Source organism: Triticum aestivum, chromosome 7D (assembly GCF_018294505.1).
Source record: "Triticum aestivum cultivar Chinese Spring chromosome 7D, IWGSC CS RefSeq v2.1, whole genome shotgun sequence".
NCBI lineage: Eukaryota > Viridiplantae > Streptophyta > Magnoliopsida > Poales > Poaceae > Triticum > Triticum aestivum.
The window spans coordinates 57897389-57969477 of NC_057814.1; the positions used below are offsets into that span (position 1 = coordinate 57897389).

The window sequence follows — 72089 nt, forward strand, 5'->3', positions numbered from 1 at the left end:
ACTAAAACGCCGTTCTCCGGAACTATGGAGCGAGCAACAGATTTGTTGGAAATCATACATACAGATGTATGTGGTCCGATGAATATTGAGGCTCGCGGCGGGTATCATTATTTTCTCACCTTCACAGATGATTTAAGCAGATATGGGTATATCTACTTAATGAAACATAAGTCTGAAACATTTGAAAAGTTCAAAGAATTTCAGAGTGAAGTTGAAAGTCATCGTAACAAGAAAATAAAGTATCTACGATCAGATCGTGGAGGAGAATATTTGAGTTACGAGTTTGGTCTTCATTTGAAACAATGCGGAATAGTTTCGCAACTCACGCCACCCGGAACACCACAGCGTAATGGTGTGTCCGAACGTCGTAATCATACTTTACTAGATATGGTGCGTTCTATGATGTCTCTTACTGATTTACCGCTATCATTTTGGGGTTATGCTTTAGAGACGGCTGCATTCACGTTAAATAGGGCACCATCGAAATCCGTTGAGACGACGCCTTATGAACTGTGGTTTGGCAAGAAACCAAAGATGTCGTTTCTTAAAGTTTGGGGCTGCGATGCTTATGTGAAAAAGCTTCAACCTGATAAGCTCGAACCCAAATCGGAAAAATGTGTCTTCATAGGATACCCAAAAGAGACTGTTGGGTACACCTTCTATCACAAATCCGAAGGCAAGACTTTGGTTGCTAAATTTGGAATCTTTCTAGAGAAGGAGTTTCTCTCGAAAGAAGTGAGTGGGAGGAAAGTAGAACTTGATGAGGTAACCCTACCTGCTCCCTTATTGGAAAGTAGTTCATCACAGAAACTGGTTCCTGTGACACCTACACCAATTAGTGAGGAAGTTAATGATGATGATCATGAAACTTCAGATCAAGTTGTTACTGAACCTCGTAGGTCAACCAGAGTAAGATCCGCACTAGAGTGGTACGGTAATCCTGTTCTGGAGGTTATGTTACGAGACCATGATGAACCTACGAACTATGAAGAAGCGATGGTGAGCCCAGATTCCGCAAAATGGCTTGAAGCCATGAAATCTGAGATGGGATCCATGTATGAGAACAAAGTGTGGACTTTGGTTGACTTGCCCGATGATCGGCAAGCCATTGAGAATAAATGGATCTTCAAGAAGAAGACTGACGCTGATGGTAATGTTACTGTCTATAAAGCTCGACTTGTTGCGAAAGGTTTTCGACAAGTTCAAGGTATTGACTATGATGAAACTTTCGCACCCGTAGCGATGCTTAAGTCTGTCCGAATCATGTTAGCAATTGCCGCATTTTATGATTATGAAATTTGGCAAATGGATGTCAAAACTGCGTTCCTGAATGGATTTCTGGAAGAAGAGTTGTATATGATGCAACCGGAAGGTTTTGTCGATCCAAAGGGAGCTAACAAAGTGTGCAAGTTCCAGCGATCCATTTATGGACTAGTGCAAGCCTCTCGGAGTTGGAATAAACGCTTTGATAGTGTGATCAAAGCATTTGGTTTTACACACACTTTTGGAGAAGACTGTATTTACAAGAAAGTGAGTGGGAGCTCTGTAGAATTTCTGATATTATATGTGGATGACATATTGCTGATTGGAAATGATATATAATTTCTGGATAGCATAAAAGGATACTTGAATAAGAGTTTTTCAATGAAGGACCTCGGTGAAGCTGCTTATATATTGGGCATCAAGATCTATAGAGATAGATCGAGACGCTTAATTGGACTTTCACAAAGCACATACCTTGACAAAGTTTTGAAGAAGTTCAAAATGGATCAAGCAAAGAAAGGGTTCTTGCCTGTGTTACAAGTTGTGAAGTTGAGTAAGACTCAATGCCCGACCACTGCAGAAGATAGAGAGAAGATGAAAGATGTTCCCTATGCTTCAGCCATAGGCTCTATCATGTATGCAATGCTGTGTACCAGACCTGATGTGTGCCTTGCTATAAGTTTAGCAGGGAGGTACCAAAGTAATCCAGGAGTGCATCACTGGACAGCGGTCAAGAACATCCTGAAGTACCTGAAAGGGACTAAGGATACGTTTCTCGTTTATGGAGGTGACAAAGAGCTAGTTGTAAATGGTTACGTCGATGCAAGCTTTGACACTGATCCGGACGATTCTAAATCGCAAACCGGATACGTGTTTACATTAAACGGTGGAGCTGTTAGTTGGTGCAGTTCTAAACAAAGCGTTGTGGCGGGATCTACGTGTGAAGCGAAGTACATAGCTGCTTCGGAAGCAGCAAATGAAGTAGTCTGGATGAAAGAGTTCATATCCGATCTAGGTGTCATACCTAGTGCATCGGGTCCAATGAAAATCTTTTGTGACAACACTGGTGCAATTGCCTTGGCAAAGGAATCCAGATTTCACAAGAGAACCAAGCACATCAAGAGACGCTTCAATTCCATCCGGGATCTAGTCCAGGTGGGAGACATAGAAATTTGAAAGATACATACGGATCTGAATGTTGCAGACCCATTGACTAAGCCTCTTCCATGAGCAAAACATGATCAGCACCAAGGCTCCATGGGTGTTAGAATCATTACTGTGTAATCTAGATTATTGACTCTAGTGCAAGTGGGCGACTGAAGGAAATATGCCCTAGAGGCAATAATAAAGTTATTATTTATTTCCTTATATCATGATAAATGTTTATTATTCATTCTAGAATTGTATTAACCGGAAACATAATACTTGTGTGAATACATAGACGAACAGAGTGTCACTAGTATGCCTCTACTTGACTAGCTCGTTGATCAAAGAAGGTTATGTTTCCTAGCCATTGACATGAGTTGTCATTTGATTAACGGGATTACATCATTAGGAGAATGATGTGATTGACTTGACCCATTCCGTTAGCTTAGCACTCGATCGTTTAGTATGTTGCTATTGCTTTCTTCATGACTTATACATGTTCCTATGACTATGAGATTATGCAACTCCCGTTTACCGGAGGAACACTTTGTGTGCTACCAAATGTCACAACGTAACTGGGTGATTATAAAGGTGCTCTATAGGTGTCTCCAAAGGTACTTGTTGGGTTGGCGTATTTTGAGATTAGGATTTGTCACTCCGATTGTCGGAGAGGTATCTCTGGGCCCACTCGGTAATGCACATCACTTCAGCCTTGCAAGCATTGCAACTAATGAGTTAGTTGCGGGATGATGTATTACGGAACGAGTAAAGAGACTTGCCGGTAACGAGATTGAACTAGGTATTGAGATACCGACGATCGAATCTCGGGCAAGTAACATACCGATGACAAAGGGAACAATGTATGTTGTTATGCGGTTTCACCGATAAAGATCTTCGTAGAATATGTGGGAGCCAATATGAGCATCCAGGTTCCGCTATTGGTTATTGACTGGAGACGTGTCTCGGTCATGTCTACATAGTTCTCGAACCCGTAGGGTCCGCACGCTTAAAGTTTCGATGACAGTTATATTATGAGTTTATATTTTTTGATGTACCGAAGGTTGTTCGGAGTCCCGGATGTGATCACGAACATGACGAGGAGTCTCGAAATGGTCGGGACATGAAGATTGATATATTGGACGACTATATTCGGACACCGGAATGGATCCGGGGGTTATCGGATATACACCGGAGTACTGGGGTTACCGGAACCCCCCCGGGGGTTTAATGGGCCTACATGGGCCTTAGTGGAGAAGAGGAGGGGCGGCCAGGGCAGGCGGTGCGCCCCCTCCCCCTCTAGTCCGAATTGGACAAGGAGGGGGGCGGCACCCCCCTTTCCTTCCTCTCTCCCTCCTCCTTCCCCCCTTCTCCTAATCCAACAAGGAAGGGAGGGAGTCCTACTGTCGGTGTGAGTAGGACTCCTCCTGGCGCGCCTCCTCCTGGCCGGCCGCCTCTCCCCCCATTGCTCATTTATATACGGGGGGCAGGGGCACCCCATAGACACAACAATTGATCATTGATCTTTTAGCCGTGTGCGGTGCCCGCCTCCACCATAGTCCACCTCGATAATATCGTAGCGGTGCTTAGGCGAAGCCCTGCGTCGGTAGAACATCATCATCGTCACCACGCCGTCGTGCTGACGAAACTCTCCTTCAACACTCGACTGGATCGGAGTTCGAGGGACGTCATCGAGCTGAACGTGTGCGGAACTCGGAGGTGTCGTACGTTCTGTACTTGATCGGTCGGATCGTGAAGACATACGACTACATCAACCGCGTTGTGCTAACGCTTCCGCTTTCGGTCTACGAGGGTACGTGGACACACTCTCCCCTCTCGTTGGTATGCATCACCATGATCCTGTGTGTGCGTAGGAATTTTTTTGAAATTACTACGTTCCCCAAGAAATTTCTAGATAGCATAAAAGGGTGCTTGAACAAGAGTTTTTCAATGAAAGACCTCGGAGAATCTGCATATATATTAAACCAAAAAAAACCGATCTAAATAAAAAACATGATCTAGGGTTTAAAAAACCGATCGATTTTCTCGCGAAACCGAGGCGGCGGCCGCTACCTCCGGCGAGGTCCGGCGAAACGGCGGCGGCGGCGGGCGGCTCCGACGGCAGGGTCGGGCGGCGGCGTCGGCGCTGGCGGCGGCGTGCGGCGGCGGCAACGGCGGCGGCGGTGAGCGGGACCGGCGGCGGCGGCGAGCGGGACCGGCGGCGAGCGGCGCTGGCGGCGGCGGTGAGCGGGACCGGCGGCGGCAATGAGCGGCGCTGGCAGCGGCGGCGGTGGCACGGGTTTCGGGTGCGGCTAGGGTTTCGGGTGCGGGGGCTGCGGCTCGGGCCTCCGCGGCTTATAAGGGCCGGCCGGGCTAGTGTCCAGGTCGGACACGGCCCGGTTAGGTCGGTAACTTTTTAAAAAAATAATTCCGCAGAAAAACGAATAAAGAAATACTAAACGGACTCCAAAAATCATGAAATAAATTTTCTCCGTCCTCTAAAAATCTACCGGACAAGGTAAACATTTATTTGGGACTCTAATGCAATTTTGAAAAACGCATATTTTTCCTAATTCAAATAAAATAGCGATAAAACTCCGATTAAAATCTTATTTGATTTTAATATTAAATCTCTAATATTTCTTTATTTTGAGGAAGTTATTCTATCCTCTCTCTTTTATTTTCATAAAAGAAATATTCGAAGAGAAAATAATTAAAATCAAACGATCCTCTTTTCAAAATTCGAGAAAACTCAAATATCAAAATTACGAAATCCCAACTCTCTCTGTGGGTGCTTGAGTTGCGTAGAATTTCTAGGATCAAGCCAAAATGCAATAAAATATGATATGCAATGATGACCTAATGTATAACATTCGAAGTTGAAAATTTGGGATGTTACAGCAAATTACCATGCTGTTCTAAAAGACTCTCAAAATAATATAAGTGAAGCATGAGAGATCAATAATTTCTATAAAATAAACCACTACCGTGCTCTAAAAGATATAAGTGAAGCACTAGAGCGAAATTATTTAGCTCAAAAGATATAAGTGAAGCACATAGAGTATTCTAACAATTTCCGATTAATGTGTGTCTCTCCAAAAAGGTGTGTACAGCAAGGATGATTGTGGTGAACTAAAAAGCAAAGACTCAAATCATACAAGACGCTCCAAGCAAAACACATATCATGTGGTGAATAAAAATATAGCATCAAGTAAAGTTACCGACGGACGAAGACAAAAGAGGCGATGCCTTCCGGGGCATCCCCAAGCTTGGGCTTTTGGTTGTCCTCGGATTTTACCTTGGGGTGCCTTGGGAATCCCCAAGCTTAGTCTCTTGCCACTCGTTGTTCCATAATCCATCAAATCTTTACCCAAAAACATGAAAACTTCACAACACAAAACTTAACAGAAAATCTCATGAGCTCCCTTAGCGAAAGAAAACAAACCACCACTTTAAGGTACTGTAATGAACTCATTCTTTATTTATATTGGTGTTAAACCTACTATATTCCAACTTCTCTATGGTTCATAACCTCCGATACTAGCCATAGATTCATCAAAATAAGCAAACAACACACGAAAAACAGAATCTGTCAAAAACAGAACAGTCTGTAGTAATATGTATAAAACGTATACTTCTGGAACTCTAAAAATTCTGAAATAAATTGCTGGACGTGAGGAATTTATATATTAATCATCTGCAAAAAGAATCAAGTAAATAGCACTCTCCTAAAAAGTTGTAGCTAATCTCGTGAGCGCTAAAGTTTCTGTTTTTTACAGCAAGATCAAAAAGACTTCACCCAAGTCTTCCCAAAGGTTCTACTTGGCACAAACTATAATTAAAACATGAAAACACATCTAACCAGAGGCTAGATGAAAAATGTATTACTAAACAGAACCAAAAAGTAAGAAATAAAAATAAAATTGGGTTGCCTCCCAACAAGCACTATCGTTTAATCTTGCTAGGCATAAAGGCAAGGATAGATCTAGGTATTATCATCTTTGGTGTTGGGAAAGAAAAGAGAAAATTTCTTATCTATAGCATTTATCTTTCTATTTTGAGAAAGCACGTGGCCATTAATGGTTGAAGAAAGATTAAGCACGCTACGGAAATTTGCATCTAAGCTAGCCTTCATCTCTTTCATAATTTCGTTTTGCTAAAAGCACAACAGAGAAGTGGATTCAACTCTCTCACTCATGTGGTGCCCAAATATAGTTTTCATCTTTTCATAGGTATCTATGGGATCCCCTTCAAGAAAACCCTTTTCAAAAATAGAATCTAAAACTTGCTTGAACGAAGCGGGCAACCCAATATAAAAGCTTTTTAGGTATATCTCAATTTGACATTGGGGCACATAGCTAGCTCGGATCCTTAAAAGCCTATCACAAGCATCTTTCAAAGACTCATCAAGTAAATAACGAAAAATTCCGGGATCATCTTCATCGAAATTATTCAAACCCTCATTGATAACCCCGGTAGGTCTTTCCATAGCATCATTATTTATGAGCTTAGAGAGGACAGAGGGACTATCCAGAGTAAAACCCTGGAGAGAACCCTTAGCCCTTTTTGATTCGGCCATGGCACAAGGAAAACAACGGGAAAGAGGCGAAAAGAAAGAGAAGGTGAATAAAACGGCAAGGGTGAAGTGGGGGAGAGGAAAACGAGAGGCAAATGGCAAATAATGTAATGCGAGAGATAAGAGTTTGTGATTGGTACTTGGTATGTCTTGACTTGTGCGTAGACTCCCCGGCAACGGCGCCAGAAATCCTTCTTGCTACCTCTTGAGCATGCGTTGGTTTTCCCTTGAAGAGGAAAGGGTGATGCAGCAAAGTAGCGTAAGTATTTCCCTCAGTTTTTGAGAACCAAGGTATCAATCCAGTAGGAGGCCACACGCAAGTCCCTCGTACCTACACAAACAAATAAGAACCTTGCAACCAACGCGATAAAGGGGTTGTCAATCCCTTCACGGCCACTTGCAAAAGTGAGATCTGATAGAGACGATAAGATAATATTTTTGGTATTTTTATGATAAAGATTAAAAGTAAAGATTGCAAAATAAACGGCAACAGAAATAGCTAGTTGACGGAAGATTAATATAATGGAAAATAGACTCGGGGGCCACTTCTCTCAAGATAGCATAAGTATTACGGTGGGTGAACAAATTACTGTCGAGCAATTGATAGAGAAGTGCATAATTATGAGAATATCTAGGCATGATCATGTATATAGGCATCACGTCCACGACAAGTAGACCGAAACGATTCTGCATCTACTACTATTACTCCACACATCGACCGCTATCCAGCATGCATCTAGAGTATTAAGTTCATAAGAACAGAGTAACGCATTAGGCAAGATGACATGATGTAGAGGGATAAACTCAAGCAATATGATATAAACCCCATCTTTTTATCCTCGATGGCAACAACACAATACGTGCCATGTTGCCCCTGCTGTCACTGGGAAAGGACACCACAAGATTGAACCTAAAGCTAAGCACTTCTCCCACTGCAAGAAAGATCAATCTAGTAGGCCAAACCAAACTGATAGTTCGAAGAGACTTGCAAAGATAACAAATCATAGATAAAAGAATTCATAGGAGATTCAAATATTGTTCATAGATAATCTTGATCATAAACCCACAATTCATCGGATCTCAACAAACACACCGCAAAAAGAGTTACATCGAATAGATCTCCAAGAAGATCGAGGAGAACTTTGTATTGATATCCAAAGAGAGAAGAAGCCATCTAGCTAATAACTATGGACCCGAAGGTCTGAGGTAAACTACTCACACATCATCGGAGAGGCTATGGTGTTGATGTAGAAGCCCTCCGTGATCGATTCCGCCTCCGGCGGAGCGCCGGAAAAGGCCCCAAGATGGGATCTCATGGGTACAGAAGGTTGCGGCGGTGGAAATAGGGTTTGGTGGTGCTCCTGGATGTTTTTGGGGTATATGGGTATATATAGGAGGAAGAAGTAGGTCGGTGGAGCTGCGAGGGGCCCACGAGGGTGGGGGCGCGCCCAGGGGGCAGGCATGCCTCCCTGGCTCGTGGCCTCCTCGCTTCTTTCTTGACGTCCACTTCAAGTCCTCTGGATGACGTTTGTTCCAAAAATCACTCTCCCGAATGTTTCATTCCGTTTGATATTCCTTTTCTGCGGAACACTGAAATAGGCAAAAAAACAGCAATTTGCACTGGGCCTTGGGTTAGTAGGTTAGTCCCAAAAATAATATAAAAGTGTATAATAAAGCCCATTAAACATCCAAAACAGATAATATAATACCATGGAACAATCAAAAATTATAGATACTTTGGAGACGTATCAGGAAACATAGAATTTGCAAGATACATACGGATCTGAATGTTGCAGACCCGTTGACTAAGCCTCTCTCACGAGCAAAATATGATCAGCACCAAGACTCCATGGGTGTTAGAATCATTACTGTGTAATCTAGATTATTGACTCTAGTGCAAGTGGGAGACTGAAGGAAATATGCCCTAGAGGCAATAATAAAGTTGTTATTTATATTTCCTTATATCATGATAAATGTTTATTATTCATGCTAGAATTGTATTAACCGGAAACTTAGTACATGTGTGAATACATAGGAAAACAGAGTGTCACTAGTATGCCTCTACTTGACTAGCTCGTTGAATCAAAGATGGTTAAAGTTTCCTAGCCATAGACATGAGTTGTCATTTGATTAACGGGATCACATCATTAGAGAATGATGTGATTGAATTGACCCATTCTGTTAGCCTAGCACTTGATCGTTTAGTTTATTTGCTATTGCTTTCTTCATGACTTATACATGTTCCTATGACTATGAGATTATGCAAATCCTGAATACCGGAGGAACACTTTGTGTGCTACCAAATGTCACAACGTAACTGGGTGATTATAAAGGTGCTCTACAGGTGTCTCCGATGGTGTTTGTTGAGTTGGCATAGATCGAGATTAGGATTTGTCACTCCGATTGTCGGAGAGGTATCTCTGGGCCCTCTTGGTAATGCACATAACAATAAGCCTTGCAAGCAATGTGACTAATGAGTTAGTTGCAGAATGATGCATTACGGAACGAGTAAAGAGACTTGCTGATAACGAGATTGAACTAGGTATTGAGATACCGACGATCGAATCTCAGGTGTCATTGATTTGTCACGGTAGATGTCCTAGGGTGAGGACTTAGTCGTGAGGCCAACGCATATATGTGGTAGCTTGAGAGGGGTTGATCGGGATGAGAGACGCGAGGCGGATCAACACATAAGATGAGGATTTAGACAGCTTCAGGCCCCAGGAAACATCATCCGGTAATAGCCCTACATGCTGTTTGTGGCTAGGTCTCATTATGCTCATGAGGGAGTTGCCGCATAAGCCGGCTCCCCTTTTGTTGTGTCTAGCCTTAGTGATTATTTTCTGTCCCTCTTGGGTGCCCTGCCCCTCCTTATATATGTTGAAGGGGCGGGTTACATGACTAGTCCTAGTAGGATTAGGATTACTCTTTACAAGTGGAGTCCTAGTCTTGCTTCCTTTATAGGAGAATATTCCTTATGCCTTTCCTCTTAAGCCGGCCCACCATAACATGAGCCGGCCTTTTGGGCCTTGGGCCTTGTCATCCATCTGAAACACCTGTCGGGTCACCAATGAGTCTTCAGGCTCGTGAGTCGTCAGACCAGTGAGCTGCCAGACACGTGAGTCGCCAATCCTCCGGCAGGTTACCAATGAAACGCCAAGTCCCAACCGGGTCATACCGCAGGGTACATTCCCGACATTAGCCCCCAGTTTAGCTTGGATTTATCCATGGTAAACTTATCCTGCAAAACAAGACCAACTTTGATAGATTATACGTCGGGTCGAACGTTCTTCTAAGCCGGCACTTGATCATGGTTAAGTCCTTGTCATTTCCTTGTTGATATATACATGTCCATGATCTCATAGCAACTCTTCCTTAGCAGATATGTTTTAACTTTGTCAATGCAAAAAATCCAGATACTTCTTTTGAAAAATCCGGGTCAACAGGCCAGCTTCAGAGTCAATTTGCTGAGATTGGTCTCTTGTTGAGAAATATTGTAAGAGATAATCCACTTGAGTCGGCTTCCAAAGCGCCGGCTTAAAAAATATTGGTCTTGAAATACTCATCTGATTTTCAGCCGACTTAAAGATGTAAAACTTGCCAATTTATGATTACCAAAATTGCCGGGTTATAAACTGATAATGCCGAGTCATAATTGTTGCTGACGCCGGGTCATGTTTGTTGGTGACGCCGGGTCATGTTTGTTGCAGACACCGGGTCAATCTGGTTTGCTCAAAACTGAGAATTTGAAGATATTTCTCCCTTATATCCATATTACCTGTAGCCCACAAGTCTTGAGCAGAGCAAAGTGAACTTAAGACTTGCTTCAATATAAATATTGCAACCTTTGAAGAAATCCAGGTTGTTCATCTCAATCACTAGTCAAAAACTGAATATTCCACATATGTAGCCCCAAGTGCCGGGTTGTCATGCTTGCAGCAACCTGGGACTTGTAATTGCCTGATGCCTATAAAAACTTCAACCAGTGTAGCCCCCAAAGGCCGGGTCATTATGCAATAATGAGCAGAGACTTTGTAAATATGATCATGTAGACTTGAACAGCAACGTGTAGCCCCCAAGGGCCGGCTCAGTAAGATAATATTGAGTTGGGACTTTATATATACTTCTTTGGAAAGAACATCATATGATGTAACCCCATCATGGGGCTTGAACCCACGTCCACAAGGTTAAGAGCTTTGTGCTTTACCAACTGAGTAGTGGACCTTTCAATATAATGGATTAAGACTTGTGTACCGTGAACTTTTGACAGGAGCAATTGGTAGCCACCAAGGGCCGGCTCATTACAATGTGATGAGTCGGGTCATCAATAAGATGAGCAAAAAATGACTTTGCATTAGCCCCCAAGTGCCATGGTGCATGCTGGCAGTGACATGGGACTTGCATATTTGATGTAATCTCAATGTGAATAATGTAGCCCCCAAATGCCAGGTCGTAAGCGTGCAGCGACTCGGGACTATTCCTTCCATTGTAAAATAAATCATATCCATTGACAAGATAATAGCCATTTCATGAAAGCGACTTTGAAAACCTCAATCATAATACTGGTTGTTGATAACCATAATAAAAATCCAGCCATGTTGGCAATTAAAGATTTGAATAATATAACCTGGTTTGAAAAGCGGTTCCTGCAATATAAACCAGTATATCTATGCATATATGATGCATGCTATGATGATGTATGTGATGATACAATGTATGATGCAAATATATGATGATGTATGTGTATGATGACAGAACACTTCAATGAAACTAGCCTGAGCCATTGGAAGGTACGTGCTTTCCGTGAGCCTGACTCACAGTACCCAATCGACATTTGAACCCAGATAAAGTCAAGTCCAGCTTTATAGACTTATCAGGAGTACGCGGGGTCAGAGTAACAGCATACATCATGGGCCGATTTATCCAAGTTTCAAGGAGGCAGCTTATGAAGCCTGGATCTATCCTGACTATCTATAAGCCGTGCTCTCGCATGACAAACCGCCATTTGAACCTTAACAAGCTCAGGATCTTTGGTCGAATACGCCGTAAAAGATTGATCGTTAAGAGTTTGGCGGGTCAATCAGGATTACCCGATGAAGTTGAAGCAGCTGGGTACAGGTAGGATGACCCGGAAAGGTTATATTCTCTTTGGTCAAATACGCCTATGTTTGAATATAACCTGCTCAAAAGGGTAGTCACGCTATGTTCTCTTTGATCGAGTACGCCTATGTTTGAACAGGAAGCCCCCAAGTGACATACTTACGAGTTGTGCTCATCGAGTACCTATGCTTGAGTTGTGTTGTGCATCAAACTCTCTTTGGTCCCGGTAACTCGGGCATCAAGCCTCCAAGTGATCTGTAATAAGGCGTGTAAGCCGGATCGGATACCCATGTTTGAACTATGCATCATGGCAACAAGTTCTCTTTGGCAACCTTTAATTTTTTTCTGAGAACTCGAACTTTGCGAGAGATAATATTCTTCTTTAGACGGAATTTTAAACCGGATTTGAGAGCTTCAGAGCTTTGTGGGAGAACAAATTTCCCTTGAACCGGATTTTAAACCGGCATTCTTCATTTTGAGCCGGAAATTTTTCTGACGGCTTTTAAATTTTTATCAATATAGCAGTAGTCTCCGGGGCCGGGTTATTTTTTCCCTCCAATGACCCGTAATTCTTGATTCACTGATAGTGGCCAATTTTGCCGAGTCATGTCACTATAGCCCCCGAGTCTTAAGATGACTCGAGGAGTTGTCTTGAGATTCTCCATATTTGACCGTGATATATATCGGTATGAGTCATTCAACAGCTCAGTGATATAACTTGTCCTGCAATGGAGAACTTGCAAGACAGAGTAATTGCTTTTTTAAAGAAAGCAATATATAATATAAAAATATACTGGATGGATTTCACCTGATATGTTAAGCCAAAAATTATCCACTTCGGAGTTGATGATCACCATGGTGAAGCTGAAATCAATCACGAGCGAGTCGGCCGCGGGAGCAGACAGATGAGTCGGCCGCGATGTTGTAAGCCGGGGCGGTCACGCAAATTGTCCTCCTCGTTGTAAGCCGGCGTGGACGCATGAACCGGCCGCGAGAGTGGACGGGCGAGTCGTCCGTGGTGTTGTAAGCCGGCACGGACGAAAGAGTCGGCCGCAGCGTTGGAAACTGCAAGGACGCGGGCGCGGACGACGAGTCCGTTGCGTGTGTTGATGTAGCGGGGCGGCGACTTGCGCACGTATCCGTCCAGAACACGGCACGAACGTGCTAGCGCAAAAATAATATTGACGCACGCTCCTTTGTGACACATTTGTAATAAATAATGGTCCTGCGAAAAGAATACCATAGAGTAATTATTCTCAAACAAAATATATGTTGATAAAATATTTAGAAAAAATAGCACCTGATGTTTTGTCGGGCGGACGTGTCAGTACGATTCCTCTGGCTTCCTCTGTTTTATCTAGGGAACCATGCTATGCATCGCTGGATAATATCAAGTTGTAGATTGAACCATGTGTGAGGTACCTGCCCGTCCTTTCCTCCTTTTTCTACAGAAGACTTGACAGTTGACGAGTCCACAGCGACGACTCAGGCAGACGGCAGCTCAGCAGGGCAGCGGCCTGTCACCAGCCGCAGGGGCGAAGTCCAGCAGAGGCGAGCAGATCGACATGAGGCGTGGGAGCGGCCGAGGCAGCTTATTGACACAGAGGTAAGGCGGTTCAAGGCGCGGCGGGTCGCAACGGCTTGGCGCAGCTACGGAAGCGACGCCAGTGGAGGCAGCAACCCACAAGCAGGGGTGGCCCGAGGCTCCGGCAGGGGCCGCGGCGGCTCTTGGCAAAACACGGTTGAACCGGAGCATTGAGCCGGTGCGGGGACGAGGTCGGCAGCTTGTGGCGACCACTGTATTTCAGAGATGGTTTTCCGGTGACGGCTCGTCGCGGGGAGGCCTAGAGGCGCGAGGCGGCTCGCCGTGGCGCGTCACACGGAGATGGCAGTAGGAGAGGCCGGAACAGCAGCTTGATGCAGGTCGGTGCCCAGAAGCGAGGCGGCGGCTCAAAAACTACTCCAGCGAGGGTGGCGCAGGGCCAAGGCGAGTCGAAGCACGATGCTTGAGGTGCGGCAGTGCCGGAGGAGTAAACGGCCAGGCGCGGTGGTTCAACGCGCAGCGGCATAGGCGAATCGCAGGCGGCCAGTCGCCACGGGCGCGACGAGGCAGGCAGCCCGTTCCAAAGGTGCAGCGGGGGCGCAAGCGGTGGAAATGTCCTAGTCCGTATTCCCTTCTTTTCAACTTTGACTTTTCTTCCATCTAGATCTTGTAAACAGATCAAACGTGCACTACTAGAAAAAGGCCTACTAGTGGCGCACCAGTTTTGCCTACTAATGGCGCACTACTGGTGCGCCACTAGCATCACGCACTATCTGGTATACTAATGGCGCACCAGTGGTGCGCCATTAGTATATGCCACGGTGCGCCATTACTATCGGACTTAGTAATGGCGCACCACATAGAAGTGCGCCATTAGTAACAATTTTTTTTCAAATATTTTTTCAGAAATATTTTTTTTTTAAAAATTCAAATTTTTTTTAGTTTTTTTTCAGAAATATTTTTTCCAAAAAATGTTCAATTTTTTCTTAATCTCGGGTCACTATGGCTTAATTTCAAGTCAAATCGCACTAAGTGGTCAAACTTCCCAGAAGGTCACCCATCCTCACACTACTCCAGCCCGAGCACGCTTAACTTCGCGATTCTATCTAACCCCAGCACCACCTCACTTAACAGCCACTTGTTGATATATCTATCATATTAATCCTATTAAACCTTGTTGATGTCTAGGACTTTGTTCATATTCATGAGTATGATGAAATTTTGAAAAATATTTCAAACTTCCCTGTCATATTACGAATCATTTTTTGAAAAAAAAAATCAAAACCAATATTTTGTTATGTTACTAGTGGCGCACCTAGCAACCGATGCGCCACTAGTAAGTTTGACAAATTTTGAATTTTTTTGCCTCTAGATCTTATTTTTTTCTGTTAGCTTTTTGAGGATTTTGAAAATGTTTAACGGGGTTCCCCCGGTTAAATTCGGATGTAACTTTTCGAGTAGATGATTTTTCATATAAAAAACTTTTTCATTTGAGTTCGTATGCAAAAGTTATGCCCATTTTAAGAAATTCCAGAGAGATTTTGCAAATAAAGTCGAAATTCATATTTGTTAATTTTCCCAACAACTAGACCACATATCACATGAGAAACTTATTTTATTTTATTTTTTTGACATTTCCATCATTTTCTTTTATTTTATTTTAACTGAAAAGGCGGTCCAGGGGGTGCATTCGGTGGAATGGGCCAAGTTACTAATGGCGCACCGACTACTAATGGCGCACCACCCACACGGTGCGCCATTAGTAGTTTTTCAAAAAAAAAATTGAAATAAAATCTGTAACAAAATTACTAATGCCGCACCTGTGAGTGGTGCGCCATTACTAGTTCAACTAGTAATGGCGCACCGTGGGAGTGATGCGCCATTAGTAGTTGAACTAGTAATGGCGCACCGTCCCGCGGTGCGCCATTAGTAGTTTAAAAAATAAAAATAAAAAAAATTGAAAAAAATTTGAAACATAATTACTAATGGCGCATCGTGGGATACTGCGCCATTACTAGTTGAACTACTAATGGCGCACCATCCCACGGTGCGCCATTAGTAGTTTTGAAAAAATTAAAAAAAATTACTAATGGCGCACCGTGGATGTGGTGCGTCATTAGTATTTTCACACTAATGGCGCACCAACACATGGTGCGCCATTAGTATATAGTAATGGCGCACCACATGTCTGGTGCGCCATTAGTGGCCATATCATCTATAGCCCTTTTCCTAGTAGTGGTGATTCTGGCCATTGAGAAATAGTATTTGCTTGTACGTATAGACGTACTCCATCCGTTCCAAAATAGATGTTGGAAGGGAGGGAGTACTTGCCAATTAATTTGCAGTCTCCAGTCGGACATGCTAGGGAACGGCAGCGGAAGATGTTTGTTTTTCCGAAACTTTATCTTCTCGGCATCTGACCCGGTTATTGCAGTGCATGTGCCGCAGCAGGAAAAATCCAGCCGTGCTCGGCGGTGATGACAAATCAAAAACAACAGGCGGCTCTCAGGCGTGGCCTGTCGATTTGGCCGCGGGGATCGAGACGGAAACCCACATAGACAAAAGGCGGTGACAGCGACTCGATCACGTAGGGCTCAGATTTGAAGTCTGTCCCTCTCAATGACTATGCGTGTACTGTCTCTTCTTCTCTTTCTGCTTTTCTTTTGCATGTGGATTTGAAGTGACCCTGTAATACGGCCATTATCAATAATCCTACACCTACGTAACCAACCTACATAGTTACTTAACCCTCCTAATCTAATCCTCTCGCCCCCCTGATTCCCATGGGGTGGGGGCCCGGCAAATCTTTCTTCCAATTAAATCTTGACAAGTCAGCTTTTACGTAGGTTTACGTAGAAACTCTACGTAGATGTAGCAAAGCCCGGCTATTATAGACTGAAAGATATGTCCGTGTTCCTGAATCGTGGTGACGCTTTGACGGAAGTCCTGTCGGTCTCGCCGACGCGCAAGCACTCAAAAAGACTTGATCTGACTTTCGATTGCTTCGCCTGTCGGTTTCGTTAACTCGGCGACTGTGTGACGGCACACCTAATGCAACCCTAGTTTCTTGAATCTTCTTCATCTGATGAATTGCAAACTTCTCGATCCCTCAGAGATCCCTCCAAGAACTCAACATCACCGTGCGCGAGCCTTACGGTGGGCGCCAACTGTCGTGGATTTGTCACGGCAGATGTCCTAGGATGGGGACTAAGTCGTGAGGCCAACGCATCTATGTGGTACCTTGAGAGGGGTTGATCGGGATGAGAGACGCGAGGCGGATCAACACACAAGACGAGGATTTAGACAGCTTCGGGCCCCGGGAAACATCATCCGGTAATAGCCCTACATGTTGTTTGTGGCTAGGTCTCATTATGCTCATGAGGGAGTTGCCGCATAAGCCGGCTCCCCTTTTGTTGTGTCTAGCATTAGCGATTATTTTCTGTCCCTCTTGGGGTGCCCTGCCCCTCCTTATATATGTTGAAGGGGCGGGTTACATCACTAGTAGAAAAAGGGCCTATTGTCCCGGTGGGCCTTTTGTCCCGGTATTTGAACCGGGACTAAAGGGTCGTTACTAATGCCCTAACCCTTTAGTCCCGGTTCTTACATGAACCGGGACAGATGGGCCTCCACGTGGTCGGTGCGGCGAGCCCAGGCAGGAGGGCATTTTGTCCCGGTTGGTGGCACTAACCGGGACCAATAGGCATCCACGCGTCAGCATTTCAGGGGTTGGGGTTTTTGTTTTTTTTTGAAGGGGGGGGGGTTGGGGGTTTTGGGGGGTTAATTTAGGTGTTTCATATATTGTGTTAGCTAGCTAATTAATAGAGAGAAGTGTCCTCTCTTATCTCCGTGCTTGGTCGACGCTACGTACTATATACGTATGGAGAGGACTAGACACGCTAGCTAGTAAGCAAATGAAGGAAACAGAAGATCGTCATGAACATATGCATACAGAGAGAAGTGATATCGACCACCTCTCCTTCTCCGAGAGATTGGTCGAACAACAAGTTCTCGTATATCTATCCGACACTACCGGCTACATATATACAATAATTATCTCTTACAATATAATCTCCTAATTAAATTGTAAGAACACAGGGTCCACATAGTATTCTCCGTTTTCAGCGATCACGTGGTCAAGGAAGAATGCCGCCAATTCCTCTTGAATTGCTCGCATACGATCTGGTGCTAGGAGTTCATCCCGCTTCCGAAACATCTAATTTGAAGAAGGGGGTCAATACATATATATATATATGAATAAATGAAACTCAACACAAATGATGGTAATAAAATAAAATTGTGAATATTATTGCTTACGCACTTCATATTGTTCGTCAGAGTAGCCCCGCTCACAGGTCGTGTAGCGGATGGACTCGCAAACGTAGTATCCACAGTAATTATTCCCGGGTTCCTGCCACAACCACTTTACAAGAAATAGAGGTCAATCAAACTGATAAGCAAGCATGCTAAATGGTATTGATGAAACTAGCGCTTGAATCACTAGGAGATGCGCGGAACATGCTACTATAGTACTTACTTTCGGGTGTTTAAATTGCAGCTTCTTCGGCAGTCCCGGAGCTTTTTTGGTGAATTTTCTCCAAACCCTGCCAGACAAAGAAAACAATTACTTGATATCAGGAAATGAACAAAGTTGCTGATATGGTGGATAATGATCGATTTAACTTACTTCTCGAGCATTTGAGTCATGTCCGCATAGTCCTGGGGATCTTTTCGTCTCGAGTCTAAGACGGTTACTACTCCCTGCTCAAGCTTAATCTCTAGGAGAATATAGTGGAAGCTGCGCACGCATGCATAAGTCATCAATTACATTACTATAACCTGGACTAATAAGGGAAACCGAATATGCACAAGACAGTAACACTCACTTGAAGTTGTAAGGAAAGAGTATTATATCTTTGTTTTCATTTATTACCAACGATCGTAGCAAGTTGGCCTCGGTATTTTCGGCATGATATTTAACCTGAGTTGCATCTATGAGATTTGTGTTAATGAACCCAATATCACCGATTTGTCTTTTCTTCAATTCGGCGATCTTCAATCTGCATAATATAGTGAGGATAATTATAAATACATGCAATGAAAGAGCTGACCTATATAGAGAGACTTAATGACAGAAGTAGTACTACTTACAGACAGTAGCAAGTGATCGTTGATTTATCGAGGGCCTTTTGATTGAAAAACTGGAAGAACTCCTCAAATGGAACATTCAACAGTTCAATTCCAACGAGGTCATGCTCCGGTTTAACTCTCAGCGTCAAAGTATCCCTCCCCCCAGACTCTCTGCAGGTTTTCATGTACCAATCATGTAATCTTCGCATCATCGTTGTTAGAGATCTTTCATCTTTGACGAGAGGCTTCCCGTAATGGTATTTGTGTTCGTCCACCTCCAAGATATCATAATGTACATCGTCGGGCAGGTAATCTCCAAGATTGCTATAACCGGGCACCATCCTCGGATCATTAGCGACGATTTCGCTAGACACCTTGAGCGGGGGGCACGATTGGTTCGCTTGTTCGCCGAGCTGGGCAATTTTTTCCCAGCTCATCGTTCTTTTAACCTTTCATCACTGACAGTACTTCCTGACCGCTCCGCTTCGGCAAATGTCTTTGCAAGAATGCGCTCATAGTTGCCTTTCGGCGGAGACTTTGGTGGTTTTGTCAGGGCAGCCAGAGTGCGCTTCGCTTTCACCGGATCTACCTTCTCCTCCGGAGGTGGATGTTTATTTGCTTTCACCCCTTCAAAGAAGTTCATCACTTCGGCTCGCACGATCTTTGTGGTTTCCTCCTCGGTTCTCTCGTATGGTAACTTCTCTGGAGTCTTCAGAGAAGGACTGAATCTGCATTGCCTCCCGCCTCTGGCTGTACTGCTAGACGCCGGCAGAGCAGACGGAGAGGCTGCGGCTGTCTTCTTTCCTTGCTTACGAGGCGGAGGAGAAGGACTATGACGCGCCGGAGCAGCCGGAGCGGCAGCGGGTCTCTTCCGCCCTTGCTGACGAGGCGGAGAAGGAGGAGGCTGGCTGCTCTGGCGCGCCGGCGCAGGCTGAGAAGGAGGCGGAGTGCCGCCACGCGCCGGAGAAGGAGGTTGAGTGCCCTGATCACTCGCCGGAGGAGGAGGCGGAGTGCCGCCACGCGCCGGAGAAGGAGGCTGAGTGCCCTGATCACTCGCCGTGGAGGAGGCGGAGGAGGAGGCGGAGTGCCCTTACTCGCTGGAGGCGTCTAGTTCGGAAGGTTGATGACCTCCTTCCGCCATAGGCATGGAGTCTTCAGAGCAAAACCTAGCCAAGTCTCCCCTTCACCGGTAGGGTGGTCAAGCCGGAGGTCCTCAAATCCCTCCGTTATTTCATCCACCATCACCCTAGCATATCCTTCTGGAATCGGCCGGCAGTGGTAGGTTGCGCCGCGTTCAGGAGGTAAAATAGAGCCAACAGCCGCCTTGACTTTGAATATCTGCCATTGCGTCATAAGGTGGCAATGTTGAGACTCCGTGATAGCATCCACGGGGTAGCTAGCAGGAGCCGTCAAGACATGCTCCGGCTGAAGCAGCTCGGTGGAAGCCACGCTGCTTCTCCGCTGAGATGGCGGGGTAGCTTCGGGGGTAGTTTCGGCATGTCGATTGCCGTCTCGTTCCTCTAGCGCTTGAACCCTTTCGTGCAGCTTCTGAATTTGGGTCTGCTCCACTTTTTTCCTCCTCTCCTGGCTTTTGTAACCGCCTGCGTCCGGAAAACCAGCCTTCCACGGAACGGAGCCTGGCGTGCCTCGTGTCCGTCCAGGGTGCTCAGGATTCCCGAGGGCCATTGTGAGCTCGTCGTTCTCTCTGTCTGGAATGAACGTCCCTTCCTGCGCTGCATCGATATACTGCTGAAGCCTCTTGACTGGTATTCTCAAAATCTCGTCCGTCCAAACGCACCTCCCTGATACAGGGTCCAATTTTCCGCCAGCCCCGAAGAACCAAGTCCGGCAACGGTCTGGCCAGTTCATTGTCTGTGGTTCGATCCCTTTATCAAGCAGATCATTCTCAGCCTTGGCCCACTTAGGCCGGGCTTTGAGGTAGCCACCTGACCCCGTGCGATGGTGAAGCTTCTTCTTCGCAGCATTCTTCTTGTTTGTCGCTGACATCTTCTTACTCTTTTCCGATGTCTTGTGGGCCACAAATGCGGGCCAGTGATCTCTGATCTTCTCATACCGGCCGATGAATTCTGGTGTCTCTTCTTTGTCGACAAACGTTTTCAGCTCATTCTTCCACCTCCTGAATAGGTCTGCCATCTTCTTAAGAGCATGAGACTTGATTAATTGCTCTTTAACTGGCTTCTCCGGATCCTCCTCTGGCGGTAGGGTGAAATTTGCCTTCAGCTCAGTCCAAAGATCATCTTTCTGCATATCATTGACATAAGACACCTCAGGGTCTTCCTTCTTAGGCTTATACCATTGGTGGATGCTGATCGGGATCTTGTCCCTAACTAGAACCCCGCACTGAGCAGCAAATGCATCCTTTGTCCGGATGGGTTCAATCGGTTGGCCGTCGCGCGCGATTGCTGTGATCTCAAACCTTTCATCCGAGCGCAACTTTCTCTTCGGGCCTCGTCTCTTTACCGAAGTTGTGCTCGATCCGGAGGGCTAGAAAAAAGAAGAAAGACGAGTGTTAATTAATATGTGTACATACCAAAACAATGAATGCATCAATTAGCTAGTCAGCACAGGCTTAACTAATATATTTACCTGGCCGGACTCTGTTCGGTCACCGGAGCCGTCACCACGGGCTCCTTCTTGCACCAGCATTGGGTCACCGGAGCCATCATAATCATGTCTTTCCTCCTCCACTCTTCGATCACCGTAGCCTGCTTCTTCACCCTGTTCTTCCAGACCATCATTGTCGTTAAGATACGACAAGATATCACCTCCGGCTAAGATTATGTCCCCCAACACCTCTTCTGCTTGCTCGTCTCGTCCGTGCTCCATTGTTTCTGCAAATATTACAACATGGCAATTATTACACAAACATGACAGCAGGTGGATATATTAGTGCAAACGTAGACCTAGCTTATTCCGGGTTTGGGGTGGCCTCGGCAACGCTTCAAGGGTAGGGGCGCGGCGGGAGGGGGTAGGAGACCGACATCGTTTTTTTCTAGGGTTTGGGTGTCCTCGAGAGTTTTGGTCGAGCGAGAGGGCCGGGGGGTGCTCCCGTGGTATAAGTTATCACGGTCGAGAGGGGGTATAAATATCGACCGTCCATCATGTCGAAGTTATCTGGGAGGGAGTTATATATATCGACAACGACGACATACATACATGGGAAAATAATGTTATCGGGGAGGGGGTATATCGACAACGACATACCCGATAAAAAATAAGAAGACGAAGAAGAAATAAAAAGAGGAGAAGAAGAAAGGAATAGAGGAGAAGATCGAAGAAAAAAAGAAGAAAAAGAAGAGGAGAAGAAGAAAGGAATAGAGGAGAGAAGAAAAAATAGATATCTATTTTTTCTTCTCTCCTCTATTCCTTTCTTCTTCTCCTCTTCTTTTTCTTCTTTTTCCTCTTCTTATTTATTTCTCCTCTTCTTCCTCTCCTCTTCTTCTCCTTTCTTCCTCTTCTTATTTTCGTTTTTCCTCTCCTTCTTTTTCTTCTTCTTCCTTTCCTAGCTAGATACATAAAACTTTTCTAAAAATGTAACTTTTGCATATATAAAAATTTTCCTAACTCTTTTACAACCACAAAAATTACTCCAACTTCATGACAGTACCCACACTCCATTTCACCAAAAACCTTCTGATCCATAGTTCAAAAATTTCAAATTTCATTCAAATGAAATTTGAACCAGATTCAAATTCCTTGCTGAAAACCTATTCAAATTCCTTTCTAAAAATCTAACTTTTGCATATATGTATTTTTAAAACATCATTACAGTTGAAAAAATACATACATACATACAAAAAACATGTAAAAATACATACATACATATATGAACATACATAAAATAATACATATATCTAAAAAATATATTTAAAACATCATTACAGTCGGCGACGGCGACGACGGGCGCAGGCAACGGCGATGGGTGAGGGCGCGGCGACGGCGAGGGCGCAGGGCAGGGGCGGCGCGCGTCGGGGCAGGGACGGCGCGCGGCGACGACGTCGGGCGAGGCGCGGCGACGGCGAGGGCGCGGGCGACGGCGAGGGCGCGGGCGACGGCGACGGGCGAGGGCGCAGTGACGACGAGGGCGCGGGGCAGGGGCGGCGCGCGTCGGGGCCGGGACGGTGCGCGGCGATGACGTCGGGCGAGGGCGCGGCAACGGCGAGGGCGACGGCGACGACGGGCGCGGGCGACGGCGATGGTGGGGGCGGCGGGCGGCGTCGATGTCGTCGAGGGGTCGTCAGGGGCAACTGCGAGATGAAGATGAAAATTTTCACAAGTGTTGGTTATATACCAAGAGCTTTGGTCCCGGTTCGTGGCACCAACCGGGACCAATGCACCCTTTAGTCCCGGTTGGTGCCACCAACCGGGACCAAAGGTCTCTTTTCAGCAGCCCAAAGGGCGGGAAGCGGCGGCCTTTGGTCCTGGTTGCTGGCACCAACCGGGACTAAAGGGGGTGCATTGGTACCGGTTCGTGGCACCAACCGGGACCAATACACCCCTTTAGTCCCGGTTGGTGCCACCAACCGGGACCAAAGGACATGTGCTGCCCGCGTCGCGGCCAAAGTTTAGTCCCACCTCGCTAGTTGAGAGAGCTCGAGAGTGGTTTATAAGCGCTGCTGCGCCAACCCTCTCGAGCTCCTCTCCATTGCAGGCTTACGGGCCTAATCTTGCACTGCTACGCCTGTGGGCCTGCTGGGTCTTCTGTGGGCCTGAATCCTGGCCCATTGATGGGTTTCTAGTCGTATTCAGGCCGTGGTGGCCCAGTAGGTGGCATATTTTTTTATTTTTTTCCCAGTTTTTTGTTTTCTTTTTTGCTTTATTTATTTTATTTTGTTTCTACTTACAACAGAATACTTATTTATTTTATTTTATATTGTTTCTAATTACTTATTTATTTTACTTTATGATAATTCTTTTTGCTATTAAAGTTTCTATCAAATTTTTTTTAATGAAAATTCTTTTTGCTTTTAATGATTTTGAACAGAAAATACTTCGATAATTTTAGTTGCATCAATTTATATGATTTTAGTTTCAATAATACTAGAGGTTTCAAATTTTATTCAAAATGTTTTGAACAGAAAATACTTTGTTAATTTTAGTTTCATAAATTTTATTAAAGTTTATTTTATTTTGTTTCTACTTATATATTTTAGTAAAGTTTATATTATTTTGTTTCTAATTACTTATTTATTTTATTTGTTATTTTTCATGCACCAGTTTTCATGCATTTACTAATTATTTTGAGCTATAAGACCCTAAAATTGAAAAGCATTTCAAATGAACTCTGAAAAGGTTGAAAGTTGGCATGGTATCATCATTTCATCCACATAGCATGTGCAAGAAAGTTGAGAGGGTTACGGCAAAAACTAGATGCACTTCGTGTACAAAACAGACAATGGTATCATACTCATCTGTTACAAAGTTGGCATGGTATCATCATAATAGTTGCGGGAGAAAGTCTTCACTTTTTCTTCGCTTGTGTAATTTGCTTATTGCGCCGTAACCATGGATAATCTTCATCGTTTATCAGGATGCTTGGGTCAGCCTTGACTTTGAAGGAAGGAATTTCATGAAACTTTTCATAATCTTCAGACATGTCTGTCTTGCCCTCCACTCCCACAATGTCCCTTTTTCCTGAAAGAACTATGTGGCGCTTTGGCTCATCGTATGATGTATTCGCTTCCTTATCTTTTCTTTTTCTCGGTCTCGTAGACATGTCCTTCACATAGATAACCTGTGCCACATCATTGGCTAGGACGAACGGTTCGTCAGTGTACCCAAGAGTGTTCAGATCCACTGTTGTCATTCCGTACTGTGGGTCTACCTGTACCCCGCCTCCTGACAGATTGACCCATTTGCACTTTAACAAAGGGACCTTAAAATCATGTCCGTAGTCAAGTTCCCATATGTCCATTATGTAACCATAATACGTGTCCTTTCCCCTCTCGGTTGCTGCATCAAAGCGGACACCGCTGTTTTGGTTGGTGCTCTTTTGATCTTGGGAGATCGTGTAAAATGTATTCCCATTTATCTCGTATCCTTTGTAAGTCAATACAGTCGAAGCTGGTCCCCTGGACAACGAGTACAACTCATCACAAACAGTGGTGTCACCTCTGAGACGTGTTTCCAACCAACTGCTGAAAGTCCTGATGTGTTCACATGTAATCCAGTCGTCACACTGCTCCGGGTGTTTGGAGCGCAGACTGTTCTTGTGTTCATCGACATACGGGGTCACCAAGGTAGAGTTCTGTAGAACTGTGTAGTGTGCTTGAGACCAAGAATGCCCGTCCGTGCATATTATTGAGTCCGCTCCTAGCATGCCTTTTCCAGTTAGTCTCCCCTCATACCGCGATTTAGGGAGACCTATCTTCTTAAGGGCAGGAATGAAGTCAACACAAAACCCAATGACATCCTCTGTTTGATGGCCCATGGAGATGCTTCCGTCTGGCCTAGCGTGGTTACGGACATATTGAAGGAAATATGCCCTAGAGGCAATAATAAAGTTATTATTTTTTTCCTTATATCATGATAAATGTTTATTATTCATGCTAGAATTGTATTAACCGGAAACATAATACTTGTGTGAATACATAGACAAACAGAGTGTCACTAGTATGCCTCTACTTGACTAGCTCATTGATCAAAGATGGTTATGTTTCCTAGCCATTGACATGAGTTGTCATTTGATTAACGGGATCACATCATTAGGAGAATGATGTGATTGACTTGACCCATTCCGTTAGCTTAGCACTCGATCGTTTAGTATGTTGCTATTGCTTTCTTCATGACTTATAGATGTTCCTATGACTATGAGATTATGCAACTCCCGTTTACCGGAGGAACGCTTTGTGTGCGACCAAACGTCACAACGTAACTGGGTGATTATAAAGGTGCTCTACAGGTGTCTCCGAAGGTACTTGTTGGGTTGGCGTATTTCGAGATTAGGATTTGTCACTCCGATTGTCGGAGAGGTATCCTCGGTAATGCACATCACTTAAGCCTTGCAAGCGTTGCAACTAATGAGTTTGTTGCGAGATGATGTATTACAAAACGAGTAAAGAGACTTGCCGGAAACGAGATTGAACTAGGTATTGAGATACCGACGATCGAATCTCGGGCAAGTAACATACCGATGACAAAGGGAACAACGTATGTTGTTATGCGGTCTGACCGATAAAGATCTTCGTAGAATATGTGGGATCCAATATGAGCATCCAGGTTCCGCTATTGGTTATTGACCGGAGACATGTCTTGGTCATGTCTACATAGTTCTCGAACCCGTAGGGTCCGCACGCTTAACGTTTCGATGACAGTTATATTATGAGTTTATATGTTTTGATGTACCGAAGGTTGTTCGGAGTCCCGGATGTGATCACAGACATGACGAGGAGTCCCAAAATGGTCGAGACATCAAGATTGATATATTGGAAGCCTATGTTTGGATATCGGAAGTGTTCCGGGTGAAATCGGAATTTTACCGGAGTACCGGGAGATTACCGGAACCCCCCGGCAACATAATGGCCTTAGTGGGCCTAGGTGGAAGAGAGGAGAGGCGGCTAGGGCTGGGCCGCACGCCCCTCCCCCTAGTCGGAATAGGACAAGGAGAAGGGGGCGGCGCCCCCCTTTCCTTCTTCTCCCTCTCCTCTTTCCCCCCTCCCAAGTCCTAATCCAACTAGGAAAAGGGGGGAGTCCTACTCCTGGTGGGAGTAGGACTCCTCCTGGCGCGCCCCAAGGCAGGCTGCACCTCCCCCCCTTTGATCCTTTATATACGGGGGCAAGGGGGCACCCCATAGAGACAACAATTGATCATTGATCTCTTAGCCGTGTGCGGTGCCCCCCTCCACCATATTACACCTCGATAATATCGTAGCGGTGCTTAGGCGAAGCCCTGCGTCGGTAGAACATCATCATAGTCACCACGCCGTCGTGCTGACGAAACTCTCCCTCAACACTCGGCTGGATCGGAGTTCGAGGGACATCATCGAGCTGAACGTGTGCTGAACTCGGAGGTGCCATGCGTTCGGTACTTGATCGGTCGGATCGTGAAGACGTACGACTACATCAACCGTGTTGTGTTAACGCTTCCGCTTTCGGACTACGAGGGTACGTGGACAACACTCTCCCCTCTCGTTGCTATGCATCACCATGATCTTGCGTGTGCGTAGGAATTTTTTTGAAATTACTACGTTCCCCAACAGTGGTATCAGAGCCAGGTTTTATGCGTAGATGTCATATGCACGAGTAGAACACAAGTGAGTTGTGGGTGATATAAGTCATACTGCTTACCAGCATGTCATACTTTGGTTCGGCGGTATTGTTGGATGAAGCGGCCGAGACCGACATTACGCGTACGCTTACGCGAGACTGGTTCTTCCGACGTGCTTTGCACAGAGGTGGCTGGCGGGTGTCAGTTTCTCCAACTTTAGTTGAACCGAGTGTGGCTACGCCCGGTCCTTGCAAAGGTTAAAACAGCACCAACTTGACAAACTATCGTTGTGGTTTTGATGCGTAGGTAAGAACGGTTCTTGCTAAGCCCGGTAGCAGCCACGTAAAACTTGCAACAACAAAGTAGAGGACGTCTAACTTGTTTTTGCAGGGCATGTTGTGATGTGATATGGTCAGGACATGGTGCTAAATTTTATTGTATGAGATGATCATGTTTTGTAACCGAGTTATCGGCAACTGGCAGGAGCCATATTGTTGTCGCTTTATTGTATGCAATGCAATCGCCCTGTAATGCTTTACTTTATCACTAAGCGGTAGCGATAGTTGTAGAAGCATAAGATTGGTGAGACGACAACGATGCTACGATGGAGATCAAGGTGTCGCGCCGGTGACGATGGTGATCATGACAGTGCTTCGGAGATGGAGATCACAAGCACAAGATGATGATGGCCATATCATATCACTTATATTGATTGCATGTGATGTTTATCTTTTATGCATCTTATCTTGCTTTGATTGACGGTAGCATTATAAGATGATCTCTCACTAAATTTCAAGATAAAAGTGTTCTCCCTGAGTATGCACCGTTGCCAAAGTTCGTCGTGCCCAAACACCACGTGATGATCGGGTGTGATAAGCTCTACGTCCATCTACAACGGGTGCAAGCCAGTTTTGCACACGCAGAATACTCGGGTTAAACCTGATGAGCCTAGCATATGCAGATATGGCCTCGGAACACTGAGACCGAAAGGTCGAGCGTGAATCATATAGTAGATATGATCAACATAGTGATGTTCACCATTGAAAACTACTCCATTTCACGTGATGATCGGTTATGATTTAGTTGATTTGGATCACATGATCACTTAGATGATTAGAGGGATGTCTATCTAAGTGAGAGTTCTTAAGTAATATGATTAATTGAACTTAAATTTATCATGAACTTAGTACCTGATAGTATCTTGCTTGTCTATGTTGATTGTAGATAGATGGCCCGTGCTGTTGTTCCGTTGAATATTAATGCGTTCCTTGAGAAAGCAAAGTTGAAAGATGATGGTAGCAATTACACGGACTGGGTCCGTAACTTGAGGATTATCCTCATTGCTGCACAGAAGAATTATGTCCTTGATGCATGGCTAGGTGACAGACCTATTGCAGGAGCAGATGCAGATGTTATGAACGTTTGGCTAGCTCAATATGATGACTACTTGATAGTTTAGTGCACCATGCTTAACGGCTTAGAATCGGGACTTCAAAGACGTTTTGAACGTCATGGACCATATGAGATGTTCCAGGAGTTGAAGTTAATATTTCAAGCAAATACCCGAGTTGAGAGATATGAAGTCTCCAACAAGTTCTATAGCTAAAAGATGGAGGAGAATAGCTCAAGCAGTGAGCATGTGCTCAGATTGTCTGGGTACTACAATCGCTTGAATCAAGTGGGAGTTAATCTTCCAGATAAAATAGTGATTGACAGAATTCTCTAGTCACCATCACCAAGTTAGTAGAACTTCGTGATGAACTATAGTATGCAAGGGATGATGAAAGTAATTCCCTAGCTCTTCGCGATGCTGAAATCGACGAAGGTAGAGATCAAGAAAGAGCATCAAGTGTTGATGGTTAACAAGACCACTAGTTTCATGAAAAGGGCAAAGGGATAGAAGGGGAACTTCAAGAAGAACGGCAAGCAAGTTGCTGCTCAAGTGAAGAAGCCCAAGTCTGGACCTAAGCCTGAGACTAAGTGCTTCTACTGCAAGCAGACTGGTCACTGGAAGCGGAACTGCCCCAAGTATTTGGCGGATAAGAAGGATGGCAAGGTGAACAAAGGTATATGTGATATACATGTTATTGATGTGTACCTTACTAGAGCTCGCAGTAGCACCTGGGTATTTGATACTGGTTCTGTTGCTAATATTTGCAACTCGAAACAGGGACTACGGATTAAGCGAACACTGGCCAAGGACGAGGTGACGATGCGCGTGGGAAATGGTTCCAAAGTCGATGTGATCGCCGTCGGCACGCTACCTCTAGATCTACCTTCGGGATTAGTATTAGACCTAAATAATTGTTATTTGGTGCCAGCGTTGAGCATGAACATTATATCTGGATCTTGTTTGATGCGAGACGGTTATTCATTTAAATCAAAGAATAATGGTTGTTCTATTTATATGAGTAATATCTTTTATGGTCGTGCACCCTTGAAGAGTGGTATATTTTTAATGAATCTCGATAGTAGTGATACACATATTCATAATGTCGAAGCCAAAAGATGCAGAGTTGATAATGATAGTGCAACTTATTTGTGGCACTGCCGTTTAGGTCATATCGGAGTAAAGCGCATGAAGAAACTCCATACTGATGGACTTTTGGAATCACTTGATTATGAATCACTTGGTACTTGCGAAACGTGCCTCATAGGCAAGATGACTAAAACGCCGTTCTCCGGATCTATGGAGAGAGCAATAGATTTGTTGGAAATCATACATACAGATGTATGTGGTCCGATGAATATTGTGGCTCGTGGCGGATATCGTTATTTTCTCACCTTCACAGATGATTTAAGCAGATATGGGTATATCTACTTAATGAAACATAAGTCTGAAACATTTGAAAAGTTCAAAGAATTTCAGAGTGAACTTGAAAATCATCGTAACAAGAAAATAAAGTATCTACGATCAGATCGTGGAGGAGAATATTTGAGTTACGAGTTTAGTCTACATTTGAAACAATGCGGAATAGTTTCGCAACTCATGCCACCCGGAACACCACAACGTAATGGTGTGTCCGAACGTCGTGATCGTACTTTACTAGATATGGTGCGATCTATGATGTCTCTTACTGATTTACCGCTATCGTTTTGGGGTTATGCTTTAGAGACGGCTGCATTCACGTTAAATAGGGCACCATCGAAATCCGTTGAGACGACGCCTTATGAACTGTGATTTGGCAAGAAACCAAAGTTGTCGTTTCTTAAAGTTTGGGGCTGCGATGCTTATGTGAAGAAGCTTCAACCTGATAAGCTCGAACCTAAATCGGAGAAATGTGTCTTCATAGGATACCCAAAGGAGACTGTTGGGTACACCTTCTATCACAGATCCGAAGGCAAGACATTCGTTGCTAAGAATGGATCCTTTCTAGAGATGGAGTTTCTCTCAAAATAAGTGAGTGGGATGAAAGTAGAACTTGATGAGGTAACAGTACCTGCTCCCTAATTGGAAAATAGTTCATCACAGAAACAGGTTCCTGTGACGCCTACACCAATTAGTGAGGAAGTTAATGATGATGATCATGGAACTTCAGATCAAGTTGTTACTGAACCTCGTAGGTCAACCAGAGTAAGATCCGCACCAGAGTGGTACGGTAATCCTGTTCTGGAGGTTATGTTACTAGACCATGACGAACCTACGAACTATGAAGAAGCGATGGTGAGCCCAGATTCTGCAAAATGGCTTGAGGCCATGAAATCCGAGATGGGATCCATGTATGAGAACAAAGTATGGACTTTGGTTGACTTGCCCGATGATCAGCAAGCCACTCAAGAAGAAGACTGACGCTGACAGTAATGTTACTGTCTATAAAGCTCGACTTGTTGCGAAAGGTTTTCAACAAGTTCAAGGGATTGACTTCGATGAGACCTTCTCACCCGTAGTGATGCTTAAGTCTGTCCGAATCACGTTAGCAATTGCCGCATTTTATGATTATGAAATTTGGCAAATGGATGTCAAAACTGCATTCCTGAATGGATTTCTGGAAGAAGAGTTGTATATGATGCAACCGGAAGGTTTTGTCGATCCAAAGGGAGCTAACAAAGTGTGCAAGCTCTAGCGATCCATTTATGGACTGGTGCAAGCCTCTCGGAGTTGGAATAAACGCTTTGATAGTGTGATCAAAGCATTTGGTTTTGTACAGACTTTTGGAGAAGCCTGTATTTACAAGAAAGTGAGTGGGAGCTCTGTAGCACTTCTAATATTATATGTGGATGACATATTGCTGATTGGAAATGATCTAGAATTTCTGGATAGCATAAAGGGATACTTGAATAAGAGTTTTTCAATGAAAGACCTCGGTGAAGCTGCTTATATATTGGGCATCAAGATCTATAGAGATAGATCAAGACGCTTAATTGGACTTTCACAAAGCACATACCTTGATCAAGTTTTGAAGAAGTTCAAAATGGATCAAGCAAAGAAAGGGTTCTTGCCTGTGTTACAAGTTGTGAAGTTGAGTAAGACTCAATGCCCGACCACTGCAGAAGATAGAGAGAAGATGAAAGATGTTCCCTATGCTTCAGCCATAGGCTCTATCATGTATGCAATGCTGTGTACCAGACCTGATGTGTGCCTTGCTATAAGTCTGGCAGGAAGGTACCAAAGTAATCCAGGAGTGGATCACTGGACAGCGGTCAAGAACATCCTGAAATACCTGAAAAGGACTAAGGATATGTTTCTCGTTTATGGAGGTGACAAAGAGCTCATCGTAAATGGTTACGTCGATGCAAGCTTTGACACTTATCCGGACGATTCTAAATCGCAAACCAGATACGTGTTTACATTGAATGGTGGAGTTGTCAGCTGGTGCAGTTCTAAACAAAGCGTCGTGGCGGGATCTACGTGTGAAGCGGAGTACATAGCTGCTTCGGAAGCAGCAAATGAAGGGGTCTGGATGAAGGAGTTCATATCCGATCTAGGTGTCATACCTAGTGCATCGGGTCCAATGAAAATCTTTTGTGACAATACTGGTGCAATTGCCTTAGCAAAGGAATCCAGATTTCACAAGAGAACCAAGCACATCAAAAGATGCTTCAATTCCATCCGGGATTTAGCCCAGGTGGGAGACATAGAAATTTGCAAGATACATACGGATCTGAATGTTGCAGACCCGTTGACTAAGCCTCTTCCACGAGCAAAACATGATCAGCACCAAGGCTCCATGGGTGTAAGAATAATTACTGTGTAATCTAGATTATTGACTCTAGTGCAAGTGGGAGACTGAAGGAAATATGCCCTAGAGGCAATAATAAAGTTATTATTTATTTCCTTATATCATGATAAATGTTTATTATTCATGCTAGAATTGTATTAACCGGAAACATAATACTTGTGTCAATACATAGACAAACAGAGTGTCACTATTATGCCTCTACTTGACTAGCTCGTTGATCAAAGATGGTTATGTTTCCTAGCCATTGACATGAGTTGTCATTTGATTAACGGGATCACATCATTAGGAGAATGATGTGATTGACTTGACCCATTCCGTTAGCTTAGCACTCAATCGTTTAGTATGTTGCTATTGCTTTCTTCATGACTTATACATGTTCCTATGACTATGAGATTATGCAACTCCCGTTTACCGGAGGAACGCTTTGTGTGCGACCAAACGTCACAACGTAACTGGGTGATTATAAAGGTGTTCTACAGGTGTCTCCGAAGGTACTTGTTGGGTTGGCGTATTTCGAGATTAGGATTTGTCACTCCGATTGTCGGAGAGGTATCTCTGGGCCCTCTCGGTAATGCACATCACTTAAGCCTTGCAAGCATTGCAACTAATGAGTTTGTTGCGAGATGATGTATTATAGAACGAGTAAAGAGACTTGCCAGAAACGAGATTGAACTAGGTATTGAGATACCGACGATCGAATCTCGGGCAAGTAACATACCGATGACAAAGGGAACAATGTATGTTGTTATGCGGTCTGACCGATAAAGATCTTCGTAGAATATGTGGGAGCCAATATGAACATCCAGGTTCCACTATTGGTTATTGACCGGAGACATGTCTCGGTTATGTCTACATAGTTCTCGAACCCGTAGGGTCCGCACGCTTAACGTTTCAATGACAGTTATATTATGAGTTTATATGTTTTGATGTACCGAAGGTTGTTCGGAGTCCCGGATGTGATCACAGACATGACGAGGAGTCTCAAAATGGTCGAGACATGAAGATTGATATATTGGAAGCCTATGTTTGGATATCGGAAGTGTTCCGGGTGAAATCGGGATTTTACCGGAGTACCAGGAGATTAACGGAACCCCCCGGCAACATAATGGGCCTTAGTGGGCCTAGGTGGAAGAGAGGAGAGGCGGCTAGGGCTGGGCCGCGCGCCCCTCCCCCCTAGTCTGAATAGGACAAGGAGAAGGGGGCGGCGCCCCCCTTTCCTTCTTCTCCCTCTCCTCTTTCCCCCCTCCCAAGTCCTAATCCAACTAGGAAAAGGGGGGGAGTCCTACTCCCGGTGGGAGTAGGACTCCTCCTGGCGCGCCCCAAGGCTGGCCGCACCTCCCCCCTTTGATCCTTTATATACGGGGGCAGGGGGGCACCCCATAGAGACAACAATTGATCATTGATCTCTTAGCCGTGTGCGGTGCCCCCTCCACCATATTACACCTCGATAATATCGTAGCGGTGCTTAGTCGAAGCCCTGCGTCGGTAGAACATCATCATCGTCACCACGCCGTCGTGCTGACGAAACTCTCCCTCAACACTCGGCTGGATCGGAGTTCGAGGGATGTCATCAAGCTGAACGTGTGCTGAACTCGGAAGTGCCGTGCGTTCGGTACTTGATCGGTCGGATCGTGAAGACGTACGACTACATCAACCGCGTTGTGTTAACGCTTCCGCTTTCGGTCTACGAGGGTACGTGGACAACACTCTCCCCTCTTGTTGCTATGCATCACCATGATCTTGCGTGTGCGTAGGAAATTTTTTGAAATTACTATGTTTCCCAACACATATTTCTTTAGGACTCCCATGAACCTCTCAAAGGGGATCATATTGTGTAGAAATACGGGCCCCAGAATGACAATCTCGTCGACTAGATGAACTAGGACGTGCGTCACAATCTTGAAGAAGGATGGTGGGAACACCAGCTCGAAACTGACAAGACATTGCGCCACATCACTCCTTAGCCTTGGTATGATTTCTGGATCGATCACCTTCTGAGATATTGCATTGAGGAATGCACATAGCTTCACAATGGCTAATCGGACGTTTTCCGGTAGAAGCCCCCTCAATGCAACTGGAAGCAGTTGCGTCATAATCACGTGGCAGTCATGAGACTGGAACTTTTTCTTTGGCATATTTATTTTTCCCTTTATATTCGACGAGAAGCCAGTCGGGACCTTCATACTGAGCAGGCATTCAAAGAAGATTTATTTCTCTTCTTTCGTAAGAGCGTAGCTGGCAGGACCTTGATACTGCTTCGGAGGCATGCCGTCTTTTTCGTGCAAACGTTGCAGGTCCTCCCGTGCCTCAGGTGTATCTTTTGTCTTCCCATACACGCCCAAGAAGCCTAGCAGGTTCACGCAAAGGTTCTTCGTCACGTGCATGACGTCGATTGAATAGCGGACCTCTAGGTCTTTCCAGTAGGGTAGGTCCCAAAATATAGATTTCTTCTTCCACATGGGTGCGTCCCTCAGCGTCATTCAGAACAGCTAGTCCGCCGGGACCCTTTCCAAAGATTACGTGTAAATCATTGACCATAGCAAGTACGTGATCACCGGTACGCATGGCGGGCTTCTTCCGGTGATCTGCCTCGCCTTTGAAATGCTTGCCTTTCTTTCGACATTGATGGTTGGTCGGAAGAAATCGACGATGGCCCAGGTACACATTCTTCCTGCATTTGTCCAGGTATATACTTTCAGTGTCATCTAAACAGTGTGTGCATGCATGGTATCCCTTGTTTGTCTATCCTAAAAGGTTACTGAGAGCGGGCCAATCATTGATGGTTACAAACAGCAACGCGTGCAGGTTAAATTCCTCCTGTTTGTGCTCATCCCACGTACGTACATTGTTTCCATTCCACAGCTGTAAAAGTTCTTCAACTAATGGCCTTAGGTACACATCAATGTCGTTGCCGGGTTGCTTAGGGCCTTGGATGAGAACTGGCATCATAATGAACTTCCGCTTCATGCACATCCAAGGAGGAAGGTTATACATACATAGAGTCACGGGCCAGGTGCTGTGATTGCTGCTCTGCTCCCCAAAAGGATTAATGCCATCCGCGCTTAAACCAAACCATACATTCCTTGGGTCAGCTGCAAACTCAGCCCAGTACTTTCTCTCGATTTTTCTCCACTGCGACCCGTCAGCGGGTGCTCTCAACTTCCCATCTTTCTTACGGTCCTCACTGTGCCATCGCATCAACTTGGGATGCTCTTCGTTTCTGAACAGACGTTTCACCCGTGGTATTATAGGAGCATACCACATCACCTTCGTAGGAACCCTCTTCTGGGGGGGCTCGCCGTCAACATCACCAGGGTCATCTCGTCTGATCTTATACCGCAATGCACCGCATACCGGGCATGCGTTCAGATCCTTGTACGCACCGCGGTAGAGGATGCAGTCATTAGGGCATGCATGTATCTTCTGCACCTCCAATCCTAGAGGGCATACGACCTTCTTTGCTGCGTATGTACTGTCGGGAAATTCGTTATCCTTTGGAAGCTTCTTCTTCAATATTTTCAATAGCTTCTCAAATCCTTTGTCAGGCACATCATTCTCGGCCTTCCACTGCAGCAATTCCAGTACGGTACCGAGCTTTGTGTTGCCATCTTCGCAATTGGGGTACAACCCTTTTTTGTGATCCTCTAACATGCGATCGAACTTCAGCTTCTCCTTTTGACTTTCGCATTGCGTCCTTGCATCGACAATGACCCGGCGGAGATCATCATCATCGGGCACTGGTTCCTCTTGATCTTCAGCAGCTTCCCCCCTTGCAGCATCATTGGGCACATCGTCTGGTTCCTCTTGATCTTCAGCAGCTTCCCCGTTGCAGCATCACCGTATTTAGGGGGCACATTGTTGTCATCGTCCTCTTCTTCTTCGCCGTCTTCCATCATAACCCCTATTTCTCCGTGCCTCGTCCAAACATTATAGTGTGGCATGAAACCCTTGTAAAGCAGGTGCGTGTGAAGGATTTTCCGGTCAGAGTAAGACTTCGTATTCCCACATGTAGGGCATGGCCAACACATAAAACCATTCTGCTTGTTTGCCTCAGCCACTTCGAGAAAATCATGCACGCCCTTAATGTACTCGGAGGTGTGTCTGTCACCGTACATCCATTGCCGGTTCATCTGCGTGCATTATATATAATTAAGTGTGTCAAAAACCATTATAGAACATCATGAATAGATAATTAAGTGACCAAATTAATAGAAGTTCATCATCACATTAAAACCAAAGTACATACATAGTTCTCATCTAACAACATATAGCTCCCCAGAGCATCTAATTAATTAAACCATACATTGAAACTATGTAAAACATTTCAATGCGAAAACAAATGCGATCATAATCGCAACCAAGGTAACAATTGATCCAACGGCATAATGATACCAAACCTCGGTATGAATGGCATATTTTCTAACCTTTCTAATCTTCAAGCGCATTGCATCCATCTTGATCTTGTGATCATCGACGACATCCGCAACATGCAACTCCAATATCATCTTCTCCTCCTCAATTTTTTTTATTTTTTCCTTCAAGTAATTGTTTTCTTCTTCAACTAAATTTAACCTCTCGACAATAGGGTCGGTTGGAATTTCCGGTTCAACCACCTCCTAGATAAATAAAATCTATGTCACGTTGGTCGGCATATTTGTCATAAACAATAAATGAACCAAATAGTTATAAAAAGATAATATATACCACATCCGAATCATAGACAGGACGAGGGCCGATGGGGGCGGATACCAAAACCATCGCACTATGTAATAAGAAGGAATAATAAAAGTAACAAAATTAGACAAGTATCTATCTAAAGTAAGAATTTTCTTTCTTTCAGAAAGAAGATAAGAACAAGAGGCTCACCACGGTGGTGCTGGCGACGAGATCGGCGCGGGCGATCGACGACGGTGAAGACGGGGACGGGACGTGACGGACCGCTAAACCTAGACAAATCTCGGGGAAAATGGAGCTCGGAGGTCGAGTTTCGAGAGGAGAAAGATTAACTAGTGTGGTTCAGACATTTCATCGAACACCTCATGTGCATAGGAGGTGAGCTAGAGCACCCAAATGCCCTTCCCTCGCCGGCCAGAAAAAACAGAGCACTGTGGAGTGCTCTGCTGTGGCGATGGGGTATATATAGGCAACTCATTTGTCCCAGTTCGTGGTAGAAACCGGGACTAAAGCTCAGCCTTCTGTCCCGGTTTGAGCCACGAACCGGGACCAATGGTTGTGGGCCAGGAGCGAGGACCATTGGTCCCGGTTCATGCCTAGAACCGGGACAAATGGGTCCATACGAACCGGGACCAATGCCCACGAGGCCCCGGCCGGCCCCTGGGCTCACGAATCGGGATGAATGCCCCCATGGGTCCCGGTTCGTGACTGAACCGGGTCCCGGTTCGTGACTGAACCGGGACTAATGGGCTTGCCATGCCCGAACGAAAGCCCTGTTTTCTACTAGTGCATGACTAGTCCTAGTAGGATTAGGATTACTCTTTACAAGTGGAGTCCTAGTCTTGCTTCCTTTATAGGAGAATATTCCTTATGCCTTTCCTCTTAAGCTGGCCCACCATAACATGAGCCGGCCTTCTGGGCCTTGGGCCTTGTCATCCATCTGAAACACTTGCCGGGTCACCAATGAGTCTTCAGGCTCGTGAGTCATCAGACCAGTGAGCCGCCAGACACGTGAGTCGCCAATCCTTCGGCGGGTTACCAATGAAACGCCAAGTCCCAGCCGGGTCATATATCCGGCCGGGTCATACCGCGGGGTACATTCCCGACATCAGGCAAGTAACATACCGATGACAAAGGGAACAACGTATGTTTTTATGCGGTTTGACCGATAAAGATCTTCGTAGAATATGTGGGAGCCAATATGAACATCCAGGTTCCGCTATTGGTTATTGACCGGAGAAGAGTCTCCGTCATGTCTACATACTTCTTGAACCCGTAGGGTCCGCACGCTTAACGTTCGGTGACGATCGGTATTATGAGTTTATGTGTTTTGATGTACCGAAGATAGTTTGGAGTCCCGGATGTGATCACGGACATGACGAGGAGTCTCGAAATGGTCGAGACATAAACATTGATATATTGGATGACTATATTCGGACACCGGATGAGTTCCGGGGGTCACCGGATAATTATCGGAGTGCCGGGGGGTTATCGGAACCCCCGGGGGAACTAATGGGCCAACATGGGCCTTGTGAGAGAGAGAGGAGGGGGTCTTAGGGCTGGCCGCGCCCCCCCCTTGAGGAGTCCGGAATTGGACAAGGAGGGGGCGGCGCCCCCTCTTTCCCTCCCTCTCTCCCTCTCCTTCCTTCCCCCTTCCTAGTTGGACTAGGAAAGGGGAAGTCCTACTCCTACTAGGAGGAGGACTCCCCCCTCTCCTTGGCGCGCCCCAAGGGCCAGCCGGCCTCCCCCTTGCTCCTTTATATACGGGGGCAGGGGGCACCCTAGAAGACACACCAAACATTGTTCTTAGCCGTTTGCGGTGGCCCCCTCCACCATAATCCACCTCGGTCATATCGTTGCAGTGCTTAGGCGAAGCCCTGCGCCGGTAGCTTCATCATCACCGTCATCACGCTGTCGTGCTGATGAGGCTCTCCCTCGACACTCTGCTGGATCGTGAGTTCGTGGGACGTCCCCGAGCCGAACGTATGCAGATCGCGGAGGTGACGTACGTTCGTACTAGGATCGGTCGATCGTGAATACGTACGACTACATCAACCTCGTTGTCATAACGCTTCCACTTACGGTCTACTAGGGTACGTAGGCAACACTCTCCCCTCTCGTTGCTACGCATCACCATGATCTTGCGTGTGCGTAGGAATTTTTTTGAAATTACTATGTTACCCAACACCCTTGAGCTTGTTCCTCTTGGGTGCTTGGGCGCCCTAGACGGTTGGTGGTGTTCGGAGCTCAATCATTGTGGTGTAAAGCTCCGGGCAAGCGTCGGGGTCTCCAATTAGGTTGTGGAGATCACCCCGAGCAATTTGACGGGTTACGGTGAGCATCCCCAAGGGTTGCCATTTGTACGGGTTCGGTGATCGCCCTCAAGGGTCCCTTAGTGGAATCACGGCATCTTGCATTGTGCGAGGGCATGAGGAGATTATGGTGGCCCTAGTGGCTTCTTGGGGAGCATTGTGCCTCCACGCCGCTTCAAACGGAGATTATCATCCGCAAGGGTGTGAACTTCGGGATACATCGTCGTCTCCGCGTGCCTCGGTTATCTCTTACGCAAGCCCTTTACTTATGCACTTTACTTTGTGATAGGCATATTGTTTCTTGTCATATATCTTGCTATCACATAGTAGTTTATCTTGCTTAGCATAAGTTGTTGGTGCACATAGGTGAGCCTAGTTGTTGTAGGTTTTGTGCTTGATAAATTAACCGCTAGGTTTATTCCGCATTTGTTCAAGCCTAAACCGTAATTATTTTAAAGCGCCTATTCACCCCCCGTCTAGGCGACATCCACGATCTTTCACTCGGCGATCCACAATTCCTCTTGGATGCTCTAGACCATGACGCCTAACCGTCTGGAGGATGCATAATCCTCAAAGGTAACAAGCGTCGGTTCCACACAGGAACAATCTCTTCAGTGATGCTCAATCACTTTGGGTTTGTAGGTGTTTGGGTTTGGGTTTTCCCTCACTGATGATTTTTTGCTCAAAGTCCTCGGAGGATGGGATGCTCTCAATGACAAGTGTCAGTTTCTCTCGAAGCAGCCAACCAACTAGTGGTTGTAGGGGGCGGCTATTTATAGCCTAGGGAGCAGCCCGACATGATAAGACATAAATGCCTTTCAATGATATGACCGTTAGGCGGATAGAATATTTTGGACAGCTGGCGCATAGCACAACAACGGGTCGGAAATTTGGGCTCTCAAATTCCTCAGGGCTATCATGTTCCTCACTTGTAGGCAATCCGCAGTGGCGAATTCCTAACTCCTCAGTCAGAATAAATTCCTCCGAGAACAGAAGATCTTTGTCTCTGTCACTGAAGAAATTGACTGAACTGTATGAGATTTCCAATGGCTTCACTCGAATGGATTGGGTAGGTGTAGGATTTTGAGATGAGCATCACTTAGAAAGTGTTTCCTTAGTTTTACCTCGACCCCCTTTAACAATATGGTGTTTTTTATGACTCAAGAAAGAGAAAATGAAACTACGAAAACAAAAATCTTTACACTTCATAATCCTCGCATCGATATCGAAGTCTTTCAGGTCACACCAATTTCCTCACTTTCAAAGTCTTCAAGAAAACCAAAGTCTTCAACTAAAGACATTCATTTTTAGGGTCGACTTTCATCGTAAATCTCAAACTCCTCATAGACTTATAGTACATGTGCACACTCACAAACACATTAGTCCTTTAACCTATAAGTCTTCAATACACCAAAATCACTAAGGGGCACTAGATGCACTTACAACTATGAAACACGTTTACATTTGCCGAGCGTTGGCTCTCGGCAAAGAGGAGGTCGCACGGCGAACTGAGTACAACACGTTCGCCCTCGAGATTGTAGGACTTTGCCGAGATCCATACCCAGCAACTCAACAAACCCGTGTGCCATGTGGCAAGTGTGGTCTCTGTCTAGCCCTATCAATTAACTTTACTATTCTGAGTCCCCCTTCGACGCTCAGCAAAGTCTTAGCCGAGTGCTCGGCGGATGGAACTCGACAACTCGCCTTTGCCCGACAGGTGTAAGCCGAGTGTCCTTTGCGGAGAACTGAACTCGGCAAAGACTTTTCCGAGTTTGAATCACTTGCTGCGGAGTTTCTGGCACTTGAGCTCGGCAAAGAAGTGGTGAGCAATGTCCGGAATCATCGCACATACTAGAATGAATTGTTTAATACTTATTTAATATTTTTCAAATACTTGTTTAACATCTTTCAAATGCGTTTTTGAAGAGTGTTTTTTGTATAGTATATATGTAGAATATTTTAAAGTACAAAGAAAAATACAAAAACAAAGCAGAAAACGAGAACAGAAAATAGAAAAAAAACCAAAAAACAGGTCGTTGCCTCCTGCACGGCTGGGCCGGCCCATCTGGGCTTCCCCCGACGCGTGGCTTTCCCCTGTGTTAAGCTGGCAATGGTTAACCGTTACCCGCTAGCTTCAAAGCCTATGGGGAAGGTGATGGGTCAAATACCTTACCTATCATGCAAGATGGGGATGAGATAGCATTACCTGTGCTCGTTACCTTCCTTACCCACGTGGGCTCTAAAATTAGTATACCCCATGTAATTCCCGTCCTTACCCATCCAAATTTCCACCCAACCCGCCCCTTTGGCCAAAAGCCCTAAGAAAACCCTAACGTAGGGAAGCGGGTTTGGTGAACATGGGTGCGCGTGCACCCCTTTATGAATACTAAATTCAAAAAAATGCTAAAAAAATAAAAAATCTGAATTTATTTTTTATACATAGTCAACCGGTATACTCGCATATGAAGTTTCACGAAGAAAATCACATTTGTGGTAATCTGGGCAAAAATGACAAAATCGAAACTAATCGAAGCTATATTAAAAAACACTGTTTAATGAATAGTATGCTCGCATTTGTATTTTTTTCACTAAGAATATCATGGGTGTCAATACATCATGAAGCTTCACACGTGAGTAGAATGATAGACTAAGGTCCGTATGCGAAATTTCAGAAATTTTTAATTTGTTTAGTATTTTTTATGAATTTTCCATTCACGTGGGTGAGCGCGCACCCATGTTAACCTTTGTATTTTCGCTAACGTAGCCACAACATATTATTCATTGTGCTAAAATACTACTTTTCTATCCTGAGATGCTATCGAAGGTTGTTGTTAATTGCATGTATGGGTTTTCTTATGGAGATAAATAACCCGAACAGGGATGAGGATAGGATTATTTTTATTCCCGCAGACGGATACAGGGATGGGACAAGCATGGAAGGATGTCTCGGAGACGGGGATGGGATCTAATACTCGTATGGATAATCCCCATTGCCAGCCTGACCGATGTGCTCTCGCGAGAAATAGGGGTTCCCCGAGAGCAACTAGTTAACGAGCGCTCCTTCGGGAGCCTCGCAACGATCAGCGCCACTTGGCGCGCTCTTAACTATTCGCCACGTGTCGCGCTTTGGACGCTCTCTCCGGATTTTGTTTTTTTTTTTATTTTTCTGCACGCGTTTTCGGCTTTTAAACAGTTTTTTCGGGTTTTTTTTCGATGTTTTGGTTTTCCCCGGTCTTCCTTAGCTTTTTGATAAAAAAATTCAAAAAAAAATTTGCGCGAAAAAACGTGTGTTTTTCTTTCGCGAGAGGCACGGTTATGCTTTCACGAGAGTCACGGCCGTGCCTCTCGGAAAGGGAAAAATAAAACGCATTTTCTGTTTTTTTCTTTCACGAGGGTCATGGTTTTGCTTCCGCGAGAGGCACGGTTGTGCTTTCGCGAGAGTCACGGCCGTGCCTCTCGGAAAGGGAAAAAATACGCGTTTTTTTTTTCTTTCGCGAGTCACGGTTTTGCTTTCGCGAGAGGCACGGTTGTGTTTTCGCGAGAGTCACGGCCGTGCCTCTCGGAAACGAAAAAAACCGTATTTTCTGTTTTTTTTCTTTCACGAGAGTCACGGCTTTGCTTCCACAAGAGGCACGGTTGTGATTTCGCGAGAGGCACGGGCGTGCCTCTTTCGGAAAGGGAAAAAACAGTGCTTCCGATTTGGTTTTTTCGCCCGGTTTTTTTGTGAAAAAAGTTTATCCAAACCTATCAACATGAGATTGAGTGTTGAAGATCTCGATGCGAGGAATCCAATGGTAAAAACGGTTCAAGATTTAGACGCACGGTTTAAGAGATAAAACATTTTGAATAAACGGATCTAAGAAAAAGGAAAACTTCCAGGTTACGACAAGTGGCGCGCTGCATGTGCGCCACTTGTCACGACCGGAAAAAAATGAAGTGTTCTTTGCAACGAGTACTCCTTAATTAGTGATTTCGGGGTGCCCCGTTCAAAACGCACATGCGCCGTCGTGGGCTGGGCCCTGGAAAGCCAGTGGGCCTCTAGATTGGCCGTCCTTGTCCTGTCTTGCGTTCCCCTCCTCAATCAAAAAAGCCCACTCTCCCTCCCCGTTTCCACCGCCGGCGGAAGGATCGGAGAAACGCTCTGAGGCGCTTAGGGTTTGGCTCCGCCCGCCGTCGCCGGCCGGGAGGCCGACAGGCCGTCCCCGCTGCGCTCCCCCTGAGCTCCTCTGCCGCCCCAAGGAGCATTTTCTACCCGAGCACGGAGAACCACAAGGTCAGCCGGTCACCCGCCCCCTCTCGCTCCTCTCAGCCTTTTTTGTCCCAATGCGTTGATGAATCGTATTGAAATTGAACCTGTGATTGTCGCAACGCTTTGTTGAATCGTAGCCCTGGAAATCAAAATTTTATGGATCTACTGGAGCCGGTTGCACTATTGAGTATGGCATTTGTAGTTACCAGCCCCAGCCCCCGCCCCCAGAACCAAACACACCCAGGATGCTGCTGTAGTTTGTAATATTATTTTCTGTGTACTCTAGTGTTGACAGTGGGTTTGGATAAGCTAAATTGGAGTTAGGAGGCGCGTCTATATTCCTGATGTCATGTGATGCGCCTCATTCCCGGTGCGTGGTTAATTAGGTTGACTTTGTTTTTAAATGGTTGATGCTTCTGTGCTCTTAACTCAACACATGATACCTGCGCCAACTCTTTGACTCGGACCTCCACATTATCCATGGTTACTTACTCGCCTCCTCCATTTGTTGAATTTATCAATCCATTTATTCCTCGTCCTGTTTATTGTTTTTTTACTGGTCCAGTGCCAGAACTTGCAATTTTAGATTGAACAATTTCTCGCCTTAAGAATCAGTCCGTGAGTTCTTTGTTTCTTGACTTCAGTTTCCATTTAAATTTGGTCGCCATGGCGTGGGAGCTTATCGAGGTCGCCGGCTACCTAACTCCCCTCCCACATTCTACAGGTTTCTCTTTTAATCACTAATTTGTTATTATAGTTGTTTTTGCTGCTATTCTAGTATCATATTCTCTCTTTTTCTTCCTTTTGTTGCCAGTTGATGTGGTGGCTGCGAAGGTTGAATCCAAGGTAGCCAATGCTGTCATTAGGTACATGAATTTACTCCTATTTGTTGTTTATTCAGCTGATATTTTTGGTTAGGATTTATCAGTAGAGGATTGCAACTAACAAGGTTATTCTGTGGACAGTATTACTGACTAGTCCTTCTTTTTTGTCAAACTAATTGATGGCAAGAACATATTAATATTTAAGGATTGCTTTTATTCAGTGGTGTACCTTCGGAATGATTATTATTTTTGCTTAATGCTAACTCTGAGTAAAAAATAGCTGTCGTGTTCGACCGATTACAGCATACAGAGGAGTTCAATTTCAATTCATATTTGCTTAATACACCTTAGTAACCTTTTGGATTCATGTTTTAGACCACAACTTGTGGATACAAATTTCGAAAGTAAATAAAATAATTTTATTGGTTAAGTGGCAATTTTGTTCACAAAAGTGGAATTGTGGATTAGTAAATTTATCTACATAGAAAACTAACATAAAATTCGAGTCCCACTTTTTGTTTAATTTGTAATTGTATTTTGTTTCACAATTCCATGCTTAAGTGCTATTATGTGAATGTTGTTGCCTTGTGTGGACACAAACTTTAAAAATCATTTTGGTAATATTACAGGAAGTGACTTGTTAGTGTGAGTGACATTTCAGGCAACTTAATCAGGTGTGCCCACTGGAGAATCTGCGGCATGTTAATCGGGTGCGTCGCCTTATTGAGTGTGGTAGTATATACACTTTTACCTAATTCTCTATTATTTTCTATTTTCCCTATGAGTGCATACTTTCATAACGTCGTAAAGTGGAGCACTTGATCACTGAAGCCATTGTATAGATCTATATATACTTCCAAGCTTACCATGTCAGAGCTATTAATAGTCTAATGCTAGCACAACACCAGTACAAAACTGGGCTTTCGTCACAGGACAATATTCACATTAGTCCCGGTTCAGTCACGAACCGGGACTAATGTGAGCATTGGCCCCGGTTCGTGCGGCTAAGGCATTAGTCCCGGTTCACCTGGGCCCTTTAGTCCCGGTTGGTGCCACGAACCGGGACTAAAGGGTGAGATGCCCATTAGTACCGGTTGGTGGCACCAACTGGGATTAAAGGTTAGTCCTTTAGTCCCGGTTGGTGCCACCAACCGGTACTAATGGGCTTTGAGGCATTAGTACCGGTTCATGGCACGAACCGGTACTAAAGGGCCCCATCAAACTCTAACCCCCCCCCCCCCCCCCCCCCCCCGGACCGCCTTTTCAGTTTTAGGAAAAACAAAAGAAAATGATGGAAATGTCAAAAAAATAAAATAAAATAAGTTTCCCATGTGATATGTGGTCTAGTTGTTGGGAAAATTAACAAATATGAATTTTGACTTTATTTGCAAAATCTCTCTGGAATTTCTTAAAATGGGCATAACTTTTGCATACGAACTCGGATGAAAAAGTTTTTTATATGAAAAATCATCTACTCGAAAAGTTCATCCGAATTTAACCGGGGGAACCCCGTTAAACATTTTCAAAATCCTCAAAAACCTAACAGAAAAAAAGATACGGGGCTTTTAAGATCTCGAGAGGCAAAAAAATTAAAAAAAATTCAAATTGTGGTCAAACTGTGGTCAAACAATGGTCAAACTAATTATTTTAGAATATTAGTGTTACTAAATAATTATTTCAGTTTTTTTGAATTTTGGTCAAACCTGGTCAAACTGTGGTCAAATAGGTCAAACTAATTATTCCAGAAATATTAGTGTTACTAAATAATTATTGTTTTTTAAAACTATAGTTTCAAACTCAAACAGTGAAATGTGTCACTTCATGCTCAAGCTAAATTCCTGAGGGTTAATAGAATTGACATCTTACTATTGTCAGGATAACAACAAGTGCAGACTTGGAAACGAGAGAGAATAGAACCCGGAAGTTAAGCGTGCTCAGGCTGGAGTAGTGAGAGGATGGGTGACCGTCCGGGAAGTTAGATGATTTGGAATGATGAGGGGTGATTAGAGATTAGAGGATAAATTGAGCAGTGATGAGGGGTGGTGATTAGAGATTAAAGGTTAAAATAATTCAGAAATTTGAAAAAAAAAATTCGCAAAAAAAATTTTCAAAAGAAAAATATCATAAAATTTCCTTTAGTCCCGGTTGGTAACACCAACCGGGACTAAAGGTGGAGCTCCAGGCTGCGCCCACGTGGACGGCCTTTAGTCCCGGTTCGTGTAAGAACCGGGACTAAAGGCCCTTACCAACCGGGACAAAAGCCCCCTTTTCTACTAGTGCAACCATCTATAGATTGGATATAAATCTCAGCAACTCACCATGTGGACAGCTGTGTATAACATGTGACCAGTGACTATGTCAAAACATTTTGGTGCTCACTGTTCCCTGTGTAATTTTTCTTTATTTCTTTTTCTTTGACAGAAAAATCCGAGTTATCGATCATCTTATGCCTTTCCACTGGGATTGAAAGTTCTAAGAATGGGTTTTCTGAGGATGTGCAGAAGGTAGTGGAGGCTTACCAGTTGAGCCCTTTCATTGCAAAAGTAAGTATCCTTGTGGAATTGAACTCCTATCGCTGTGGGTCAGCTTTTCATTTTGCCAAAATAAGCACATGAAAATGAGCACCTGCTAGTTCCTATTATGGAGTAACCTTCGTGAAATTTATCATGCACTCATCATGAATGAAAAATGTAGTCTCTAGTTTGGTATCCGCGGCAAATACCGCCAAGTTTTCTTTGTCTGACCTGTTGACAGTCTGATAGCAATGCATTACATAGTCCAGAATGCACTTACATCAGGAACATTGTTTAAATATATTGTATTTGTTCTGTGAAAATGTGGATAATAATGATAGTAGATAAAGCCGTAACTAAATAGTTATCAGTCATGATGTATCAAAATATAATCAACTGGATTCTTTTACAGGTGAAGCCTGTCTTATGTTGATATTCGATATTTGCAATGTCTTCCACAGGTTGCCAGCTATCCTGCTATGTCGAAAGAGGAATGGGAGGAACAGTGCAAACTCTGGCCAACTTCATATCATCCCCTGCATGAGTATGTTTTGATTCTTTTTCATAGGATGTATTTGCTGTGTTCTACTTTTTTAATGCCATTGGTTACTCCTGTCTTGTACTCCCTCCGTTCCCAAATATAAGTTTTTCTAGAGATTCCAACAAGTGACTACATACGGAGCAAAATGAGTGAATCTACACTCTAAAATATGTCTACATACATCCGTATGTTGTAATCCATTTGAAATGTCTAAAAAGACTTATATTTAGGAACGGAGGGAGTACACTTTATTGCTTTGACCGAATGGACAAACCACCTGTGTAGCACGAAACACACTGTCCTTGATCGGCATACAGGCCAAATTTAGGCTGGCATGGCAATAATTTCCGTTCCTTGTTATGGTCTTTGGCAGTGCTATCCTTAGCTACGACGTACGAGTACTTAACAACCCAGATTGTCAACTAAGGTTGTGCCCAGCCTAGAAAGAGTTCCAATTCCAAACATGTGTACTCTGTTCAAGGGAAGGTCTATTAAGGCAAAAATAGGAAAACAGGCTTGTAACTTGACATAGCAGTCATAAGCAATTGACTAACTGAATCATAATTTGCGGTGTGTAACTTGCAGTATTACTGCATACACCCATAGGAATGTTCTCTACTTCGGATGGAAAATTAAGGATTGCTCATATAGATTCTTGTCAATGGAAGCAATTTGAATTGCAGCTTATAAGCATAGTAAATGTCATGTCATAATAGCTTTCTGATGCACTTTTCTCTTAATGTTGCAGCACTGGTGGTGCATCTGGATTTAAAGAGGAGGAATTACCATCAATATTTGATTGCATGAGGACTGCTATCGAATTATCAGAGGTGATCACTCCTGGTTGTGCACTATTTATTTATTGCTAGAGTACTCTACTGGTTCTCATTATTATTATTTTCCAAATATTGTTGTTAGTGTTAAGTGAGAACTTTTTTCAACCCTGATGCAAAGTCCAATATACTCAAACTTTAGCAAGGATACCATGTCTATTGTTTTTCTTATTTTTATTATGTGGTTTTAGTTTGCTGGTTCTTTGTTATAGATCTTTTTTTTGTTAACTTCTGCATGGATGAGGTTTCCCCAGGTGGGCAACACGGCCATTATTGTTGATCCATCAAGTATGCAAATAATTTCAAAGGCTACAGATGAAACACACCAGCATGACGGCTTTCTGGAAAGGAACAGATGTGTCAATGTGGAAGCAGATGGTGCCCACTCTTTGGCTGAAACAACTGAAGATAATGATGGCAGGCTGTTGCTGTCAAGCTCCCATGCTAGCCATTGCTTGAACTTGGAGGTCTCATGTATAAACTCTTGGGGATGGACAAAACAGAGGTCTTCTGAGCAGAAGACATTGTCCTCTGAAGGTGGTTTTCTTTGGCATCCTCTAAGACATGCTGCCCTAGTTGCCATTGAAAATGCTGCCGAGAGAGATCAAAAGCTGTTCCATACTTCAACTTCTCCAAGAACGGAATCAAACTTAAATGGCGATATGGAGAATTGTTCCGACAATGAACCAGCAAAGCGGCCAAAGATAGTTACAAAGGTGAGCCCTGTTACTTATATCTTGCCTTCGATGGTTGCCACTTTGCTTTAATAACCCCTGGACTCTAACTACTGTAGCACAGGACTGAAAATGATGCATATTTGTTGTTCTCCCCATCATGTTCTAACAAGTTTGAACTTGAACATCAGGATAAAGAAAAGGCTGAGCATCAAGAATGCGGGAGTGACTTGTCTGGAAGAAACAGACCATATCTCTGCACAGGATTTGACATCTACCTTGTTTAGGAACCCTGCACAATGTAGGAGTATATTATAGAGTATGGCATCATTTTCTGGTTGTTGCTTACTGTTTAGGTTGCTGACATGTTTGTTTATTTGAAGGTGTGCTATGGCACTTGTACATCAAAGATTCAAGCGTGTCTTCTACGCTTTCCCTAATCCAATCACTGGAGCGCTGGGCAGTGTCTACAGATTGCATGGGGAGAAAAGTTTAAATCACCATTACTCTGTGTTTAGAGTAAAAATGCCAGAGCCAGATTTGAATGTTTCAAGTGATTACCCTGAAAAAGGCTGCTCAGATTTTGTACCATCCTAGTTCTTGAAAATCTATGAGCTTTTCTAGGCTACTTGCTTGTGGTTCGTCATCTTCGCTTTGCGAGGGCCGTGTTGCCAGTGGGTTTCTGGTTCCTCTCCTTCGCTTTGTCAGGACGGTGGTGTTGGTTCTTTCTCTAGAGATTCTGTGATGGTTGCCCTGCGTATTTTCCATATAACCGTCTTATTTGCCTTGCCTGTGAGCCTTCCCTCGCGAAAACGATTTGGGGGTTGTCGTCTTCTCTCTTCCAGGTGTTGTGGTGCTTGGCTTCTGCTATGTGTACCTTCTCCATCTGGGTCTCGGGCAAAACACCAGGAGTCTTTTCTGAAGCTTGGTGATCTAGAACAGAAGAAGCTCCTGTGGACGACCGTAATGTATTTTCCTTATTTCTTCCACGGCACCGATACCTTTTCAGATGCTTATACTTATCCAAAAGCAGAAATAAACATTTGTTTCTCTGTTGCTGGTTTATAGTACATGGTATGTGTTCCTTTTTGTTGTACATGGTCTGTGTTTCCTTTTTCTTTTTTGTAAAGACGGCATGTGTTTCGTGTGGGTGATCCCAGGCTAGCTAGAAACCAGCGTTTAGATCACTCGCCCTGTAGTTTTCTTACCACTTTATTTGTTTGTTCTATTTGGCACATCACGCTAGTTTTCTTTTTGTAAAGTGTTATTTCTTTACACTAGAGCAGTATCTTCTTGTCTTCTGGACAACTCCAACTCAAAGTAGTAGCTAGTCCAGCAGGCCACAATGGCAACAAGTCTGGCAGGCTACAATGTCGTCGAGGTGCTTGCTGCTCCTGGCTATCTTCCTTTCGACGCAGCCAACGGGGCAGAGCGGTGAGGAAGGGCCAGCGGTTCCCGCGCTGATGGTGTTCGGCGACTCGCTGGTGGATGTAGGCAACAACAACTACATCTTTACCATCGCCAAAGCCAACTTCCCTCCCTATGGCAGGGACTTCAAAGACCATGTCGCCACAGGAAGGTTCTGCAACGGCAAGCTGCTTATCGATTTCATAGGTTAGCCCTAGACTATCTTGTCAGTTGTCACACAGATGTGACTTCACGATGTATATCTTTCGTTTACAATGTGATTTGTGTGTTGGTTGCAGCTGAAAAGGTTGGGTTCAATGGCTCTCCGCTGGCCTATCTCAGCCCAGAAGCATCAGGACAGAACCTTCTTCTTGGAGCTAACTTCGCATCTGCTGCATCTGGCTACAATGACCATGGGACTCTGATTGTAAGTATCATCGATGAGTGTCCTTTCTTGCAAATATATGTATCACTTTATTATTATAATGGCTTGCTGCAGAAAGCCATCTCTGTCTCTCAACAATTGAAGTACTTCAAAGACTACCAAGCTAAGCTGGCGGTGGTGGCTGGGAGCAGCCATGCTCGCTCCATCATCTCCGGCTCACTCTACATCATCTGCGCCGGTTCATGTGACTTTGTCTACAACTATTACATCAACCCTTTCCTCGACACGAACCAAACCGCAGAACAATTCTCAGACCGCCTCGTCGGGATGTTCAACAACAGTGTGACGGTAATCTATAAACGCCAAACCTAAGCTCTTCTATATATAGCTTGATGAACAAAGGATTTATAGATAGTTAAAATCATGCATGTACCTTCTTCTCAATCTTGAATTGATTTTAGCAACTTTACGAGATGGGAGCCCGACGCATCGGCGTCTTCTCCCTGCCACCCTTTGGTTGTTTTCCCATGGCGATCACATTGTATGGTCATGGGAGGAGCGGATGTGTGTCTAGGCTCAACAACGACGCCCAATATTACAACATGAAGTTGAAAGCTGCTGTTGACTCACTATCAAAGAAGTACCATGATCTCAAGATTGTGGTTCTCGACATGTATGCGCCTTTGTACAACCTCGCTACCTCTCCTGTATCGCAAGGTAGGATATAAAATCTACTACCCCTGTACACTAATATAATAGTATGTTTTTGCAGTTTGCAAAAATGTCTTACATTAGTTTACAGAGGGAGTACTTATTTATGGTCGGAATGATGCATGACATACTATTTTTTGTCTTCTCACAATATTATAGCTGAGCTCTGACCACATCTGTCTTATGTACGGGTTTCGTGCTATAGGGTTCACCGAGGCGAAGCGGGCTTGCTGTGGCACAGGGACGGTGGAGGCGTCAATCCTTTGCAACTCCCTGTTACCTGGGACTTGTCCGAGCGCACGGACATATGTGTTCTGGGACGTTTGGCATCCGTCAGAGGCAGCAAACAAAGTTGTTGTGGACTCTCTCGTAGATGAAATCAACAACCTGGTTGCATAAACCCACTAGATTGTACAGTAGGCATGCAGGCTTGATGCTACATTGCTTCAAGTATCCAGAAAGAAAATAATAGCTGTGGACTAAGCAGAACACATGATGTTGGATGTGAAAAGGGCATCAACATTTACCTTGCATTCCATGTAAGAGGTTGTGGCTTAATTAGGTGCCGGCGTTACCAGATGGCCTTTTTTTCTTTCTTTTTTCAGAAAGAGGATTGAAAACCTTGGCCGTTGCATCAACTGGTGCAAAAAAACCTCAATTAATACTTGCAAGATACTCCCTCTGATAAAAACCTTGGCTTATCTTCTCTCTCTTCCAACTCAGCAATAATATATTATTTAAATCTTTACAGCCTACTTACATCAGCTTATTATATTTACTCGCATGCGTTCCTCTGCGGCGCCCGCCTAGTAACACGCATCAGTGGCAGCAAAGGGTGCGGCAAAAACCGTGTCCTGCAATAGCTGTCCGTGTACACAATCATGTACCGATGGCGTATGTTCCAATGAGTGCGATGTCTTGGGAAGCAGATTCCTTGAAGCCTGTTATTTTAAAAATAAAGAAAAATATTTTTTCAAAGTTTAAAAGAAATCAAAAACAGTTCTGTGAAAATTTATACTAGTATACATGATCTAAAAAAATGTTTAAATATATTATGATTTGTAAGCTAAAAAAGGCAGCACAAATTAGCGTAGCTCAGATGGTTAGATTCCTTGACTTTTGGACGATATCGTGTTCATAGGGATGGTTGTATGTGCGTATACGTATGTGGTTCAAAAATATCGGCTCATTTTCATATTCATAATTTTATTTTTTATGTCACATATGAAAATATATTATTAATAAATTTGCACGTACATAGTGTATACATGTTGTACCTAATTATTTATTTATTTGCCTCTTTTGCAATGTGTACAAAAGAGTATTTAAGTATTGGGCTTCGTGTGGCCCATTCTCCATTGGCCTACTACTACCTGTATGACTATATCAAGGATAAGATCGGTTGGTTTCTTAAAGCTAATTTTATACGACTTTATAAGTACGGTGATTAAATTCTAGGGTTTTGTTTATGGAAAAGAAGGGATATGGAAAGTTGAGGGTGTGCATTGATTTCAGTGACAACGGTTAGGTCGTGAAACTTTCTCACCCTTTTGAGACACGCCATCAGGACTCTATGCTTAAATTTCACTCGGATCTAATCGTAATGAATTACTACCCCTATGGACACAATTCTATATTATTAATTTCCGCATTTATGCAATTATGTGAATCAAAGGTGCCCTCAGTGATTGACAAAGCCGCCGATACAAAATAGTTTTGCATAAATAAAATAATGTTCTTCTCGTTTTGCGCAAACATTAAAATTGTATACCTAAGTTATTACTACTACCCCATCTTGAATTACTGGTCCCCTTCGTACTTTGTGTCAAATTTTGACTATATATTTAATTAAAAAAGTGTTAATACATGTCATAAAAAGTTATATCATTGGATTTGTATTTGAACATAGTATTTGATAATATTATGTTTATTATTTATTATTTATATTTTATTAGTTAAAATCATGGTCAAGATATGACCTAAATACGAGGGGGCTAATAAATCAGGACGAAGGTAGTAGTAGTATAAAATGTAAATTGACCACTAAAAACTGTAAATCAAAAAGGATAAATAAATGTGTTAAAAAGAATCCCTCAAACGTCGCACAAGACGAGTAACGGCTCAATAAAGTCCCTCCGCCTTTTCACTCCGAAATCCCCACCTCTCCAGCGACTCTCCATCCATGGCTTCTCCCATTCCCACTGTTCCCACCCATGGCCAGGGTCCATGCCCCGGCGGTACCCAAGTTTCTGCTGGCGGCTTCCACCCCTCCTCGCCTCGCACCGATCAGGGCACTAATCACTCAATGGTATGCTGTCACCCCGCCGTGCCTCCTCCATCTGATTATCTCTCTTTTTTTTAGTTGATTACTGATGGAAGAGGGAGAAGCAATGGGATTCAACACACATTCATTAGCTCTGCAGGCTGAGGTTATATACAGTTTTACAGAGGTTCGTGTGCCACTACCAGGTGATCGTGGGCTAACAGCATGCCCACTACTCTCACGCACGCACAGACCAGAGGTCGTGCCGTATACACAATCCGTACGCAGGTACATTATGTATACTCTAACACCCCCCGCAGTCTTGGCGTCGGCCGGAGCGACGCAAAGACTGTCCCGGAACTGGAGGAAAACGTCCGTGGACAGGGCGAATAGCTCCCATGCGACGTCGTTGAGTTGAATTGTCTCTCATGCGACATCATTGGTTCAAATGGCTCTCATGCGACATCTGCGTTGGAAAAAATAGCTGCCGTGCGACACTGCTGTCTAATCCAAAGACACATGTTTAAAACTCGAATCAGGTGAGCGGAACCCACAACGTGGGACCCACTAACTTATCCAGCTCAGCATTGGTCAGGTGAGCGGGACCCACAGCATGGGACCCACTAACTTATCCAGCTCAGCATTGGTCAGGTGAGCGGGACCCACAGTATGGGACCCACTAACTTATCCAGCTCAGCATTGGTACAAGAGGACACCGAGCCGTGCCCCGAGCCGTGCAGCACCCGAGCCCTACCGCGGCCTTCCCATCCTCCTCCCCCTCCCCGACCGTTGTTGTTCTTCTTCTCCGGCGACGACGCGCAGCAACGCCGTTCCGGGCCGCGACCTAGCAATGTCGAGCTCCGCTTCAGCCTCCCGCCGCTCATGGCCGCGCTATGGCGCAGTGCCCATGACAAGGTGCCCTGCATGCCCACGTACCGCACCCCTGAAGCGGCTAGTCACAACGACCGACAAGAATGGCAACCTTGGGCGGGAATTCGTGAAATGCGAGAGCAAACCAGAGCAGGGAAAGGTGAGATTTTATTTCTCAATATGCCAATTTTGTTTTTTGTCTCCCAATTTCATATTTTTTCATCGGATTTGGGATTTAGGGTTCATCTTTCCGATTTCAGAAATTGAAGCAATGTACCCATTTTGAGTGGCTAGATGAGTACATAGAGCGGATTGAACTGGAGGGTGCATCAGGGGAGCTCGATTTACCGTTGGAGGCGGAGAAGTTTGGATCGGGCCCGTCTGGATCTGGGGCCCCTGGATCTGGCAATTCCATTGGGGGCGCCCATTCCATTGGTGCTACTGTGGGGGATGCACGAGTGACGGCAGAGCTGAAGAAGCTGAACAAGCAGATGAAGAAACTCATCGAATTGCAGAAGCAGGGCAATTTGATCGGGCTGATGGCTGTTTGTGTAATTGCTCTCGCAGTTGTTTATGTGATGATAATTAGTCGTAAGTGAATAGATTGGGCATCATTTGTAATCGTAATGATATGGGGGCAATGATATGGATGTTTGAATAAAAGTGTTGCGCTGTACGAATTCGGCATGTCTTCTCCACTCTGTTTCGGCCCCGTTTTTTCAGTTCTTCAGTTCGTCATCAGTTTCAGTTTCAGTGGTAGAGGGAGAAAAGGAAAAAAAAAGGTTCGTCCACAGTTGCCCGAAAAGGCCAGGCCCATATAGAAGTTAGGCAGGGCCGAATAGAACATATCCAGGCCCATTGATAAAAGAAGTGTAGCTAGTGCAAAAAAAGTGCACACGGTTGTTGACATCGATATATCTTTTCGGCTTTAGGTTATTTCACAAATTTTAAGTTTCCTGCAGTCACCTTTTTTTGAGATAACTCATCTGATATTTATTTGAGCTATTTTTATGCATAAGCTATCGTGTCCGATGGTATGGTCCCGTGTTGTTTCGCCTAAAACAAAAGGTTGGTTCTAGTTACCAGTCTAACTTGCAGTCTTTGTGAACCAAAAAAGTTGCAATTGTTTGGTTCTAGTTTATTTCAACCAAGCACCATTTTTAATTTTTTTTATTTGTGCTATGGTGTTTTCAAAGTTTTTACTCGTGTGTTTCAACCGAAAAAGGTTGTGCCCCTCTCAAAAAAAGAAGACATCTAGTGTGCCCCTAGTAGCATCTCCTTACAACATAGAGGGGCGTCCCCTTACAACATATAGTGCATAAAACATAAAAGGAAGATAATTAACTAGACACGTGCTAACAACAACTTTTATGATTGGATCATGTTTTAGTGCATTTTTTAGTTCACATGGCCACATAAATAAAATGCAATGGAGAAACTTTAGGCCCGAAAAAACATTAATAGATAGCACGATAGAGGGGCATCGGGTACCCTAGTAGCATCCCCTTAGAGAACATATAGAGGGGCATCCCCTTACAACATATAGTGCATAAAACATGAAAGGAAAATAATTAAAACTAGACATATAGCTAGAAGACACGGGCACACACGCCCCAACCAACACAACACAAGCTAGATAGATAGAAAGACTCGCACTTGAACAACTCCTTGGCCCCTCCTTAGCCGGCGCCCCTCACTCGTCGTTCTCCGGCATCTGGTAGGGGAGGGTGTGCATGCCGTTGGGGTGGGGGAAGATGTGGTGGAAGTTGGTGAAGATGTTGTAGGTGGTGAACGCGATAAACTCGCATCCACACCAGAACACCTGGCCGAGGAGGTGGTGAGCGTCGTAGGGGTTGGTGAAGGTGACGTGGAGGCCGATGACGATGCCATTGGCGTCGCCATCATACTGCTCATGGAGGTGGAACATGGGCGGAGTGCCCGGAGGGAGGTGGCGGTAGCCGGCTTGGAGGAAGAAGCGAGTCAACTCTCTAGGGCCCCTCCACCTTGAGATGGCCTACACCCTCAGCCTATTCTCGACGATGACTCCGGCCGGGTACTCCCTCTCCGGCACGGTGCGACGGCGACGGTAGGTAGGGCCGTAGAACTGCATGGTGGCTCGAGTGGTGGATTTGGCTCGAAACGAAGAAGCGGAGGAGGCTTGAGAGATGAGTGTGAGACGGATGAGGAAATGGTGCCCTTTTATAGCCGCGTGCAGCCATAGTCAATGTGTACACGATGCCTTCAATCGTTTTCTCTTCTCCATTCGTGCTGGCATAAGTAATTACGGGCATTAATTCAAAAACGGCGGGCATAGCATCCAAAGAGGCACGGGCGGCACAGGCGAGATGCATCGTTTCGTGGACTTGCATCGGCGGTGACGCCGCGTGGGAAACAGGCCCGTTCATCCGCGCGTGACACTGAAAAAGGAGCTGCACCACCGACGCGTCCGTCCCGTGTCTCAGGTTCAAACATGCATTTGTTAAAAATAGCTTAGATGCGACGTACCTATACGCTGCGCCCCTGCCGCTGCTTTACTGCGTCGATGCGTGCATGCAAGCCCGCATGCAAAGGGCTAGGCTGTGTCCCAGCGTTCACGAGCACATAATAGCTAGGCTGCGACGCCGTTGCATGGCATGCATGGGACAGGGATGGCCTACATGTCAGTGACCCTCTCGCATGCAGCCCATCCCCCCCTCTCGACGGTCGTGCGCACGCACGCCAGGCTCTGCCGGGCCCGATCCGCTCGGCCCAACGGTCACTGAGATGCTCCCCCGCTCAACGTTATCTGTTCGCTAGAGAAAAAAAATAGTGGCCAATCAAATTGGAGAATGAGGGCTCCCACGGATCGCCCCCCGCGGAATCCTTCTAGAAGGCCTATCCGACGGCCGCAGTTTGGTGATAGGGTTAGATCGATGGTGGACGTTTGGCGCTAGGGTTGCATGGGTTTTGGAGGCAGTCAACAGGGTTTTGAAAGGTTTGACCGAACATTCAAATGTGTATAACTAATTCAAAAAAAATCTAAAAAATGAAAAACCTGCGCATATAGTCTTGTTATGTTACATAGTTATGATACAAAATGATAAACTTGATCTAATGATCTTTGCATGAAAAAACCTTCACAAATTGGACTATGTCGACTGAGGTTGCATAGAGTTCAATGGAGTGAGAAGAGGGTTTGAGGTTTTGAAAATGCAAAAAATCAAAAACCGAACCTTAGCTTCATTTTGGAGTGACTAAGGAGGATCTGAAGTTATTTTTGCATTTAAAATTTTTAAACTTGTTTTATTGCTGACTTTGTATTAAAGGGTGTTTTTTCAAAAATAAATTAATAATATGAATACTTATTCAAAAAAAGGTGAGACTTCGTATTGATCATATATAGGTATAATATAAGCTAAGAAAATCTTTTTTGTGATTTTGAGAAGGTCGAAAAAAACTTGCTTAGAAATGGGGTCGTTTTCCCTTACTTTGGAGCCTGTTTGGACAACATTTTCAGTGACTATGAGTTGGACTTCACAAAAAGGGTTGGATTTATGAACTAAAGTGCATAGTAGTACATAAAACAATGCAACATCACAGAACAAACAAATGAACTCCAAAAATATTGGAGATAGGTTCAAATTTGAATGTCGGTTCAAATTTGAATTTTATTTCAAGTCAAATCAACATCATAGCACATAAGTTTTCACATGAAAGAACATAAGTTTTCACATCAAATGACAACAAACTTAAGTTTTCACATCAAATTTGAATGATTTCGACTCTATTTCTTTTGCTTCTTTCTACCACTCGATTTCTTCTCCTTTTTTCCACCGTTTGGTTCCACGGCGCATAGTTTGTTGATGCTGATGCTCTTGCTTTTTGGCCCCTTGGTTTTCTTGCCAACTCCACTAGGCCCCCTCAACTTTTGCCCCTCACCATGTCCCACTTCTTCAGTTTGCACTTCTGCAGCTTGAGTAGATGGCACACATTGTTCAACTACTTCAGTTTGCAACTCAACACTTGGCAGCACAACCTCCAAACATGGCAACACAGCTGTCAAAGCAGATTCGCATGGCAGCACAACAGTTGCTTCATCTGCAACAGTTTCAGATTGCCCTAGCGCCTGCAAAACAGATTCAGTATGCATCACATCGTCCAAAACAGAAACACTTAGCTCATGTTCAGCAGTAACAGTTTCAGTTTGCTCCATATCTTTGTCACCAAACATTATCTGCTTAGTGCTCTTCCTTCTAAAGCCATTGAGTCTTGCTTTTTTCACTGGCCAGCACTGTTCAACAACAAGAGGTGGGGCTTTTTCTGCACGCTTCCTCCTAAAAAATAAAGCATTTCACTTGGTTAGATACTAGAACAAGTAGCAAAATCAAAAACTTGCAAAAACAGTAACATAAACATACTTTGGCCTCTGAGGAGTGTAGATGCATTTGGATGAACCAACTCTGTGCCCAAGTACCTCACACAACTTGCACCTATTTTTGTTACCTTTTTGAGCCCTTTTGGGCTTATCATTCTTTTCCTTTTCCTTTTCCCCTTCTTACTACAACCACCTTTCTCAAACCAAGCTTTGAATCTGCTCTGTTTTGGCCTCCCAGCCTTTCTTCTAGTGACAGGGGGACACAAGGTAAATTCTATTTCCACCTCAGGCCACTGAGATTGGTCAGTCAGTGCAGGAATTGGACTTGCATATGCAGCTTTGTATTTTTGTACTGAATAATACTCATGCAAATATGGGTGCATATTTAACCTGGGTTTAGATGCCAAAAAAGTATGGAATGCTCACATGGTTTTCCAGTGTGTTGCCACTCTTGGCAAGTGCACTCATGCAACTCAGTATTTACCACATGCCTCTTGCCACTCTTTGTATCTCTAACTTCAGCACCCCACAAGGAAGATTTCTCAACAGATAGATGTGAAAAATTTCTACTCCTGTTGACCACCTGTTGTACCACTGCTGGAAGCTTGTCCCCTTCTAAAATATTAGCAATTTTTCCTCTTAACTCCCACAAACGCATGATCATGATCCTTATTTGGTCCACCATGTCATGCACAGGCAAGTCTTTCAAATCCTTCACTTTGTTGTTAAAACTTCTGCCAAGTTGTTATTGATATGATCACATTTTATGGCAGTATTAAAACCTGAACTATACCACAACAGAGAATGGTGTGTGTTCAACCATGAAGCAAATTCATTATCACTACATGATGCCAATATCTTACCAAGGTGATAGGAATGTGTCTGTCTGGTGTAGGATCTTGCTGCTGGCCACATGCGCCTAAATTCATCTCCTCTGATTTTTTTATCAGATTCATCCACATATGTCCAAAGCACTCCCTCTGCTCAGCATGGGGGAAAACATTTTTACTGCATTTTCCAACCCTTTACATGCATCTGTGTGGATGGCCAAAGGAGAAACTGGCCCTATGCATCTTTTCAGTTGCATCATGAACCATATCCATGATGCCTCTGTCTCTGATTGAAACATTCCTATTGCAATTGGGAACATCTAGTTGTGTCCATCTAGAGCATTGCATGCAGCCAACTGACCATTCCACTTTCCAGTCAAAAAAGATGAGTCTATGCTCAAATATGGACGACAACCTGCTTTGAATCCATCTATGCAAGGCTTCAAACACATAAAAAACTTGCTGAATAAAACCTTGCCATCCTCTGTTACCTCTGTATCTATCTCCACCACACTTCCAGGTGACCTCTTCTCCACCTCTGCTTTAAAACTATACAACATCCTAAATGTATTTGCCCAGTCACCATACAATGATTTCATGGCCCTTTGTTTTGCTTTCCACACTGTGGTATATTGCAGCTGGATGGGGTACAACTTCTCCAAGTCAACTTTAAGCCTCTTTGCAGCAGTGTTTGGAGTCTTGGCTAAAATAGGAGTAATCTTCTCTGTAACCCAAAGCTGTGATGTCATCTTTGAAACTCTCTGTGAAGTGGTCATACATGTATGCTGGTGTGGTATTTGATTTACCCTTACTGTACTTCCATCAGGTTGTCGTCTGGCAGACAAGTACCATTTGTAAGTATTGCCACCACCATCGTAACCTTTGCACCGAGCATAAAATTTCTTTCGATCAGTCCACATAGTCTTGGCATCAAACTCTTTTTTCACTGCATAGGTCCTGAAAGACATCCTAAACTCCTTCATGCTTGGCCACAACTTTCCCACCTCAATAACTGGGTTCTCTTTGTCATACAAACAAACCAGCTCATTATCATCTGCATCATCCACATCATCTGCAGCCTCTCTCATCAGCTCTTCTTCATCCTCATTTGCATTTCTAGGGCATGTGTTACCATCAGCAGGCAAAGAACTGTCATCCTTCTCCTTATCTTTGTCATCAACTTGAATGCCAAACATTTCGGCCATATCAATGTCAGATATTGGTGTAATGACCAAATCTGTTTTTTCATTCAACTCTACTACATTCCAGTCAACAACAATCTTCCTAGCACCATGGGTTCCCTCCTCTCCATCTGCATCAATCCCTGTATCTTCAGCTACTACAGTCGGTTCAGTCAACAATGCCAACATCTTCTTTTGTGAAACCCACTCATTATCTTCCACCTGTGCAGCCATCTTTGATGGCACATAACCAACTCTGGAATGAGTTTGCAGATCAATTAGCTCAGCATAAAATGTTACTTGTTTGCTTGCCCACCCTTCTTGCTGATCAATTTCAGCAACCATGGATTCTCCATCTTCAATTCTCACATATTCACCATTATAGTTATCGAAACGTTGCAGAGATACCTCTTGTTCTGGACCCCAAACAATACTCTCCCCAATTCTCTCCACCAAATTGCCCACGGCCTTCTCCTTCATGCTCTCCAATTCCTGGGGATCAACATCTGCAAATTCTACATCCAACCTCACGGTGGTATCTCTATCAATGTCTTGGACACTTCCATCACTGAGCTTGGCTTTACAGGGAAAAAATTCCACTATAATTGCGAATGTGGTGGCAGAACCTGAACCTCCCCTGTTTTGTCAATGGCAGGCAGCGGCAGCAGTGTAAGCGACAGTCACTACCAAATCGAGTTCGATAACAGCTAAAATAGAAAAGAGGGCGGCATTACCGATTTGAAGCACTATCTCCTTCCTCCATCTCATTTAGCCCCCGCGCTCCTATCCAATCGAGATTCTAAAACGCCAAGAAACAAGGGCAGCATGAGGCCACAGATTTATCCAAAATACTGGGGAATGGGACTAGAGTTTGGAAAATACTCACTCGCAATAGCCGCTGCCGAGAAAGGCGCTCCACCACCGGGTGGGCCGTGGAGAAGAAACAGCCCCCGGATCCAATCGAGATTCTAAATCGCGAAGAAACAGAGGGGCAGCGTGAGGCCACAGATCCCCCAAAATTCTGGGGAGTGGGACTAGGGTTTCGGGCTCACTCGCAATAGCTCTGCCGCTACCGAGAAATGCGCTCCACCACCGCAGAGAAGAAACCGCTGCCGGAGAAGATGCTTACGGCGGCGCCGCTCGCCTAGTCCAGCACGGGCGAGTCGAGCACGGTCACACAGTCACTTGTCGAGTCGTGGACGGTTGACTCTTGACTACGTGGCCCTAGGTGGACCCCACCAGTCAGAGCACATAACCCCCGGTGTCCTAACCAAACCTCAGCCTAACTAACAGCCAACTAGCCGCGTAAACGGGTTGTCTTGCTTGAGCTATTTCTGCGCTGGGAGACGTCGCATGAGAGCCATTACAACCAACGACGTCGCATGAGAGACAATTCAACTCAAAGATGTCGCATGGGAGCTATTTGCCCCCGTGGACAAGACTTTGGTCATGACATCGGCGAGCTGCTGCTTGGTGGGGATGTGAAGGACTCTGAACTCGCCTAGCGCCACGCGCTCTCGTACAAAATGGATGTCAAGCTCCACATGCTTGGTGCGCCAGTGATGCACTGGGTTCGCGAAGAGGTAGCAGGCCGAGACATTGTCGCAGAAGACCACTGTCGCCGTGCGGACTGGGAGGAGGAGCTCGCCGAGAAGCTGACGAAGCCACACACACTCGGCGACAGCATTGGCGACGCCACGGTACTCGGCTTCGGCGCTAGAGCGCGACACTGTGGCCTGGCGCTTGGACGACCAGGAAACGAGGGCGTCGCCGAGGTAGACGCAAAAGCCAGATGTCGAGCGGCGGGTGTCCGGGCAGCGGGCCCAGTCGGCGTCGGTGTAGGCGCGGAGATCCAGTGTAGACGAGGCACGTAGATGGAGACCGTGGGCGGGCGCGCCGCGCACGTAGCGCAGCACACGCTTCACGAGAGCTTGGTGGCAGTCCCGCGGATCATGCATGTGCAGGCAAACCTGCTGGACGGCGTACGCGAGCTCGGGCCGCGTGATGGTGAGGTATTGGAGAGCCCCGGCGATGCCGCGGTACGCCGACGAGTCAGGCACACGCGGGCCGCCAGCCTGAGGAAGCTTGCCCTTGGTGTCGATGGGCGTGGGCGACGGCATGCAGGTCCCCATGCCCGCGCGTTCGAGGATCTCCTCGGCGTACTTCTGTTGACAGAGGAAGAAGCCCGCCTGCGTGCGTGTCACCTGGATGCCGAGGAAGTAGCGGAGCGCGCCAAGGTCCTTCATGGCGAACTCACAAGTGAGCCGGTGCACAATGCGATGAAGAAGAGCCGGAGTCGAGGCGGTAAGGACACTGCTCTTTCATGGAAGTAGACATGGCGTGAGGTGAGGACTCGTTTAGACGCAAGGTCGAGGCAGCGGTAACCGCGGTGATCAGAGAGATAACCAAGGAAAACGCAGGCCGACGAGCGAGCGTCGAGTTTGTGGCGCGAAGTAGCAGCAGTGCTGGGGTAGCACAGGCAGCCAAAAACACGAAGCGAGGCGTAATCGGGTGCCACACCGAGCAGGAGCTCATGTGGAGTGCGTGGCGAGGTGCGATGACAGGGGCATCTGTTGAGCAGGTAGGTGGCAGTGTTCAGGGCTTCGGCCCAAAAACGTGGCGGCAGCAAGGCATGGAAGAGCAGTGTGCGCACGCTGTCATTGAGGGTGCGAAGAGTGCGCTCCGCCTTGCCGTTCTGCTGGCTGGTGTACGGGCAAGACAGCCGGAGCACGGTGCCGTGGGAAGCGAGGAGTGCACGGGAAGCGTGACTGTCGAACTCGCGTCTGTTGTCAGTTTGAACAGAAAACACTAGCAACTGAAACTGAGTGTGCGCGTAGGCATAGAAATCACTCAAAATGGGCAGCACGTCAGATTTGTTCTTGAGAGGAAAGGTCCAGACATAATGAGTGTAATCGTCAAGAACAACCAGGTAGAATTGGTAGCCAGAACTGCTAGGAACAGAAGATGTCCATACATCCAAGTGCAGTAGTTGAAATGGGAAATAAGTACAGCTAAGAGAATCTGAAAAAGGCAAGCGCACATGTTTGCCAACGCGACATGCGTGGCAAGAGTGAGGCGCTGATTTTGTGAAACTAAATGGAAACTGACTAGCTACATGCTGAAGTTGTGCGAGTCCTGGATGCCCAAGGCGCTGGTGCAGGCGATCGGTGGTGACAGCACCGGCGAAGGGAAGCACACCGGGCCGCCGTCACAGAGTAGAGGTCGCCATCGGAATCACAGCGGAGGATCACAACCTGAGTTCGCAGGTCCTTGATAGAGAAACCAAGCAAGTCAAATTCCACTGAAACGGGATTGTCATGGCAAATTTAACGGACAGAAAGGAGGTTTTTGATGAGGGAAGGTGAGACAAGAACGTTGCGTAGCTGTACGGGGGAGGTGCTAGTAATGAGAGAACCAGAACCAGTGTGTGTAATGGGAAGATGCTCACCACTGCCAACGATAATATGAGAGGAAGAGGAGGGGAGCATGGACTGGAGAGTACCAGGCGAGTTGGTCATGTGTGCAGCGGCGCCGGAGTCCATGTACCACTCGGAGGAGCTGCCGCAGGACGACGGGCCAACCGTGGCGCTGTGGAGCGCGGCCTGGAGCGAAGTCATGTCCAGAGCCTGGTGCTGGTGCTGCTGGGGCACGCCGGGGGGCACGGTGGCGTAGTTGGGCACGGGCCCGTAGCCGGGCGGTGCGTAGCCACCGTAGCCGTACGCGCCAGGGAGCGGGGGCGCAGGAGCAGCATACATGGCCTGCTGTGGTGGAGTGCCGGGCCGGGGCCCAAGGACGCCAGAACCCGGAGCATGCCAGGGCATGGGCCACGCTTGGACAAGGCCAGTCCAAGAGTTGGCGCCGGGCACGGGTGCGGGCAAGCCGGGGACGCGTGGAGGCGCTTGCTGAGGGAGACCACTGGTGCCGGAGCCGCCACCGTTGCCAGAGCCGCGCCCGCGTCGACGCCAGCGGCCACCACGCCTGGGAGCGGCGGGGGAGCGGCGACAGGCGGAGCGGTTGGTGGTGGAGTGCCGCGGCCGGCGACAAGCGTGTGCACGCCCTGGAGACGCGCCGTCTGCTCAGCACGGTGCTCCTCAAGGAGGAGGAAGGAGCACGTCTGAAGAAGCGTGGGGAGGGGGTTGCGCGAAGTGATGTGCGGGATGGCACCATGGTACTGGCGCGCGAGCCCACGCAGAAGATGGAAGACTTGGCGCGTTTCCATCACCGGTTGGCCGAGGTCGCGCAGCTGGTCGGTGTACGTCTTCAGCTTGGTGCAGTATTGCATGATCGTTAGGTCGCCCTGCACCACGGCGTGGTACTCGGCGTCGATGTAGACCGCCCGGGCGAGCTGGTTGTCGCGAAAGACGCCGTCGATCGACGTCCACACGGAGAGCGCCGTGTCCTCCTCTTGCATCACGACGTCCAGGAGATCGGGCGCAACAGTGGTGTTGAGCCAGTGGACGACAACATGATCGGCCATTGCCAACTCGGGATCGTCAAAGCGCGGCACCGCTGCAGCGTCAAGGTGAGCGCGCAGCCCGAACATGCCGATCGCTGTGTCGAAGTGACGGCGCCACTGCGCGTAGTTGCCGGCGAGGGGATCGAGAGTGACGGGGACGTGACGGCGTATGTCGATGGTCTGAAGCACCGAAGAGGGGAGCGGGGACACGGGCGCCGGCGCGATGGCGGCAGGCGGAGCGGGAGCAGCCGGTGGCACGGCGGGGAGGAGCGCTGGAGGTGGGGCAGGAGCGACGGGAGCACCGGAGTCGCTAGCTGGGGTGGTCACCCATGGCGGCGGAAGCGGGATCGACGACCGGAGCAAAGGGATTGGCCTGGTCGACGGTATCTGATACCATGATGGAAGAGGGAGAAGCCATGGGATTCAACACACATTCATTAGCTCTGCAGGCTGAGGTTATATACAATTTTACAGAGGTTCGTGTGCCACTACCAGGCGATCGTGGGCTAACAGCATGCCCACTACTCTCACGCCCGCACAGACCAGAGGTCGTGCCGTATACACAATCCGTACACAGGTACACTACGTATTCTTTAACAATTACCTCTCTAGTTAGGGCTTTTAGCTGGTTGGGGAATCGATTCTTTACCTAAACTAAATACTTGGCTCTTGTGCGCATGATTGGGGGTAGGGCGGATGTTAACGTTTTGTTATTGTTCCTGATTGCAACATTGCCTGACCAATTTGTTTTTGTCTATTTTTGATAAAGAAGGTCGATCTGGAATTTGTTTTTTTAGTTTATCAAATCTTGACAACATAGTGTTTTACCAGATCTAAAAACTACAAATATTTGGCAATACTTAACTCCAATGTTCACGCAAGTGCGTTTTTTCACCTTTTGAAATCATCCCAGCATGTTCTTGGAAATATTGCTGCTTTACCTGTCAAAAATACTGGCCTACTACTGTAACTCCTCCTTAGGCATATATCTGATTTTGTACCGTTAGGTAGCCGGTCAGGGAAATCCATTCCTTTAGCTAATCGAAATTGTTTCTTTTGGTAGATCTGCATTTGTCTGATGTAAAAACTGCAAACGAAATGTATGAGTAGTTGAATACTTGGCTCGATCCGTTTCCTAGATTTAATCTGCGGGGTTGGGGGATGTTTTTTTAGTAGATCTGTACTTACCTTTTAATTGTTGTTCCAGATAGGTACTTTCCCTAACCAAAGTGTTTTTGTTTTGGATAAAAAAGGCCGATCAACATTATTTCTGTTAGGTGATCAAACCTTGGTAACAGAGTTATTTTATCTGATCCAAAAACTACAAATGTAAGGTACTAACTCTATTTCTAAATGTAAGATGTTTTGGCAGTTTAAATAGAACTGCCGAAACATCTTATATTTAGGAACCAGAGGGTCTAGTATTTTTGAGCTGTTCTAAGTTCTATAATGGAGTTTAAGGAGACGAATCTTCAGGAATGGTTAAACTTGGCTCAAATTCCCATTTGTCATCACTTCACCCTGTACTTGTACAAAATGTCACTTCTTGTTAGACGTATAACAGAAAACTGCTTCCTCATATGAAAAAATAAATAGAGAATGGACTACCCTGAGTATGAGTAGCTTATTAGTGCCAAACCATTGGACATGAGAAACTAATTTAGGTGCTTTTCTGCCGTTGTCATATGTGATAACCATGAACTGCAAAGCTAGTTGTGCAAATATACTTTTATTTTAGGACTGATGGATTGCTTTGCTGGTTTCCACGATATCTTCGTATTTTTGTTATACTCTGAACTTCTATTGCTTTGTGATGGCCTTTGGTATTAGAGTAGTTCAGCAAGGATATGCATTACAATTTCTTACTCTGTTATGCTATGAATCATATATCTTGTTTTGTAGACTTGCATGATGGAGGCTGCACAGTTTGGACCTTGGTCAGATCTTGTGCCGGAACTCTTGGGCCTTGTCCTGAAGCGCCTCCCTTCCTTAGCGGACCGTGTTCGCCTGAGGGCAGTCTGTCACCCATGGCGCTCTAATAGTATATCGAAGACCCTTCCCTTTCCATTCCCTTGGCTCACCCTCTCCGATGGAACCTTCCTAAGCATCCCAGGCAGTGAGGTTCACCGCATGCCTCTACCCGATGGTGCTCGTGGGCACGGCTCCGTTGACAACAGGCTATTCCTCATGAGCAGTGATGGTGCATGTTCATTGGTGAACCCTTTCTCCAAGACCACATTGGAGCTTCCTAATCTAGTCACTGTTTGGCAGAGCGAGATAGATAACCATGCTGAACTTGGTCATTTCCCAGCTGTTTCCTATAAGTTGGTGGCTCCCTCGTCCCTGGACGCATCACCAAAGTCCTTTGCTACTGCGCTGATCATTGGCAATGGTTATTCTCTTGATCTTTGTATTATCCAACCACCTGCCGTCACTTACTCGTTCAGAGGCACAAGAACTGAGGACCCAACAATATTAGCGGACCTTGCGTTCTTCAATGGAAGGCTGTACGTGGTGTCTGAGTTTTTCAAGCTTTTCATCGTTGATTTCAGCGAGAACCTTGGTAGTAAGCCAAACATGGAATGCCTGATTGACTCTATGGGTGATTATCACAGAACGCCTCCATACCTGACTAAAAAGGAGTTCTATGGACTTTGGCAGCATTTAGTGGAGTGTGGTGGTAGGCTACTGATGGTGCAACGATTTACAAAGTCACAGGGTTTTAGGAATTCTCAAACTGTTGGATTTAATGTCCTTGAGGCAGACTTGCGCACTAACCCTGGTCAGTGGAGACTGGTGAGTGATTTGGGTGGCCATGCGCTCTTTCTTGGCAAGCAAAGCTCGAAGTCCCTGCCTGCTGGAGAAAGCAGTGGATCCCAGGAGGACTGCATCTACTTCATCTGCGACTATCCTTGTCCGGAGGCTTCTGCAGACCCTCTTCGTGATGCTGGCATATATAACGTGAGAAATGCGACGATTATGCCATTACTTTCAGGGAATCCTGCAGTACCGCAGCGCCAAGCCGGCCAGTGGGGCCTGACATGGTTTTTTCCTCCTGAAGCTGTATGATCAACCTCAGCAGGGCTTGCTAATCTTTGTGATCAACCAACCTGCCTCTGTTCTGCTCATCTTTATCCTACTAATAGTATGTTATCGTGTGCACTTTTATGTCCTTAGGTGACCTTTAATGGGATCATGTAATGTAATGCTTAAGTCTTTCGTTGTGGAAACTTGATGTTTTTTCTGTGTGGCTATGCTTTGAACAGTCTTGGGAGTTAATTATAGCTCTGCGCATATGTTTTTCTGCCATTGCGATAATTGCTTAATCATATTTTTATATTAGTATCATACCTACATGTGGTGAGTTATGGACTGCATGTGAAGAGAATTTCAAAACTAGGGTGGCATAGTGTGCACGCAGGTACAGAAGCATTGTTTTCATAAGTTTTCAGAAAGTGTATTTGCCCCTTTTCAGGAGGTTCGTGTCAGGAATTGCTATATGCCCTTCTGGCTATCTACTTCCTCTGTTTCATTTGTCTAAAGTGTGCTTGAACCAATAATGTATTGAGTTATGTTTCATAAAATTTAGCCACTCAACTTCTATTGACTTTCAATTGTTATCTTGTAAAATTTAGGGCCTTAATTAATTTACATGATTTGCATAGAAATTTTACAGGATTGAGACCCTCTGGAATTTTTCATGTACATGTTGTTTGATTCAAGGGACTGCATTCCTCAGGAACCAATCCTATAGGAACTTCTTAGTTCAATTTCACATGAAAACTAGCATTAGGTTAGGACTTCGTGGAAAATTCCTCTGCTTTGCTACGTGGCGTAGGTTTCAGTCAACAGGGCATCCTATTCATGTACATTTTCTTCTATTCATACTCTTCCCAACCCTGCAAATCAAAATTGCTCTTAACCAAATAGGAGTAAACTTCTCTTAAATTTCAGCTATCTGATTTCTATTTCTTCTTCACTATTCAGTTAAATTCTATTGTTGCCTGTTCTTGATGTGCAAGGATGTATGTGGCAAAAAGTGCAGGGATCTTTGTACCAGTGTTTTGTAACTTTGTATAAATTAAACAGTGTTGCCCGCTTTTTGGAGGGAAACAACACGACTCGGCTGCGTAATTTTATTGATTTTCTAATGAAGTGTTGCACGCTTGTAGGAAGAATATTTGTTGAAAGTGTTTACATTTGATTTTCTTGTTTTTATGTGTCCTATGTGTTTGTTGTGTTAATCATTCCCACTTGGAGTTGCCAATTGAATTTATAAATAGCATATTTCCTAATTCCATATTGATTATTTGAAGCCTTTTGATATTTCAATATTTAGTTATCAAGACCTAGTCAGTCAACACGTCTATGACCAAATACTGTACTGCACCTAGCTAGTCAGTCCACGGCTTGAAGGAAAGACATGGGATTTTTGCAAACCCATGATTCTTTTGAGAGGCAAGATGCAACCAGGGGCATATTGATCCAGTCCATTCCCTATAGATCTAACGCCCCAAGCACACTCCAGGAGCACTCCAGGAGCACTGTATCACCCAATGGGCGGTATCATATTGATTGGGAATAGCAGGCGTAACAAATTGAGGATGATGATCATCATTGACTATCATCGACCTCATCTAAAATAATGCAGGTGTGTGTGCCTTGATTGTCGGTTTGTGATACTTCTTCCTTAAAACTGCATAGTTTGTTTGTGTTGATGATGAACCAACTAGCTAGTTTCCTTTTGCGAAAAGAATCAGATCAATTATAAAAGTTCATCGAAAGTACGAAGCATCTCAAACATAATAAGAATTACATCGAGATTCTGAGACCACCGAACGACCATTATTGCCGCCAGAACTAGTTAGTTTCCTTGAACATACATAGAGTTGTTTCTAAATGATGAACGAAGTTGTGATTTATATATCTTTGGCAATGTGTTAAACTGATTATTGGTCAGTTTTACCTCAGATATGTGTCACAGCCTTGATGTTGCATTTTTTCCACTGGAAAATACATTGGTGGTGTGTCTAACACCACAACGCCACTAGTTTAGGAATTATATTGGTGGTGTTCTTACATTTGGCATGCCACTAACAATCCATTATTGGTGGCGTGGGGCTATCCACATGCCACAAGTATATTTTATCAGTGCCACCATATTGATGACGTGTGGGCGTCAAGCTATCAAGGTGTTTTTTGGCATGCCACCACTAGCGTTTTCTTCATTAGTATAGCGACCATACTTTAAAAATTCAGACGTCTATTGAAAGCCTGTTCATCGTTCTTCACAAGACAAGAACCTTTATTTTGAAATAAAAAAGTCCACTGGCTTGACCACAAATAAGGTTCGCTTGTATAACAACAACAATAACAATAACAAAGCCTTTAGTTTCAAACAAGTAGGGGTAGGCTAAAGGTGAAACCCATAAGATCTCGCGATCAACTCATGGCTCTGGCACATGGATAGCAAGCTTCCGCGCACCCCAATCCATTGCTAGTTCTTTGGTGATACTCCAATGCTTCAGGTCTGTCTTAACGGACTCCTTGAAGGAAATGTGCCCTAGAGGCAATAATAAAGTTGTTATTTATATTTCCTTATATCATGGTAAATGTTTATTATTCATGCTACAATTGTATTAACCGGAAACTTAGTACATGTGTGAATACATAGACAAAACAAAGTATCCCTAGTATGCCTCTACTTGAATAGCTCGTTAACAAAAAATGGTTAAGTTTCCTAACCATAGACATGTGTTGTCATTTGATGAACGGGATCACATCATCAGAGAATGATGTGATGGACAAGACCCATCCGTTAGCTTAGCATTATGATCGAAGTTTTATTGCTACTGCTTTCTTCATGACTTATACATATTCCTCTGACTATGAGATTATGCAACTCCCGAATACCAGGGGAACACTTTGTGTGCTATCAAACGTCACAACGTAACTGGTGATTATAAAGATGCTCTACAGGTGTCTCCGAAGGTGTTTGTTGAGTTGGCATAGATCGAGATTAGGATTTGTCGCTCCGTATATCGGAGAGGTACCTCTGGGCCCTCTCGGTAATGCACATCACCATAAGTCTTGCAAGCAATGTGACTAATGAGTTAGTTACGGGATGATGCAGTACGGAACGAGTAAAGAGACTTGCCGGTAACGAGATTGAACTAGGTATGATGATACCGCCGATCGAATCTCGGGCAAGTAACATACCGATGACAAAAGGGAATGACATATGTTGTTATGCGGTTTGACCGATAAAGATCTTCGTAGAATATGTAGGAACCAATATGAGCATCCAGGTTCCGCTATTGGTTATTGACCGGAGATGTGTCTTGGTCATGCCTACATAGTTCTCGAACCCGTAGGGTCCGCACGCTTAACGTTCGATGACGATTTATATTATGAGTTATGTGTTTTGGTGACCGAAGATTGTCCAGAGTCCCGGATGAGATCACGGACATGACGAGGAGTCTCGAAATGGCCGAGAGGTAAAGATTCATATATTGGAAGGTTGTATTCGGACATCGGAATGGTTCCGAGTGATGCGTGTATTTTATCAAAGTACCGAGGGGTTACCGGAACCTCCCGGGGGGAAATCATGGGGATCATGGGCCATGGGAGAGAAGAGGGGACAACCCACAAGGGGGAGGCGCCCCCAAGGGGAGTCCGAATAGGAAGGGGAGGGGGCGCGCCCCCCTTTCCCTCTTCCTCTCCTCTCCTTCCCTCTTTCCCCCTCCGTTGGAAGGAAAAGGTGGGGGGGGGGGGCGAATCCTACCTGGACTAGGAGTCCAAGTAGGACTCCTGCCTTGGCGTGCCCCTCCTAGGTCGCCGGCCTCCTCCTCCC

General features: G+C 45.2%; 2 protein-coding genes across 2 annotated transcripts; both read left to right on the plus strand.

The window, feature by feature from the left end:
- Positions 1 to 43245: 43245 nt before the first annotated feature.
- LOC123169188 (tRNA-specific adenosine deaminase TAD3) lies at positions 43246 to 49370 on the plus strand. The gene is made up of 10 exons (XM_044587035.1): positions 43246 to 43418; positions 44039 to 44118; positions 44209 to 44260; positions 44880 to 44950; positions 46640 to 46761; positions 47193 to 47275; positions 48021 to 48102; positions 48360 to 48821; positions 48971 to 49080; positions 49163 to 49370. Exons 2-9 carry the CDS (start codon positions 44061 to 44063, stop codon positions 49064 to 49066), a joined length of 1026 nt encoding a protein of 341 aa, XP_044442970.1. The 5' UTR covers positions 43246 to 43418; positions 44039 to 44060; the 3' UTR covers positions 49067 to 49080; positions 49163 to 49370.
- A 328-nt stretch (positions 49371 to 49698) lies between these two features.
- LOC123169187 (GDSL esterase/lipase APG) lies at positions 49699 to 51808 on the plus strand. Its single transcript, XM_044587034.1, has 5 exons — positions 49699 to 50393; positions 50486 to 50613; positions 50686 to 50919; positions 51033 to 51288; positions 51488 to 51808. The coding sequence occupies exons 1-5, from the start codon at positions 50150 to 50152 to the stop codon at positions 51679 to 51681; spliced, it is 1056 nt and encodes a 351-aa protein (XP_044442969.1). The 5' UTR covers positions 49699 to 50149; the 3' UTR covers positions 51682 to 51808.
- Positions 51809 to 72089: the final 20281 nt, after the last annotated feature.

Bases quoted from the DNA above. Each gene is read 5' to 3' on its own strand.
- LOC123169188 (XM_044587035.1), top strand. From the start codon at position 44,061: ATGGCGTGGGAGCTTATCGAGGTCGCCGGCTACCTAACTCCCCTCCCA. The intron at 44,951-46,639 runs GTAGTATATACA...TTTCTTTGACAG, and splicing joins GCGTCGCCTTATTGAGTGTG to AAAAATCCGAGTTATCGATC. The intron at 48,822-48,970 runs GTGAGCCCTGTT...CTTGAACATCAG, and splicing joins GGCCAAAGATAGTTACAAAG to GATAAAGAAAAGGCTGAGCA.
- LOC123169187 (XM_044587034.1), top strand. From the start codon at position 50,150: ATGTCGTCGAGGTGCTTGCTGCTCCTGGCTATCTTCCTTTCGACGCAG. The intron at 50,614-50,685 runs GTAAGTATCATC...GGCTTGCTGCAG, and splicing joins ATGACCATGGGACTCTGATT to AAAGCCATCTCTGTCTCTCA. The intron at 50,920-51,032 runs GTAATCTATAAA...AATTGATTTTAG, and splicing joins TGTTCAACAACAGTGTGACG to CAACTTTACGAGATGGGAGC.